General features: G+C 40.0%; 4 protein-coding genes across 5 annotated transcripts in view; 1 reads left to right on the top strand and 3 right to left on the bottom strand.

Moving 5' to 3' along the window:
- LOC134317200 (keratin, type II cytoskeletal 8-like) overlaps positions 1-1,349 on the top strand; it is a 4,916-nt gene extending 3,567 nt beyond the window's left edge. The window contains exons 8-9 of one of the 2 annotated variants that reach the window (XM_062997951.1): positions 60-142; positions 234-1,349. In XM_062997951.1, the coding sequence (XP_062854021.1) occupies positions 60-142; positions 234-412 (262 nt within the window). In that variant the 3' untranslated portion in view covers positions 413-1,349. The remainder of the gene's footprint in view (positions 1-59; positions 143-233) is intronic. The other variant, XM_062997952.1, reaches the window with a different exon arrangement.
- Positions 1,350-12,122: 10,773 nt separating this feature from the next.
- si:dkey-195m11.11 (uncharacterized) lies at positions 12,123-14,926 on the bottom strand. Its single transcript, XM_062997035.1, has 4 exons — positions 14,753-14,926; positions 13,753-13,880; positions 13,480-13,651; positions 12,123-12,368 (listed from the first exon to the last, which is right to left on the bottom strand). The coding sequence occupies exons 1-4, from the start codon at positions 14,802-14,804 to the stop codon at positions 12,259-12,261; spliced, it is 462 nt and encodes a 153-aa protein (XP_062853105.1). The 5' UTR covers positions 14,805-14,926; the 3' UTR covers positions 12,123-12,258.
- On the bottom strand, positions 14,891-16,457 carry LOC134317331 (uncharacterized). Its single transcript, XM_062998145.1, has 5 exons — positions 16,428-16,457; positions 15,984-16,245; positions 15,586-15,900; positions 14,987-15,064; positions 14,891-14,916 (listed from the first exon to the last, which is right to left on the bottom strand). The coding sequence occupies exons 1-5, from the start codon at positions 16,455-16,457 to the stop codon at positions 14,891-14,893; spliced, it is 711 nt and encodes a 236-aa protein (XP_062854215.1).
- A 14,352-nt stretch (positions 16,458-30,809) lies between these two features.
- Positions 30,810-45,760, bottom strand: b4galnt1b (beta-1,4-N-acetyl-galactosaminyl transferase 1b). The gene is made up of 10 exons (XM_062997036.1): positions 45,546-45,760; positions 43,557-43,733; positions 42,243-42,349; positions 39,269-39,306; positions 38,977-39,157; positions 38,172-38,270; positions 37,848-38,035; positions 35,915-36,055; positions 32,479-32,716; positions 30,810-31,407 (listed from the first exon to the last, which is right to left on the bottom strand). The coding sequence occupies exons 1-10, from the start codon at positions 45,758-45,760 to the stop codon at positions 31,193-31,195; spliced, it is 1,599 nt and encodes a 532-aa protein (XP_062853106.1). The 3' UTR covers positions 30,810-31,192.
- Between the last annotated feature and the right edge of the window lie 15,188 nt (positions 45,761-60,948).

Below are 60,948 nucleotides of genomic sequence, written 5' to 3' on the forward strand. Positions count from 1 at the left end.
CTTGTGATATACAGAGTTCAGTCAGTTTACAAAAATACTAAAACTATTTTTTGCTCCAGAATTTCTTCTGGTGGAGCCCAAGCCACGATCCATGTGCAGCAGAGCACTAGCTCTAGCGGTGGTGGTGGTGGTGGTGGTGGTGGTAAGTCATTCTACACTTTTCTTTAAATATATACATTCTTTTACTTTTGTTTAAAATAAGGACATTACAAATCTCTGTGTCACTTTTTTAGGATTTGGCTACGGAGGCGGATCATCAGGTGGATTCGGAATGGGTGGTGGCTCTGGATATGGAATGGGCGGTGGCTCTGGATTCGGTGGTGGCTCTGGATTCGGTGGTGGCTCTGGATTCAGTGGTGGATCAAGCATGTCCAGATCCTCCAGGTCAACCGTCAGCTCCAAACGCTTTTAAGCAAAAGCAGCCCAACTCCATCTTCTGCCTACCTGCACCTACGCCGACACCTATTCATCTCAGATCATCAATGGTGCTAAACTACTAACCTGCAGCCCCCTTTTAGAATTAGCCAACCATGACAGGCTTAGTGTTTTTAAATACTGGCATGTTTGTTTTTGTTCCACTGGATAATGTTTCAGGGTTTTTTATAACTTTCTAGCCATCATTCTCCTGACCACTGCCTTTTATATGCAGGTTATGTCAATGCCCTCTTAATTGTTCTTAAATGTAAACAAGAAAATAAAACCTTAAATTTGAAAGGACTGTAAAATGCTTCATCCCAACCTTTTTTGGTTTGTTTTGCTTTCTGCACTGACATGTTAGGGTACAGAAAAACTAGTTAAACACTGAAGTCCACCATAAGAACATGACAGCAAGGGCCATTGCAACACTAGATAAGGGATTTCTTTAAATACAGGTCCAAAACAGCCCATCTGGGTAAAATTTTTGAGCTAACAGAGATCTGCTTCCATTAAAAATTGCTCCACTTGTGTCATTAAAAAAGTGTCTGACCTAAGTGTCTGACTTACTGAACTAAAGTCTGTTACATTCAATGTCATCATGGACCAGTGATTACACTATAAGCAGATCTGCTCTGGTAAAAAGCACATAACTAATGGGCTACTGAGAAACACCCTGTCTAGACCATGCAGTATAACTTGCTGATTTGGCAGCTGTGTGCCACCTATAACACTCTAGCTCTAGATGACCACTCCCCCTTAAAGCTTAAATTGCCTTCAGAGCAAAAACAAGGGTCTTTGTCTCTTTCAGGCTGTGCCAGACCTGATTTTCTTTCTAATACAAAAATGCAAGCAAATGATAGGACCAGATTTATTGTCAATTGACTTTGTACCATCTTAAAACCTCAATGATCTCAATAAATCTGATATCTTTATTTCTTGTGTATTGTTTTATTGCTGATACTCAAGCATGACATGTTACTTTGTACTCATACCACATATCTTATATGCATATCCACATATCCTATACATATCACATCCAGGGTTGGGTAGATAACTTTACTTAAACAATATTTAAGCACTAAATACATTATCATAAATGCAGAGATGGCAGACAGTGAGTCAAACGTGTTATGACAAATTCACCTCCTGGTCAGTTAGCCTAATCTTACACTAAAGCAATAAGACTGTGGCCTCAAATAATGGATTCATTTTAAATTAATAGCTTTAAGTAGACTTTCAAGCATGACTACTTAAAATTTTGTGGCTACTGATGTGCATAAATCAACTAAACTTAAATAAACTTAAAAGTTATATTTAATAAACAGATGCTCAATTCATAATGGGTTTAAATATGCATGTATTTAAATGAACAAGTTTTAGAAGTACATAGTTTTTGTCCATTTAGAAATACAAGCTTTACATAGAAATGCACGAGTTTGCTTAAGACCACACCTTATCAACAGGTGAAGATTGTAACTCAGCAGCATTGGAGCATACAGTGTATCACAAAAGTGAGTACACCCCTCACATTTCTGCAAATATTTCATTATATCTTTTCATGGGACAACACTATAGACATGAAACTTGGATATAACTTAGAGTAGTCAGTGTACAGCTTGTATAGCAGTGTAGATTTACTGTCTTCTGAAAATAACTCAACACACAGCCATTAATGTCTAAATAGCTGGCAACATAAGTGAGTACACCCCACAGTGAACATGTCCAAATTGTGCCCAAATGTGTCGTTGTCCCTCCCTGGTGTCATGTGTCAAGGTCCCAGGTGTAAATGGGGAGCAGGGCTGTTAAATTTGGTGTTTTGGGTACAATTCTCTCATACTGGCCACTGGATATTCAACATGGCACCTCATGGCAAAGAACTCTCTGAGGATTTGAGAAATAGAATTGTTGCTCTCCACAAAGATGGCCTGGGCTATAAGAAGATTGCTAACACCCTGAAACTGAGCTACAGCATGGTGGCCAAGGTCATACAGCGGTTTTCCAGGACAGGTTCCACTCGGAACAGGCTTCGCCAGGGTCGACCAAAGAAGTTGAGTCCACGTGTTCGGCGTCATATCCAGAGGTTGGCTTTAAAAAATAGACACATGAGTGCTGCCAGCATTGCTGCAGAGGTTGAAGACGTGGGAGGTCAGCCTGTCAGTGCTCAGACCATACACCGCACACTGCATCGACTCGGTCTGCATGGTCGTCATCCCAGAAGGAAGCTGACGCACAAGAAAGCCAGCAAACAGTTTGCTGAAAACAATCAGTCCAAGAACATGGATTACTGGAATGCCCTGTGGTCTGACGAGACCAAGATAAACTTGTTTGGCTCAGATGGTGTCCAGCATGTGTGGCGGCGCCCTGGTGAGAAGTACCAAGACAACTGTATCTTGCCTACAGTCAAGCATGGTGGTGGTAGCATCATGGTCTTGGGCTGCATGAGTGTTGCTGGCACTGGGGAGCTGCGGTTCATTGAGGGAAACATGAATTCCAACATGTACTGTGACATTCTGAAACAGAGCATGATCCCCTCCCTTAGAAAACTGGGCCTCATGGCAGTTTTCCAACAGCATAACGACCCCAAACACAACCTCCAAGATGACAACTGCCTTGCTGAGGAAGCTGAAGGTAAAGGTGATGGACTAAACCCAATTGAGCACCTGTGGCGCATCCTCAAGTGGAAGGTGGAGGAGTTCAAGGTGTCTAACATCCACCAGCTCCGTGATGTCATCATGGAGGAGTGGAAGAGGATTCCAGTAGCAACCTGTGCAGCTCTGGTGAATTCCATGCCCAGGAGGGTTAAGGCAGTGCTGGATAATAATGGTGGTCACACAAAATATTGACACTTTGGGCACAATTTGGACATGTTCACTGTGGGGTGTACTCACTTATGTTGCAGCTATTTAGACATTAATGGCTGTGTGTTGAGTTATTTTCAGAAGACAGTAAATCTACACTGCTATACAAGCTGTACACTGACTACTCTAAGTTATATCCAAGTTTTATTTCTATAGTGTTGTCCCATGAAAAGATATAATGAAATATTTGCAGAAATGTGAGGGGTGTACTCACTTTTGTGATACACTGTAACTAAAGATATAAGTCACTGTATATATAATATAAAATTTTAAATTAATGCTGAAGTTTTTTTACCTGATGAGTTGTCAAGGTTAAATAAAAATAAAAGAAGAAACGAAGGTTAAAATGTTATCTTAAAACAACCAAACTGAATGCAAACAGCTGCTTGCTACACAAACATAACAGACCTGCAGCACAGCACACCATCTTACATGAGGTGCTGCACCCATTGTAACTGAATTGCACCCATTTAAGAGCTTGGAACCATTTTGTAAAAACTAAAAACTAATAAAAATAGATAATTCAGTTACTAACGGTAAGCTACATCTGCTTTATTCTGATAGATGTGTGTAACAGATTATGTACTTTAAACAAGCTGCTTGATTTTAATTCAGACTTAATAATCAACTGAGCATTCATTTGTGACTCACCAAGCATGGATGTAAGGATGGTGGAGAAATAAAACATTATTTGTTAGATGGACCAAAGTAATGAAAAGTGGGCCGCTCAGGTGGCGCAGCGGTAAATACACACGCTGGAACACCCGAGCTGGGATCTCGAATACATCGTATCAAGTCTCAGCTCTGCCTGCCGGCTGGGCTGAGCAGCCACATGAACAACGATTGGCCTGTTGTTCAGATAACTAATGCAATTACGATTTCTGTTGGCTGATTGATGGCGCCTGCACAGAGATGGGAAAGGAGTGCTGTCAGGGTGTGTCTCACCGTACACAGTGCTGATCTGCATTGCACCTGTCAAAGTGTAGGTGACAAAATGCATACAGCTGCTGCCCACGTGTCGGAGGGGGCGTGGGTTAGCTTTGTTCTCACCAATCAGAGCGGGGATCAGCATTGGTGGAGAGGAAGCATGACCCAATCAGGCAATTGGATGCACTAAAAAGCAGAAAAAGGGGAAAATGCATAAAGAAAATATATATTTTTTAAAAGTACTAAAAAGTGTGTTGAAAAGTATGCTGTGGTCAGATTAGTCCACGGCTCCGCTTGTTTTTGGAAAAAACGGATATGAAGTTAATTGTATTTGTACTGTTATCAGTAAAAGATGCAAAAGCTAACATCTGTCATGGTATGGGGGTGCATCAGTACCCATGGCATGGGTGACTTGCATATGTGTAAAGGTACTATTGAGGTGAAAGCATATATTGGGATTTTAGAGAGACACATGATACATTTTTCCCAGGAAGGTCAAGCTTACCTCAGTAAGACAATGCCAGACGTTACAATAGCATGGCCTTATAGACACAGAATGCGTGCGCTTGACTGGCCTGTCTGCAGTCAGGGGGACAGTTGTGGCCTAGCAGTTAAGGTACTGGACTGGTAATCCAAAGGTTGCTGGTTCAAGCCCCACCACTGCCAGGTTGCCACTGTTGGGCCCTTGAGCAAGGCCCTTAACCCTCAATTGCTTACACAATGCACTGTCACTGTACTGTAAGTCGCTTTGGATAAAAGCGTCTGCTAAATGCTGAAAATGTAAATGTAAATGCAGTCCAGTTCTGTCTCATATTAAAAATGTGTGGTGCAGCATGAAGAGAAGAATCAGATAACGTTGTCCACAGACTGTTGAGTAGCTGAAGCCTCGTATCAAGCAAGAATGGAGAAAAAATTCCACTTGCAAAACTGCAACAATTAGCATGGTCAGTTCCCAAACCATTGAAAAGTCTCATTAATAAGCAAGGTGATTGAACACAGTGCTAAATACACCTCTGCCCCAACTTTTTTGAGTGTTGAAGACTTTAAATTTTAAATTTTAAAGTTTATATTTACAAAATACATTAAAGCTGATCAGTGAAATATTGGAAATCTTTTCTTTGGAACTTTTCTGGAAATGGGGTTTGTACACTCTACTAAAATTGCAATTGCAAACCGCATGACTCGATTTAATGGGCGTGGTATTCATAGCCTTCACAGTGCCCACACAATCGATCACCATCTTGGGGTCCTACATTAAATGGTTTAAAACACAAACAAAGGTAACCTAACAAATAAAAGCAACAACTTTATATTTAACTGATGAAACTATAATTGAGAAAGTATTAAAACTGTTATGTGGAGGACAAGACACAAGTAAGGAGGGGCAAAAACAGGCTGTGTTGCAACACGTCAAGATTTACAGAGCTGTCAAGATGGGTGTGTGCCAAGTTTATACCGGAAAGTCTTGTTGAAAACTAAAGTGTGACATAAAAACACTACTAAGTTTACATGAGTTTGTAATAGAGATCTTGTATTAAAAAACAGTGTGTAACACATAAAAATGCCCTCTGAGATGCTAATAGTCATTGGGTAGCCTATAGACATTTATTGTGGGAATTGATTTTTGTCGAATAAAAAATTAGTTTACTAGCAGTCTCGGTATGAATATGAAAATCATCAATATAGCGTTAAGTGTACACGTTTCCTAAAATCATAGGTGTGGCAGAGGCAACAATAGTTCTTTATGGTGGCCAATAGGTGCAACATATCAAAAAAGAACCAACTTAGCTCAGATTTCACGTGCAGATCAGGTCACAGGTCTAAAAACTGCTTCATACAGTATGTGGGCTGGTGGTCACTATTAGTCAGAGGAGGGTTGCATTTTTGTCTGTCTTACCTACTTCTTCAAGAATTTCCAGCCTTTTTTTACTGCTTCCATACTGTGCCAGCTAGAAACTGGAACATTTGAGAACCCGGCCAATATTGATGGCCTGCAACATCAGGCAACACTACAGGCTGGTTAAAGATTATACAACCATGCAAATTTGATTCAAGTGAAATGCCTGCTAAATATTTTGCTTCAAAAAAATAAGTCATCCGGCCGCTCAGGTGGCACAGCGGTAAAAACACACATTGGAACCAGAGCTGGGAATCTCGAATACATTGTATCGAATCTCAGCTCTGCCTGCCGGCTGGGCTGGGCAACCACATTGGCCTGTTGTTCAGATAGGGGTGGGATTAAGCCGGATAGCGACTCTCTCATAACTAATGCAATTACGACCTCTGCTGGCTGATTGATGCCGTCTGCACAGAAATGAGAAAAGAGTGCTCTCAGGGTGTGTGTCTCCGTACACAGTGCTGAGCTGCACTGCACTTGTCAAAGTGTAGGTGATAAGATGCATACGGCTGCTGCCCACATGTCGGAGGGGGCGTGGGCTAGCTTTGTTCTCCTCAATCAGAGCAGGGATTGGCATTGGTGGAGAGGAAGCATCGCGCAATCGGGCAATTGGACGCGTTAAAAAGGGATAAAAAGGGGAGAAAATGCATAAACAAAATATTTAAAAAATAATAAAAATAAAGCATTCCCCAGAGGTGATGCGCATCATCCTCGCCCATGCGGTGTGAGAAATGCATAAGGGCTACCTAGTCATGGATGGAGTGGGTTAAAAAAATAGTCCCTTGAATCTGGCTTTCAACCCTTAACATCAGCAAACTCAAGGCAAGTGAGAAGGCTCACCGGAAACACAGCGGACTCAGATGATTTGGCTGAACCGGCTTCACTCCAGTTCGTGAATCTAAGTAATAAGTTACATATTCCAATAAACAAGCGGTTAAACTCACTGGTGTTCGCTATGTGGCTGATTTTATGCACATGCTATTATTATTAGTAGTAGTAGTAGTAGTGGTATAGATTAGTAATGCAGCATATTTTCTTGTAAGCAAAACAACAACAAAATATAGTAATATTATTATTAAAATGCAAATGCTTACAGGCTACTTTAGTACTGTACCGCTTAAGGAGTATCATAGCCCTACCCCAATGGTAATTTATTGACTGTTTGTTTTGGTGCCACTGTGGCTGCCTGACTGGGTCAAGTTACCATGGCAATTTGTTGTTGACCATCCCCCTTGAACCCTTGATCCATTAATATACCCATCTGATTGGTAGGTGAGTCCACCCCCCTCTCCCCCCTCAAGTGTGAGGTGCCAAGAGAATTAAGAGAGAAGGATTTATTTACAGAAGATGAGTGCACGGAAGACAAGTGATATTTTGATGCATTTTCATGCAGTAAATCAATCACAATCAAGATGTCAGTACAAGTGACTCAAGTGAACCGGATCAGTTTACTGAGTGAATCAGATATGGACTGAATTTACCACCACTAAACCAAACTGTTTACAAGATGCGCCATCTAGCGATCTTTATGTGTCAACAGCTTTCTTGTATAGAGACTTGGTTGTCTTTTGACCATAAAGGCGTGGTCATTTCCCCCTTGCTGATGTGGGGTATAGTGCCCAAGACGAAGTTTGCAAAAAGTGTAGGAATTTCTGAGTCATCACATAAAGCTGTACTGGGCGTCTCATTACCAAGAAATAAGAACCCTTACCATGTTGGACAAAGCAACTCAGCTTAGAACTTGGGGCTGTGATTTTACCTTCTTTATCACTGTTTTTATGAGATAAATGAGATAAAACCTCCTTGTTTGGAAGCTTTATTTGTAACACAGTATACCAAATACCAAACTGCCAGACAGGACATGATTTTACTGATACACTGCTGTTGTGCAGTAATGGTTTGATTAGGTAGTAATAATAATTATGTTTTCTTACATTCCTGGTAGTTTCAGTAGTGTGTGTGTGTGTGTGTGTGTGTTGATTCAATATGAATTATGTTGCTTTACACTTTAACAATCAGTTGGCAAATTCCTTACCCCACTGCCCCTCTGTAACGTGTCTTCCTGTGAGTCTGACACACAAGTAATTAATTCTGTGCCTTAGTGTTATTAGACAAAGCAGTTCTGGGGACTAAAGCAAGTGTGTCATTCTGCCCCCTGGTGACCACTTTAATTTAACTCAATTTCTGCCACTGCAATAAACAAAATCATACCCTGGTTTTATTAAAAAAGGCAACGCTTTGCATGGACCTCGAAGTAAATTCAACTTTTTTCAGGAGCTTTGGGTACACTGAACAAAAATCATAGTGAAAGGATTTTCACAGTTCTTCTTATAGTGGCTTAGTGGGTAGCACTGTCGCCTCACAGCAACAAGGTCCTGGGTTTGATTTCCAGGTAGAGCAGTCTGGGTTCTTTCTTTGTGGAGTTTGATAAAGTACAGTTGTAATAAAATACTCAAATAACTTCACTCCATTTACATTTATTCTCTGGACAAACACATGTCAGCCTTGGTAAGAAGCCTTGGTGTTGTCCTGGACAACCAGCTGACCTTCTCTCCTCATGTAGCCCAATATGACAAGATCGTGCCTACAACATCAGGAAGATTCGGCCATTTCACCCCATGGAAGCCACTCAGATTCTTGTGCAGTCACTGGTAATCTCACGATTGGACTACTGCAATTTCCTCCTGGCCGGTGCTCCTATGTCAGCTATTAAACCCTTGTAGCTCATTCAAAATGCAGCTGCTCGCCTGGTTTTTAACCAACCTAAACACTGCCACATCACCCCACTGCTGCGTTCTCTTCACTGGCTTCCTGTAGCTGCACGCATTCAATTTAAAACACTGATGCTTGCCTACAAATCCAAAAATTTGACCAGCCCCAAGCTACCTTCGTGGTCTAATCAAACCACGCTCTGTATCACGCAACCTCCGAGCCACTAGTCTCGCCCGACTTGATCCTTCACCCAGGACCCAGTACTTGCACCCAAATGGTGGAACGAACTTCCTCTGTCTGTCCGAACATCTCAGTCTTCTGTCTTTAAAAAACATATAAAAACTCACCTATTTACTAAGCACTTAAGCTGACTTGTACTTACTTACTAACGCTCTTATTCATTTCTTGCAAAAATAAAAAAAACACCTTAGGTACTAACAGGGTTTCAGCAGATTTGTGTCTTGGACTGTTGTCTACTTAAACTAGGGTATTTGTTTTTTGTTTTATTAGGATTTTAACGTCATGTTTTTACACTTTGGTTACATTCATGACAGGAACGGTAGTTACTCATTACACAAGGTTTATCAGTTCACAAGTTTATATCAAGCACAGTCTTGGACAATTTAGTATCTTCAATTCACCTCACTTGCATGTCTTTGGACTGTGGGAGGAAACCGAAGCACCCGGAGTAAACCCATGCAGACACGGGGAGAACATGCAAACTCCACACAGAATGGACCCGGACCGCCCCACCTGGGGTTCGAACCCAGGACCTTCTTGCTGTGAGGCGACAGTGCTACCCACTTAGCCACCGTGCCGCCCGCTAAATAGATAGATAAGAGCGTCTGCTAAATGCCGAAAATGTAAATGTCAAATGTAACTAACAGATAGGGCAGAGAACAATACAAATTTACAGCTAAGTGCTGCTGGTCTACATTAAACTAGCTAATCATAATCATCAAAATGTGACATTGTGAAAATGAAATTCTAGTAATCTATTTACTTATTTCTAAATGTAATGGGGTAAAGTGTGGTTATATGATGTAAAACAATAATAATTGCAATTAATTTTAGGATGTTAGTATAGCTTGTAAAATGCAGAATATTAAATTCATATCTAAATACATTGTCTTTATTTTCACACTCTCCTGCATGATAAAACTTTTAATTAGCATATTTTGGGTCTTTAAAGTCAAAGCAACCAATGTCCTAGAAAGAAACCTATGTGAACAGAGGAATAACATACCAAACTCCACACAAACAGGAACTTGGGGAATGGATCAAAACCACACCCCAGGACCCTGGATCTGTGCATTACCTGCACCGCAAAAGTAAAATAAAAATAGAAATAAAAGGTAATATAATGGTAATGTACAAGCTTGGGGGAAGTGAGATACATACAATGGTGATAAACTGAATCAGCCTATTCTATCAACATTTGAGGTCTACCAGCCTTGTCACTGCACCACGATAAACTTTTTATGGGTCATTCCTACAATTCGGTGCCTTTGTGTCCCCAGTACTGATCATTGTATTTATTAAGTAAATTTTAAATAATACAATTTCTAAACATCTCACTGATACAATTAACACTTTCAAATACTAAACACAATGTTTTCTACCCCCCCCCCCCCCCCAAATTACTGTATAGATTTTACACTGTTTTTATCTCTTAGATACCAGAGGTTTTCCCATGTCCCCAGTGCTGTACATTCTGATTTAGTGATGGATATATGAGGTTTAATCATGAAAATACCATGAAATTCTTTATGAGTTTTATTCTATTGCTGATTATGAGGGTTTTTCACACGTCCCTCAAGTTGCTTCCACGCTGTTATTTCTTACTACTGTCTCTTAAAATAAAGAGCTGTTTTGCATACTGACATCATTTCCTGGAGCTCATGTGATCTTTTTTGGATGGAAAGCAACTGTGGAAGTTGAGTGGCTAACTCCTCATTTTAATGTTGTTTTTGCCACATTTTATTCTAAAAGTCTTATATGGTCAGGGTGGACGTCACAGTGTATATGAGGTGCATGTGTAATTTATACAGCTTTATCATTCAGTTTGGTTATAATAATAACAGAAATATTAATATTATGTGTGTATCCTTTAAAGAATAGTCTTAAGTGCAGCTGAAAGACAGAAACACAACAGTTATGCATTTGTCCATAACAGGGTGGACATCCTGGGTCAGAGACTGCATAACAAAGGCACCCAATCCCAGGAATGACCCTTATTCATGACAGAATCACCCATTCTATTTTTTAAGCACATCGACTTAACAGCATTTAGTTTATGTGATGAGACTTATGATGTTTAAGGAAATACAACAGAAGAAAAAGAAGCTGCCACAATTGATAATCACAACAACTTTCATTAAAAATAAAAATTTAAAGTTAATGTAGAATAATGTTATACATCATGTATTTATGAAATTAATTTAAATAAAAGCAAATAATACAACTGACACATTATATCATAAACACATATAGAATAAGCATGTGTTGTTCACATTATGTTGTGTTGGATATGTAGGAGTGATTTTTGGCTCTTCCTGTGGAGGTGTTGGGAGTGTTTGAAAACCTTGTGAGCTGCCTTGTTGTCTTACTGCCTACATAGGCAGTTGCCTAAGTAGAGAGAACTGTAATAAGCCAACGATGTACAGTATATAGCAGGTTTATTTGAACGCACTACTTAGACAGCGATTCCATCAGTTTTCGCTTACTAAGCTAACACAGCATCATGCCATAGCATCATGCCATTCAAACCAATGGGATGAGGTGGCACATTGTGCTAGCATGTCAACTAACGTCTCCCTCCGTGTACTGAAAACGGTTAAATTCGCTGACAAGCACGAATTTGCAAATAAATACACTTGTGCAAGTTTATACAAATTGAAAATCAATAATAATTTATTTACGTTTGAAAATAACTGTTATTTTTATAAACAATTATTTTTCTGTGAGAAAAGTTGAATGCCGGGATTGCCTTCACCGCTAAGGCAGCATCGAATACTCACTCGTTCTTGAGTCAAAATAGCGTTGAAATTTTAAGATATGATTAAGGGCACTAAGGACTTATTAAGGTATTATTAATACTAAGGGCAAGCCATAGCCTAGTGGTTAAGGTACTGGACTAGTAACCAGAAGGTCGCCAGGTTGCTGCTGCTAGGCCCTTGAGCAAGGCCCTTAACCCTCAATTGCTCAGACTGTAACTGTAATGTAAGTCACTTTGGATAAAGGCGTCTGCTAAATGCCGAAAATTTAAATGTATTAAGGCATATAGGATTTCGAACAGCCTACTTCTCGGGAGCACACGTAGGATGACGTAAAATGCTGTCTATGTAGAGAGCACACTAGGTTTTCGAACACACCCATTGTAGTATTGCTATATTGTGCTGCTTCAGGATCTTGTGTATTTATTGGACAAACTGCAGTGATTACTGGCTAATCTTTGTCACTAGTGCGACACACACAAACAAATATGAGGATTGCTACTCCTGCTACTGTGGTGATGACAGCAGCAATCACTGGTCCAGCTGGTGGTGGATTAAAGACTGTAAAAGAAAATGAAATAAAGATTTTATTCTGAATAATGTTTAGTATTGATGTTTAAAATACAGTGCTTTTATAGATATAAAGCCTTATTTTTAAGAGGTACAGGTGAAGTCAAAAGTTTATATACACTTGTAAGGGCCCTTCCTTCTAGAATTGTTATTAATTTAATCATCGCAGAGCATTCAGGTGTCGAAAATGTACAAACACCATGTAAAATAATTAGATGTATTACATTAAACGATCCCATCTGCAATTAATTAATGCTGATAAGGTGTTAACTATGGGTGTTAACATTTACACCTCACACACAGAGACAGGAAAAGTGCACATATTGGTATATGTGTGGTCTTCTGCCACAAAAGTGTGTGTGTGTGTGTGTGTGGTGGGGGTTTGCCCAGAAAGGTGAGAAAGGTGTGACTTTTGTTTCCTTGCACAAAGTCTTGTTTTCCTACTGTGTGTGATCAGTAATTTGCTTTAATTTGTTTTTTTCACACGTAGTGACAATTTAAGGTTACAAGTCCACTTTTTGCAAGTACAGTGGTACCTAGTAACTCAACGTCCCCTAAACTCAAAATCTTTGAAATTCAACGCCCTTCATCGAGAAATTTGTACCCTTAAACTCAAAGTTTCCCCTAAACTCAACGTGTTCAGTCTGTTTTTTTAAAAATGTGTTTATTTAATTTCAAATTAGCAATGAACAGTCGCTTTGTTCAGCGCTCGACTTGAGTGGTGCAGTAATACGTGCGCATATGAGACAAATCTGCATTTGTGTGGAATAACCATCAGATTCACTCTGAAAGCATCCACATGTATCTGTGTTTATCTGGATTTTCCTCACTGTTTCACTTTTAAACTTGTGCTACAGCTCGGGGTTCTGAGAAATTGTAAGAATCAGCTTTTTATTTAAGTGTTTTTATATTATATTTGTTATTTTCAGTGTGCAAGTGTTAAAAACAACCCTATTATTTTACATATGCCTAAAATATATGCAAGTCCTTGGGACCATGGGATGCATTTTTAAAGTTGGAACTGACTGTATGTAAAACAGCAGCCACAACAATGAACACTGAAGTAATTAGATATTATATAAATTGTGAAAATGTAACATACTGTAGATGCCTAATGAGTTGCTTTCCATCCTTCTGCTGGCCGTTCTTGGACGGATGTAGCAAGTATACTCTCCTTGAGGCACTGGGGCACTCAGGTAATTAGTCACACTCTCACCAGATCTGATAGATGAGCTATATATGTCCTGTCCATTGTGAGTGAATGTGACATACATCTGGAAAAAAGAAACAAATACAGAATTTATTATCTTCTGTGAATGGACTAGGGGTTTTCACATTGTTAGTAAAAATGGGTGCCAATCTGTGATATTCTTACCCAGTCACTAGTTGTCATTGATGGGAACTCAAAGCTGCAGATTATGGTCACAGATTCTTCAGTCCTGACGTATGCATAAGAGGCAACATCACGTTCTGACACAGAAAGTTTTGGGGGAGAAACGGCAGCTGCAAGACAGAGGAAGCATTGGGAAAATAATAATCATTTTAAATATTTTTTTTTCGAGCTGATTACTGGACATACTGACCTAAATCTGTTCAGTTATGTATTCTATTACATATTTTGTTTATGCATTGTCTCCCCTTTTTCTTCCTTTAACGCGTCCAATTGCCTGATTGCATCATGCTTTCTCTCCACCAATGCCGATCCCTGCTCTGATTGAGGAAGCTAACCCACACCCCCTCCGACACGTGGGCAGCAGCCGTATGCATTGATGAGTGCAATCCGTGGATCAGCACGGTGTACGGAGAGACACACCCGGACAGCACTCTTTTCCCGTTGCAGGCGCCACCAATCAGCCAGCAGAGGTCGTAATTGCATTAGTTATGAGAGAGTCCTTATCCGGCCAGCAGGCAGAGCTGAGATTCAGTACGATGTATTCAAATTCCCAGCTCCGGTGTTCAGCTGTGTTTTACCGCTGCACCATCTGAGCGGCTCCTTGTGTTATTCTTAAAAGAGGCACATTGTGTTAAAAAAAACTTAACTGGACCACCTTAATTATGAAATTATATTAAAAAGTCAATTTAATCAACTGTTGACTTGGTAAACCCTGATTTGTACCTCATAAAAGCCTAACTTTTCTTGAACCAACCCTTAGTACTCAAGGAAAACAAGCATCATGGTCTGTATTGGCAATAATGTGCTGTCATGAAAAGCCACATAAAGATTCACCTTTTATTTGAACTCATTGTTCACTGTACAGATTGAGCATTTAGACCAGCACTGTGTACACAACACAATTCAAAACATAAAACACTAACCAGCTGAGCAGTTTTTATTACTAAAGTTTCTGTTTTAGGTATATGTGTAAATGTCTTACCTGTGCAGGTGACACATAGTGTTTCTTTTGCACAGGACCCCTGATTCACCATAGGACATTCTGCTAACTTATTCTCATTCCCGGTACAATTTGGTGTACCAACAGCATTTGAGCTGCTATCTGAAGTTCTTTCCCAGTCTATTGCTTGTCCACAGCCCAGGTCTCTGCACACCACATTAGCCACGGTGCTATCATTATCTCTGGAGGCAGGAAAGCAAATGGGTCTCCAGTCGCCACTGACCCTGACAAATAGATTTCCGAAACAGCTGCCTGAACTCTGAGTTTTAGATTGTAGACTAATAGGAAGCTCCTCTGGAATAATAACAACAGACAAACAAATCATATTACAATCAAAATCACAAGTCTAGTAAATTTGATAGAGATTCACTAAATGACCCGATTTTTGTAAAGTTGTGTTAAGGCAAGCACTTGTATATTTATATTATAATAATTTGCGATTGACACTTAAAGAAGCGCTTCAGTATTTTTCTGTCACAAGTTCCATTTGTTCATAGTGTTCATTCTATTTGAGTCATTTGAATGTGACAGCTTTGACTGTCAGATAACTAAAACATTTAAAGCTTGGGCACACTAAAGCTGCTGCATAATGACAGCTAACACTGTTAATGATGACATATTGCTGATGTTAATTAATTGATAATGCCAAAAGATAATGCTGCTAGTAATAGTACATGGAACAGATGTTTGATTGCACAAAGATGAACAAAACTGTCAGAGAAATTTGTATGTACCCATTTTACAATATGATTGCACTGTACACAACTTTAACAAATAAAAGGAATTGAGCTTTGCTGTTTGTCTAAATTGTATACCTATGGTGGCTGCAACTGACTTGGATTGAGTTCGCATGGTCTTGTTCTTGAAAAACATTTCCATTTCACATATATATTCAAGTACATTTTCAGAACTCATCCGAGTGATAGAGGCACCCCATTCTCCTGCACTGAGAGTTCGAGATCCAATGTATTTGAAAGACTGGTTTCCAGGCTTCATCGATAGGCTGCGGTCAAATAGGCTGAGTGTGACATTTTTAAAATCACCCTGAGGTACCTCACATGTTGCAAAGTACTTCATCCCCACAGGAAACACAGCTGGCTGAAGAGTCATGATGGGATTTGGGAGAGAAGCTGCAAGGACAAGAAAATTTAAAAGCATTATTTCATCAAGATCTTTTCCTGGTACAAATTGACATGTTCATTAAGTCACTCACATACAACCAAGTTGACTGTGTTGCTTAATCCAGAGGTGACCGTTCTAGACTTGTACCAGCACACATAAGGTCCTTCTCTTTCAGGACTTGCGATGAGTTTAAAGATGAGATAATCTGGGTTCCAAAGAGTATTAAAGACCAGCAAATGTGTTGACGTTGGAAATGGATTATCAGCTCGAGATAAGTAAACTGATACAGGAAACGGAGCGTTTTTTGGGATGGTACAGTGTAGTTCTACGATGGAAAACAGCTCGATGTTACTCTGGTTCACAGAAGATGAAAATTCAAGAATTGGGAGTGGGGAAGACACTGGAGGAGAGACAGAAAAGTGACATTCCTTTGTTAATAAAGATCACAGGCATGAAGACAAGAGTTTTTACTTAACTTTTTACTCATTTTAAATGCTTTTTTGCTCAGCAACCCTTTTTATCCTACAATATTTACATTCCGGTTAATAGTGAGCTTGTGTGGCATAATGGTATGGGCCTGTCACACCAAGCCTCTGTGTGCTCTGGTGCTTTGATGTGCCACACCCCTCTCTCCATGAGCACACTAGGGCTCCTGCCACTCCCCAGCACATGATTGGTTCATTTTAACTAATTGGCTCCAGCTGCCCTGTATTTAAGAGGTGCACTGGAGCACACACACTGGGAACTGTTTTGTAACCGTTTTGTTATAATGTTGCTATGTTGAACTGCTCTGGTGTGGACTTTTGGTCAGGACTCGGTTATGCTCTGTAAGCTCTGTAAGCTCTGTAAGCTCTGTAAGCTCTGTAAGCTCTGTTAGCTCTGTAAGCCTGTGTATAGCTCCTGTTACTAGCTATGTTACTCGCTCCTTTGTTTAGCTCCTGTTACTAGCTATGTTACTAGCCTTTGTGTTTAGCTTGTGTTATCAATAAAACCTTTGTTTAATTTTACATCTCTGCGTGTGTGTCCGCCCCCCATTGTCTTGCCTTAGCCCCGATCGTGACATAACAGTTCCCCTCATAGGACACAGCGAGATGTTTTTTGTTATTGGCTTCCCCGAATTTGACTCCATGAGGTTCCCTCAGACCTTCCCGCTCAGTAGGCCGGCTCCCTATGATGGAAGTGATCCTTGGGTCGAAGGTTTCCTTCTGCAAAGCCAGCTCTACCTGCAGAACCTTCTGGACCCCCAGCCAGCTGAAACAGACAAGGTGCTGTTCATGATGTCTCGGCTGAGGGGTGCTGCTCGTAGTTGGGCTAGGCAGTTGTGGTCTGACAGGGGAGCTGAGCTGAACTCGGTTGAAGTCTTGGAGGGCCTCATGAGAGCCAAATTTACTGGAGGGAACCCCTATGAGTTTTGTTTAGGGAAGTTTGCTAAACCTCCCGTACCCATTGGAGACGCTTCACGCAGCAAAGCGCCCACTGCAGCGTATACCCGGCATCTAGTGCCCACTGGGGAGGTTGTATTTCCCCCGGTGCCCACTGCTGATGTGGTCCGGGTGCCAGTGCCCGCTCAAAGTGCTCGTGACCGTCCCACATCCTTGTTAGGAGCCAGTCAGGATCGTTTGTTTAATAATGCTTCTTGTAATGACCCCAAGGGCCCTTCTGTTTGTTCGTCGGCTCCAGTTCCAGGTACTCAGTTTCGGGTGAGTCCTCTGCCGGTTCTGTCCGTTTCCTTGAATCATAGTCAGTCTAAGTTTTTGTCTAGGAAAGTTTATGACTGTATCCTGCCAGTTCGGTCATGTTCGCCAGTGTCGAGTTCAGTCCAGTCCATGTCATGTTCACTAGTTCAGACTCGTCCAGCCACTGCGTCTAGTCCAGCTAATGCTGTTAGTCCGTCGATCTTGCCTGTTTCTAGTCCGTCTGTCCTGATCCGTTCTGTTGCATTGTCGGATTCCATTAGTTCAAGTTTGTCTGATCCAGTCAGTCAGTCTGTCATGTCTAGTCCATCTGTCCAAGTCTGTCCTATGTCTAAGTCAGGTTCAGTAAGTCCTATTTTGTCTAGTCATGCTTGTTTAGTCAGCCAGCCTGACATGTCTAGTCCGTCTGTCCAAGTCTGTCCTGTCTCTAAGTCAGGTTCCATGAGTTCTAGTTTGTCTAGTCCGGTTCAGTGTTCATCTGTCTCTGTCGGCCGTGGGTGTCAGTCAGCAGGTCAGTGTGTCAGAGATGGTCTGTCTGTACTTTCGGGCCCTCCTACCGCCCAGACAGAGTCGAACAGTTTCAAGTCCTCTCCAGTTCTGTTTCCTGTCAAAGTTCCAGGCGTTATGTTCCAGTCTTCAGGTTCCAAGCAACTGATTCAAGATGAATCTTCAGGTTCCAAGCAACTGATTCAAGACGAATCTTCAGGACCCAAGCAGCTGATTCAAGATGAATCTTCAGGTTCCAAGCAACTGATTCAAGACGAATCTTCAGGTTCCAAGCAACTGATTCAAGACGAATCTTCAGGTCCCAAGCAGCTGATTCAAGATGAATCTTCAGGTTTCAAGCAACTGATTCAAGATGAATCTTCAGGTTCCAAGCAACTGATTCAAGACGAATCTTCAGGTTCCAAGCAACTGATTCAAGATGAATTCTCAGGCCCCAAGCAACTGATTCAAGATGAATCTTCAGGTTCCAAGCAACTGATTCAAGACGAATCTTCAGGTCCCAAGCAGCTGATTCAAGATGAATCTCCAGGTTCCAAGCAGCTGATTCCGGACGCCTCTTCAGGGTCCTCGCAGCTGGTTAATGATGTTTCTCCAGTGTCTTCGCAGCTGACTTTGGACGCCTCTCCAGGGTCCTCGCAACTGGTTAATGATGTTTCCCCAGTGTTTTCGCAGCTGACTTCGGACGCCTCTCCAGGGTCCTCGCAGCTGGTTAATGTTTCTCAAGGATTTTTGCAGTTGACTTCGGACGCCTCTCCAGGGTCCTCGCAGCTGAGTGATGTTTCTCCAGTGTTTTCGCAGCTGACTTCGGACGTCTCTCCAGGGTCCTCGCAGCTGAATCAAGGAGATTCTCAAGGATTTGTGCAGCTGATTAATGACTTTTCGCAAGTGACTTCGGACACCTCTCCAGGGTCCTCACAGCTGTTTCAAGGAGTTTCTCAAGGATTTTCGCAGCTGACTTCAGACGCCTCTCCAGGGTCCTTGCAGCTGACTCAAGGAGTTTCTCAAGGGTTTTTGCAGCTGATTAATGATGTTTCTCCAGTGTTTTTGCAGCTTATTTCAGATGCCTCTTCTCAAGGGTCCTCGCAGCTGACTCCGGACGCCTCTTCTCAAGGGTCCTCGCAGCTGACTCCGGACGCCACTTCTCAAGGGTCCTCGCAGCTGACTCCGGACGCCTCTTCTCAAGGGTCCTCGCAGCTGACTCCGGACGCCTCTTCTCAAGGGTCCTCGCAGCTGACTCCGAACGCCTCTTCTCAAGGGTCCTCGCAGCTGACTCCGGACGCCTCTTCTCAAGGGTCTATGCAGCTGACACCCGAAGCCTCTTTGCCAGGCTCCACGCAGCTGACACCCGAAGCCTCTTTGCCAGGCTCCACGCAGCTGACACCCGAAGCCTCTTTGCCAGGCTCCACGCAGCTGACACCCGAAGCCTCTTTGCCAGGCTCCACGCAGCTGACACCCGAAGCCTCTTTGCCAGGCTCCACGCAGCTGACTCCCGAAGCCTCTTTGCCAGGCTCCACGCAGCTGACTCCCGAAGCCTCTTTGCCAGGCTCCACGCAGCTGACTCCCGAAGCCTCTTTGCCAGGCTCCACGCAGCTGACTCCCGAAGCCTCTTTGCCAGGCTCCACGCAGCTGACTCCCGAAGCCTCTTTGCCAGGCTCCACGCAGCTGACACCCGAAGCCTCTTTGCCAGGCTCTACGCAGCTGACTCCCGAAGCCTCTTCGCCAGGCTCCACGCAGCTGACTCCCGAAGCCTCTTCGCCAGGCTCCACGCAGCTGACTCTCGAAGCCTCTTCGCCAGGCTCCACGCAGCTATCTCCTGAAGCCTCTTCGCCAGGCTCCACGCAGCTGGTTTTGGTTCCAGAGTTGGCGCCCCCCGATGGCGCTTCTGTTTCCATGTTAGCGCTCCCTGACGGCGCTTCTGTTCCTCAGTTGGCGCCCCCCGATGGCGCTCCTGTTTCCATGTTGGCGCTCCCTGACGGCGCTTCTGTTCCTGAGTTGGCGCCCCTCGATGGCGCTTCTGTTTCCATGTTAGCGCTCCCTGACGGCGCTTCTGTTCCTGAGTTGGTGCCCCCCGATGGCGCTTCTGTTTCCGAGTTGGCACCCCCCGATGGCGCTCCTGTTCCTGAGTTGGCGCCCCCCGATGGCGCTCATGTTAAGTCAGCACTCCCAGAGCGTGCTTCAGAACTCTTGTTGGCTGGTTTTCCGTCGGCAGCCGGCGTTACAGCACTTATGTCATGCCTGCCTCAAGATGAACTTAATGACTTTAAATTTGCCCCGCAGGGCCCAGGACCTCCTTGTGGTTTGTGTTTTTTAGGCACTCCAGGAGGAGTGCCTTTAGGGGGGGGTTATGTCACACCAAGCCTCTGTGTGCTCTGGTGCTTTGATGTGCCACACCCCTCTCTCCATGAGCACACTAGGTCTCCTGCCACGCCCCAGCTCATGATTGGTTCATTTTAACTAATTGGCTCCAGCTGCCCTGTATTTAAGAGGTGCACTGGAGCACACACTGGGAACTGTTTTGTAACTGTTTTGTTATAATGTTGCTATGTTGAACTGCTCTGGTGTGGACTTTTGGTCAGGACTCGGTTATGCTCTGTAAGCTCTGTAAGCTCTGTTAGCTCTGTAAGCTCTGTTAGCTCTGTAAGCCTGTGTATAGCTCCTGTTACTAGCTATGTTACTCGCTCCTTTGTTTAGCTCCTGTTACTAGCTATGTTACTAGCCTTTGTGTTTAGCTTGTGTTATCAATAAAACCTTTGTTTAATTTTACATCTCTGCGTGTGTGTCCGCCCCCCATTGTCTTGCCTTAGCCCCGATCGTGACAGGGCCACACTGCTAACAACAGCAGTGCCTGAGTTCCAGAGGTTTGAATCCCGGGCTGGGCTCACAATTACAGAAGGCGTATGGCGTTGCATAAACCTAACCATTGTGGGACACAAAGCTGTGCACAGTTAGTGTTAATTTGTAAAGCACTTGAAAAAAATTTGGTATATGAATAAACTTGCCTTGCCAAGTGCTGGTCAGAACTCTGAAATCTCCACTCAAGAACATTGACTTCCTATAATTTAGCAGTGTGCTTTGGGTAAGTGTACTATGTAAAATATGTGCTACAAAACAGTGTGTTACGACAAACGTCCCTCACAGGAAACAAATTTTAATCTTCATTCTTGCACTCTTCATTTTTGCACCATTCATCTTCCTATCAGTCCTAACAAGACTGCCAGTCTCGGCTACTAAAAGCTTTAAAATTAAACCACAACCACCAATTTAAACCTTTTTTACGAGGGGGGTGTTACCTGGCTGATATCCCTTGTTGGATTTACACAACATATACTGCTTAGATTAGACACTTTAGAAGTCAAAACGTTCATTTGAGACCTCATATTTAAAAACAAAGATAATAGAGATAGACTTACAGCCTATCTTTACTTGTGAGCTCCCAAATTAAGGTCTAGTTTGTAGTCTTGATGTTCTAATAGAGCGATCTGTTTAAGCAGTCATGTTTAAGCAATTTCTAAATTAGCATCCTGTTTCTTTAAAATTATATTTACATTTTCAGCAGATGCTTTTACCCAAAGCGACTTACAGTACTGTGACAGTATACAGTCTAAGCAATTAAGGGGTTAAGAGGCTTGTTCAAGGGCCCAACCTTGGCAACCTGACAGTGGTAAGGCTTGAACCAGCAACCTTTCAATTACTAGTTAATTACTAGTCCAGTACCTTAACTACTAGGCTACAATTAGTGACTGACAAGTTATCTGGAGTCCCATAAAAGAAAATATTCAACACAGATTTTATGTATAAATGTCATGTTTAAGCAGTAGGTCACAGTAAACACCGTTAAATGGTTAGAAAGTGTTCAGAAAGGTGAATCAATAATAAATATATGCATTCAGCAAGTGGCTGACAATAATGGTTAATACTAACAGAAATCAGGACTAGAGTAAACCAATGAAGCATAAGACTAAATACAAATTTAATACAGTAAAATATAAAAGGATTAATTACTGACATACATTATTGGTAAACGCTGATTTTACAGTGTAAAACTCACCCTGAGACTGTGAAAGATGAACACTGAAAACAGCTATGCAGAACACTAAAAAGTGAACAAAATGATTTCTTGTTACAGAGACATTCAGAATAATTGCACACATGCATAGCTGCAATCAGTCTAACACTACATAAATACTGTAATAATACCTAACAGTATTTTGGCAATATAGCAATTTGACTTAAACAACATTAAACTAAATTAAAACTACAAAACTACATGTTACCTTATTTAAAAAAAAGCTTAACATAAATAAATTGTGTTCTATGAACAATAGTTTGTAAAACAGAACACTTACCGGCTACATTGTAAGAAGGCATTTTGTTTTGTGAAGTGGTTGAAACTGTTACTACTGCTACAATGAGCAGGGATTGCTAAAGAACTGGAACTTCCCTCTGGTGAAAGAGTCTATTTACTAATGCAGAAAATTCACCAGTTCCGACTTAGAAACCTAGTTTACTCAACCATAAAATGTACATTATTTACAGTAAAGTTAAATGCCAGTGATTTTAATAAAAAAAACAAATTACCTTGGTTCTTTTTAAACTGTACTCAGTATTTTTACTTTTACAAAGTTATTTGTGGTCAGTTATTTTGATCTGTTTAACACTGTAGTTTTTTTTAATAGTTAACTTTTGGCACAGGTTTATGGCTGATGTGTGTTCTACAGGTATCTATCGAGAACACCTGATCTTTACCTTTTGAGCATTTATTTTCACCATATACATACAAAGTAAACAAAAATGCAAATATGAGTAGAATGTTGTTTACACTGTAGATAACAACTGCATACAACAGTTTCTTTGTGGTCAGAGACGGGGTCAGCAAGCCGCAGGACTCCACAATAAATCCTCTTAAAAAATACTACTAATAATACTAAAAAATAATACTAAACTCTCTCTCTCTCTCTCTCTCTCTCTCTCTCTCTCTCTCTCTCTTTCTCTCTCTCTCTCTCTGTCTGTATATATACAGGTGCTGGTCATAAAATTAGAATATCATGAAAAAGTTGATTTATTTCAGTAATTCCATTCAAAAAGTGAAACTTGTATATTATATTCATTCATTACACACAGACTGATATATTTCAAATGTTTATTTATTTTAATGTTGATGATTATAACTGACAACTAATGAAAACCCCAAATTCAGTATCTCAGAAAATTTGAATATTGTGACAAGGTACAATATTCAAGACACCTGGTGCCACACTCTAATCAGCTAATTAACTCAAAACACCTGCAAAGGCCTTTAAATGGTTTCTCAGTCTAGTTCTGTAGGCTACACAATCATGGGGAAGACTGCTGACTTGACAGTTGTCCAAAAGACGACCATTGACACCTTGCACAAGGAGGGCAAGACACAAAAGGTAATTGCTAAAGAGGCTGGCTGTTCACAGAGCTCTGTGTCCAAACAAATTAATAGAGAGGCGAAGGGAAGGAAAAGATGTGGTAGAAAAAAGTGTACAAGCAATAGGGATAACCGCACCCTGGAACGGATTGTGAAACAAAACCCATTCAAAAATGTCAGGGAGATTCACAAAGAGTGGACTGCAGCTGGAGTCAGTGCTTCAAGAACCACCACGCACAGACGTATGCAAGACATGGGTTTCAGCTGTCGCATTCCTTGTCAAGCCACTCTTGAACAAGAGACAGCGTCAGAAGCGTCTCGCCTGGGCTAAAGACAAAAAGGACTGCTGAGTGGTCCAAAGTTATGTTCTCTGATGAAAGTAAATTTTGCATTACCTTTGGAAATCAAGGTCCCACAGTCTGGAGGAAGAGAGGAGAGGCACAGAATCCACATTGCTTGAAGTCCAGTGTAAATTTTCCACAGTCAGTGATGGTTTGGAGTGCCATGTCATCTGCTGGTGTTGGTCCACTGTGTTTTCTGAGGTCCAAGGTCAACGCAGCCGTCTACCAGGAAGTTTTAGAGCACTTCATGCTTCCTGCTGCTGACCAACTTTATGGAGATGCAGATTTCATTTTCCAACAGGACTTGGCGCCTGCACACAGTGCCAAAGCTACCAGTACCTGGTTTAAGAACCATGGTATCCCTGTTCTTAATTGGCCAGCAAACTCGCCTGACCTTAACCCCATAGAAAATCTATGGGGTATTGTGAAGAGGAAGATGCGATACGCCAGACCCAACAATTCAGAAGAGCTGAACGCCACTATCAGAGCAACCTGGGCTCTCATAACACCTGAGCAGTGCCACAGACTGATGGACTCCATGCCACGCCGCATTGCTGCAGTAATCCAGGCAAAAGGAGCCCCAACTAAGTATTGAGTGCTGTACATGCTCATACCTTTCATGCTCATACTTTTCAGTTGGCCAACATTTCTAAAAATCCTTTTTTTGTATTGGTCTTAAGTAATATTCTAATTTTCTGAGATACTGAATTTGGGGTTTTCATTAGTTGTCAGTTATAATCATCAACATTAAAAGAAATCAACATTTGAAATATATCAGTCTGTGTGTAATGAATGAATATAATATACTTTTTGAATGGAATTACTGAAATAAATCAACTTTTTCATGATATTCTAATTTTATGACCAGCACCAGTATATATATATATATATACAGTCTCTATCTCTATATATACAATCAATCAAACTTAGGACACCCCATGAGAACCTTTGTCTTTTTAAACATATTTAAACACATGGACATTTGAGCTTCATTTGAACTGTACCGAGAGATGGAGCTTATATCATCAAACAAATAAAACTGAAAAAAAAAAATACTTTTAAAAACAAGTTGTAAAATGTAATGAACAAATATTGAAATTGATTGTGAGGAAAAAGTTAGGACACTCTATGCCCTAATAGCTTTTATTTTCCCCCATGGATGAAATAACCTCAATTAGACGTTTCCTATAACCATCTACCAGTCTCTGACATCAACTGGGAGAAAGTTTTTTTCACTCCTCCATGCAGAATTTCTTCAGCTGTGTGAGGTTTGAGGGGTTTCTTGCATGCACAGCCCGTTTCAAATTACTCCACAGCATCTCAATAGGATTAAGATCTAAGATCAAATGTCCCTCCCTACCTGGGTAAACAACAGCTCTGGTGTGTATTTTACCGCTACGCCACCTGAGTGGCATAAAGGTAATTTTTTACTGCAAATGTATTTCATAATGTACTAACCAAATATGTATGTCTAATAAAGTGCTTGGTGAATGTATATTATACTTACTATTAGATTTAATATTTAATCAACACATATTTACTTTTTCATGAACAGTAATTGAAACTAATGGGGCACAGTGGGAAAATGTGTTGAAAATGCTACATTTGTGAGGTGAACAGGAAACTTAGTAATAAAGTTTGTGTAATCTGTTACTTTCCAACATTGGCTCAAATGCAACATGTTTACTTCCCTATATACTTTGTTTCATAACTCAGAGGTCACCTCCTCAGCTTACTTCTGATCTTAGTCCGGTAGTGTGATTTTACACAGTGATTTACTGAGGGTATTTACATTCACAGGAACAACCTAGCAGTTATGTGATTTGAGTTGTAACCTGATTATAAAGTGGTTGATAAACATCTATCTCTGATCTCCTTAATCTGATCAATTTATCAATTGATTACTTTATCTTTACTAACCACTAACGTCTTGGTCAGGGTTGTGGTGGGACTGCCACCACCCAGAAACAATAGGTTCAAAGAGTGAATACACCCTGAAAAGGGTGTCAGTACATCATAGGGCATTATACACTCACCCACTGACTTAATTATCTACACAAAGAAGAAACATATTGTAGCAAGTCCACTTTTTGCACATTTTCGGATGTGAGAGGAAATCAATATGCAAAACTTTTCACAAGCAGACGAACAGGAGAGGATAAAACTTAGATTGCCAAAAAATAGTTGACTTACTTTAGAAAGGCATAGTGGCACCGTGGACCTAGGGATTTATTACTATCCTCCAGTCAGTATGAGATGTTTTTCTCCAGTCAGTATGAGATGTTTTTCTCCAGTCAGTATGAGATGTTTATCTCCAGTCAGTATGAGATGTTTATCTCCAGTCAGTATGAGATGTTTATCTCCAGTCAGAGTGAGATGTTTATCTCCAGTCATTACAAGATGTTTGGCACATGCTTTTTGTGTCTTAGGGCAGCAGTCCCCAACCTTTTTTGCACCACAGACCGGTTTCATATAATATATAATTTCACGGACCGGCGGGGGTGGGAGGATTTAAAATAGAATAACTATAGAATGGAAAATCAGTGAGAATCCTGAGCTTTTGTCGCTGCAATGAGACACTGTTCACACTGTGATTGAAGACAAAACACCTGAAGAGTTTTGGAAATTTAATTGCTCTTGTAGTGATCTCTAATTATTTATTGTTTCTGTGCCCGGTAATAAATGACCCACGGACTGGTACCGGCCCCCGACCCGGTGGTTGGGGACCACTGTCTTAGGATACACTGGTTTGCAAAGGGGAACCATCAGGCAATCTAGGCACATCTATTTTAATGCATAATGAATTAGAAACCATAAAAACCTGGTTCATAATAAAGAGACACACAGGCAGTTAAATTCTTTTACTTAAAACTTTATCTCATTCCATTCCATACAGTTCCAGATGCTCTCGCACATTAACTTAAAAGGGACAAGCGCCTCTGATAAAACTGGTGTGTCAGTATTACACAATTCTTTTTTTTACAGGTGGGAATACAAAACAGCAAAACTATCTGGGAATAATTTTTAGTGTTAGAAGCAGACACATTGAGCAAGCTGTAAGTGGGGAGACACCGATAGTGCAGCTCTGAAAGGTGTAGTGAGCTCATGGGATAGGTGTTACACAGGTAAAGGGCTACACTAAAGCATTCAAACTTAAACTTGACGACCAGAGGTTAAATTCTTAATAGTTTTAAGACTCTAAAAGCAATTTTAATTTAATTTTAGTGAAAAAAAACGAGAGAGAGAGAGAGAGAGAGAGAGAGAGAGAGAGAGAGAGAGAGAGAGAGAGAGAGAGAACAAAACAAGTTTACCCAAACAATTTAATCTTCAGGTTTGAATTAGGGCCTGACCAACACAGGAATTGTTTCACCATTTCTAATACTGGTTTTAATGAGCTAACTCAACACCAGATGATATAACTTAATGTTGTCATATGATTATCAAATTCTTAAACTCAATTAAACAGCAAAAACAGATAAACTTATAAAAACAAACCATGCACAATATAATAACAGCTTTCAAACAAGTCATTATCAAGAACTAAAAATAATAAGTATAATCTGGGCATATGTCAGATCTTTACTGGTATTTTTCCAGCTGCATTCATAGTTATTTACCAGGTTTCACCCATTTACATGTTTGCAGTAAAAGACCCATTACATACAGTACAATATAATGTGTATCAAATCCCACATACAGTGCATTTGGTGAAATTCAGGTTTTAATTACTAAAAAAAATTTTATTCGATGTTGCAATATTGGAGTGATTTGGAAATGGAGGACTTGCAATTATTTAACACAGAATTGTATCTTTTAAAACAAGGCCACATGCTTCAGTTAACAATTATTTCTACGAGAATACTAGTAATTTGCAGACATTTGGTCTGTTTAACTTCTTATTTTACTTTTTGTCTTTCACTGTGCTGTTTTACATTTTTCACCTTAACAGGTGAATCTTACTTGGTAAAGTATGGACTTACACTTTCAGACTGCCAATAATTTCCTGCGTAGGCTTGCACCCTACTAGGGTGAAACTAAACACAGTTTACCATTTCAAGAGTTAATCTATCCTTCCTGAAGATGGGGGTTAAAAAAACAACAACAGTGTAAACTACCACTATAAAATATTTAACCAATAGCTACATATTCTCTAACACATACAATGTGGTATAGGATACAGTCAGTGTACAAAAAGTGTATAAAAATACACAAGTGTAGAAAGACACTTCCAATAGAACTAAATCAAATGGTAAGTGTGTGTTTTCTGAAATCTTGCTTTGTTCACTAATGGTGAAACATTGCTTGTGTTATGTATACTCTGACAACATTAACAAGTTTTTAGCATACTCCTTCTAAATGTATTCCATAGTCCACTTTAGCAAAGACTTTTCCCAAACTTAATCTCAGAGATTAAAACAGAATGTTTGAAGGGGTTCAAGAGTCCCTACAGGTAAATTGTGTTTATACAATAAAATCACCTTCTGTGAGATATTAGCGCCATCTAGTGTCTCAGTGTTTGTTTGATTGCGCCATACAGTATCCATTAAGTTTACGCTATGTGATTTCTAGCAATAAGACTAACTATGATACTTTATAATCCGATTTAATTGGTTATTAATATACTGGTTAAAAAAAAAAAATGTATGAACTTAATAAGACATCTTTTAGATGTCTTCAGACCTGTTTATCATTAGCAAGTAACTACTCATGCCAGTATATCAAAATTGAAGTAAACACGAAGACAATGTATGTGGAAACAACAGAACAGAACATGTTAAGCATCTCTATCTATTTTACCCTTATTAAAAACCTTTTAAAGCAGGTTACACTTTGTTTTCCCAAGTTTTGTCACTTTGGTACATTAGAGAACATTAATAAAGCCAATAAAACACAGAAGAGGTTTAAAATAAACAGTTTGGTATAGCTAAAATGCTAAGTGAACCATGATGACAGAGCATTTACTGCCAAAATAATCCCATTTCAGGCTGACCACATCCACTTTACATAAGAGTGCAGCAGGGACGTTAGTTTCTTATATGAACTACATCATTTCATAATAAATAACAAAGAAAACTAAAATACTTTAGTCCACAGTTTAAAATAAAGTTTACATATAAACAAATGTCAGTACAGTTGTAGATGTTAGTACATCTGTATATCCAGCATAAAAAAATAACCAAGATAAGTTTACGTCCCACCCAACTGTCATGCTTTCGTTCTTGAATACTTTACAAAAATACCTGAAATTTAATTTAATGTCAATTAAGGAACAAGCTGGGCATAAAACCACAGTAATACAGAATGTACCAGAATCTAGCTGCTGTAGGACCTGGACTACATGCTTTAGGGCTTTAGAAAAAAAAACTGCAGTCCTATACAAGACAAACAAATTATTAATTCAATTTATCCTCTAAGCTGCCCAAGGCATATAGGTCCCGGTTTAGTCTGGTTCCTCTCAATGTTCTTCCTTGCTGCTGTTGCTGCCTGCTGTTCGGCTTGCTCAATAGGGGATTTTTTGGTCCTGGATTCTGTAAAGTTGCTTTGAGATGATATCTATTGCAAAAAGTACTATACAAATTTATTTGACTTGACAAACAAAAATATATTTGCTAAAGCCAGTGAGCGGGTGTTAGACATGAAACTAAAAACAACAAATCTTTTGGATTTATGGATCAATCATCTAAATAAATACAAAAAACGAAAAGTATTGGGTCATTTTGATCTCAGATATAAACCATTGTAATATAAGGAATATAAATGGTATATTACTGGGCATCTAATTCACAGGAAAACATACAGGCCGATTTTAGAGTGCCACAGTCTTATGCTATCAGCTCTGTGAATTTAAAGTTACATTTGGGACTTCAGGCTGGATGGAAAAAAAAACCTGAATGAATAAATACAACAAATTTAATGAATTCCAAACAAGCACTAAAGGTTTTGAGCAACATACAGAAAGCAAACCTAGCAAGACTTTACTTTTACTTTTCACTTCATCTGGTCATGGTTGTGATGGGTCTGGTACCACAAGAAAACAATGGGCACAAGGTAGAAATACAAAGCACCAATGCATCAAGGATTACATTCTAACACATTTAGTAACAAATCCACACCTAGGGGACATTAAGGGGTTTCAAATGTAAAAAGAAACCAGAGTACACTGCCTGTGGGCAGTGCCAGTGTGGCATGTAGTACCACACTATCAAGAATCATAATTTTTTATGATGGATGGATGGTAGAATTAAAACAGATGGTGCTGCTAAAGCTGATTTAATTCATTTTATTTTACTTGAGTTAATGTATGAATCATGTGTAAACAATTTTATGAACTCTAGTCCATTGATATATAAAATCTTTTTTTTTTAGCAACAACAATCCAAAAGTATTTTATCATAACTAGATTGGCGTCATTTTAAGGGGTACACAATTGGACAATTTTTGTAGATTGTAGTAAAAGTTGCATAAATTATGATCTGACTGTTTGGACTGGGGCTGCACTGGCGTACGTCAGACGAGTATAGCATTTGAATACCACAAGTTGTTCCAAGTTATTTTCATTTTACTGTTGTCCTAAAAAGACAAATAGGTGTTACATAAAAAAAGATAAGATTTAAGCCATTTTGTGTAAACACAACCTTACAGATCTGTCCATTTAAGGATTTTTTTCTTGTAGGCTTTAAGCTTTAATCTCTTCAGTGTCTATTTGTATTAGTGCAAATGTACAGAGAGAGGACACACAAACACACACATACACACAGCAATTAAACAGGTCGGAGTTGAGGTGGACATTTGTAAATGTAATGATCCTAAGGGTGTGACTTTTCTTCGGAGTAGTCTCTATCTGTGCTTAACAAAAGAAAATCTCCATCCATGATCCACTATCCAAACATCCTACTATATTACACTTCTGTGCTACAAATTTTTTATGAGCAAAATTCACATGTAAAAATTTAAATAGCAAAATCTGAAACAATGCCTGATGAGAAATCCTGACAGAGCCACTTGGAGGAATGATTTATATCTTGATAATTCTCATAAAAAATAAGATTCAGCAAAACAGGTCACATACAAGACAATCTTAAACAATGAGCTTTGATCTCTTATTTGTCCGTCATTATTGATGATGTTTAATGCCCCTTCATTAAACATAGTTTTTTAATGAATGTTTAATGCCCATTAAACACGGGCTATTTCTCAACATTCCCACACTCAAACGTGGGAGGAAACAACATACCAGTTTATAGACTCACACTCATGCACAACTTAGAATTCCTTCAAATAATCTTCTCAGCAAAACATGACAGGAGCTGTCTCTTAAGAGGGGAAGACGAAAAAATGGGAGAGGGTGTGAGGAAAGAGAGTGTTAGTTGCGTGTGAAACACTGAAACCGGTTTTTGAAGTACAGTAGGCCATTTTTGGTTCGTGTGGCGTCTGAGGATGCCGAAGGGTAACGAAACTTGGCATAAGCTTTGTCACTTTCCGACTGACCCCATGGAAACTTGATCTTAGTGGCATGGTTTACGATGACATCATCACACGAGCCAACATGGAGCAAACCCAGTCCATCTATGAAAAACTCTGTAAACACAAGAGAAAAATAATTAAATTATTAAATAACATAGATAGACAGATAGATAGATACTTTATTTATCCCGACGGAAATTATTGAATTAAATTAAATATTAAATTACATTAAATTTAAATGTAACTATTAAGCCCCTATGTACACTGATCAGCCATAACATTAAAACCACCTCCTTGTTTCTACACTAACTGTCCATTTTTTTAGCTCCACTTACCATATAGAAGCTCTTGAAATTCTACAATTACTGACTGTAGTCCATCTATTTCTCTACATACTTTTTTAGCCTGCTTTCACCCTGTTCTTCAATGGTCAGGACCCCCACAGGACCACTACAGAGCAGGTATTATTTAGGTGGTGGATCATTCTCAGTACTGCAGTGACACTGACATGGTGGTGGTGTGTTAGTGTGTGTTGTGCTGGTATGAGTGGATCAGACACAGCAGCGCTGCTGGAGTTTTTAAATACCGTGTCCACTCACTGTCTACTCTATTAGACACTCCTACCTAGTTGGTCCACCTTGTAGATGTAAAGTCAGAGACGATCGCTCATCTATTGCTGCTGTTTGAGTTGGTCATCTTCTAGACCTTAATCAGTGGTCACATGACGCTGCCCACGGGGCGCTGTTGGCTGGATATTTTTGGTTGGTGAACTATTCTCAGTCCAACAGTGACAGTGAGGTGTTTAAAAACTCCAGCAGCGCTGCTGTGTCTGATCCACTCATACCAGCACAACACACACTAACACACCACCACCATGTCAGTGTCACTGCAGTGCTGAGAATGATCCACCACCCAAACAATACCTACTCTGTAGTGGTCCTGTGGGGGTCCTGACCATTGAAGAACAACATGAAAGGAGGCTAACAAAGCATGCAGAGAAACACATGGACTACAGTCAGTAATTGTAGAACTACAAAGTGCTCCTATATGGTAAATGGAGCTGATAAAATAGACAGTGAGGGTAGAAACAAGGAGGTGGTTTTAATGTTATGACTGATCATATTTGTATAAATGTGTTGCCGCTTGTAGACGTGTGTAGACGTTTGTTTCCCACCCCAGACTTACCCAGGTGGGCAACGCGGGCCAGCCGTGGGTCAAACCCAACCTGCCGCACCTTGTCTGTCCGTGCAAGAAAGAAGTTTATTACTCCGTCTGTGACCACACAATTAGGGAAGCCCTGAATGCCGTGATGGAACCCGCGTCTCATGTGAAGACAGTCCCCGTCCTCCTCTCCTGCCTCGATAGAGATGGTCTGTCTGTAGGTGGATGTGTAGCCTGTAGCCTCGCGCACAGCACCCCCAACCTGCACCCACAAGCACACATTGGACAAACCCAAACAGACTACAAAAACATAAAATAGAAGGAAATAACATCGTATATTGTTTCACTTTATGCTTATCTTTTACCTGCTTAATCTACACCAATCAGGCATAACATTATGACCACCTCCTTGTTTCTACACTTGCTGTCCATTTTATCAGTTCCACTTACTCCACTTACTATATAGGAGCACTTTGAAGTTTTACAATTACTGTATGTAATGACTGTAATCCATCTGTTTCTCTACATGCTTTGTTAGCCCCCTTTCATGTTGTTCTTCAATGGTCAGGACTCTCCCAGGACCACCACAGAGCAGGTATTATTTGGGTGGTGGATCATTCTCAGCACTGCAGTGACACTGACATGGTGGTTGTGTGTTAGTGTGTGTTGTGCTGGTATGAGTGGATAAGGCACAGCAATGCTCATGGAGTTTTTAAACACCTCACTGTCCCTGCTGGACTGAGAATAGTCCACCAACCAAAAATATCCAGCCAACAGCGCCTCGTGGGCAGCATCCTGTGACTACTGATGAAGGTCTAGAAGATCAGACCAACTTAAACATCAGCAATAGATGAGCGATCGTCTCTGACTTTCCATCTACAGGTGGACCAACTAAGTAGGAGTGTCTAATAGAGTGGACAGTGAGTGGACATGGTATTTACTCATACCAGCACAACACACACTAACACACCACCACCATGTCAGTGTCACTGCAGTGCAGAGAATCATCCACCCCCTAAATAATACCTGCTCTGTGGTAGTCCTGACCATTAAAGAACAGGGTGAAAGCAGGCAAAAAAATTATGTAGAGAAACAGATGGACTACAGTCAGTAATTGTAGAACTACAAAGTGCTTTTATATGGTAAGTGGAGCTGATAAAATTAACAGTGATTATAGAAACCAGGAGGTGGTTTTAATGTTATGGCTGATCGGTGTATATTTCAGTATTGTTTGAAATAGGGCCATTTGATTAATTATGCCAGTTTTATACTGGCAATGTGCGACATAAAACTGCCAACTGTGCATATTTTAAAATAGAGCTAGTGTTCTAGTCAAAGATGTGAGAGAAACAGAAGAACGCTGTGTTAAAATATACTTCAATATAGTGAGGTAGCAATCAATCGCAGTACAATATACATTCAATTTAGAGTAGCAAATCCACCTATTCTTCAGAACAAACATAAAAGCTTGTCTCACATTTGCCAAAAACACCCTGAAAAGAGGTTTGGGATAATGTACTGTGGACTGATTTATCACATATAGACCTTTTTTGGAAGACATGGTCCTGTTACATCTGAAGTACAGTTCAGTATTCAACTAGAAAAACATCAAACCCAAGCATGGTGAAAATGGTTTGATGGTGTGAGGATGCTTTGTGGCTTAACATAACAAATGGAACCATGTACTCTGTTCTGGGGCGGCACAGTAGGTAGCAATGTCGGCTCACTGCAAGAAGGTTTGGCCTTTTACATAGTTTTGCTTTCATCTTGATGGCAAAAGCTAACTGGTTGTAAGCCTTTACTGGTTCTCAAACATACAGTGCCTAGCAAAAGTATTCGGCCCCCTTGAACTTTTCAACCTTTTGCCACATTTCAGGCTTCAAACATAAAGATATGAAATTGTAATTTTTTGTGAAGAATCAACAACAAGTGCGACACAATCGTGAAGTGGAACGAAATTTATTGGATATTTTCAACTTTTTTTAGAAATAAAAAACTGAAAAGTGTGGCGTGCAATATTATTCGGCCCCTTTACTTTCAGTGCAGCAAACTCACTCCAGAAGTTCAGTGAGGATCTCTGAATGATCCAATGTTGACCTAAATGACTGATGGTGATAAATAGAATCCACCTGTGTGTAATCAAGTCTCCGTATAAATGCACCTGCTCTGTGACAGTCTCAGAGTTCTGTTTAAAGTGCAGAGAGCATCATGAAGACCAAGGAACACACCAGGCAGGTCCGAGATACTGTTGTGGAGAAGTTTAAAGCCGGATTTGGATACAAAAATATTTCCCAAGCTTTAAACATCTCAAGGAGCACTGTGCAAGCGATCATATTGAAATGGAAGGAGTATCAGACCACTGCAAATCTACCAAGACCCGGCCGTCCCTCTAAACTTTCAGCTCAAACAAGGAGAAGACTGATCAGAGATGCAGCCAAGAGGCCCATGATCACTCTGAATGAACTGCAGAGATCTACAGCTGAGGTGGGAGAATCTGTCCATAGGACAACAATCAGTCGTACACTGCACAAATCTGGCCTTTATGGAAGAGTGGAAAGAAGAAAGCCATTTCTCAAAGATATCCATAAAAAGTCTCGTTTAAAGTTTGCCTCAAGCCACCTGGGAGACACACCAAACATGTGGAAGAAGGTGCTCTGGTCAGATGAAACCAAAATCGAACTTTTTGGCCACAATGCAAAACGTTATGTTTGGCGTAAAAGCAACACAGCTCATCACCCTGAACACACCATCCCCACTGTCAAACATGGTGGTGGCAGCATCATGGTTTGGGCCTGCTTTTCTTCAGCAGGGACAGGGAAGATGGTTAAAATTGATGGGAAGATGGATGGAGCCAAATACAGGACCATTCTGGAAGAAAACCTGTTGGAGTCTGCAAAAGACCTGAGACTGGGACGGAGATTTATCTTCCAACAAGACAATGATCCAAAACATAAAGCAAAATCTACAATGGAATGGTTCACAAATAAACGTATCCAGGTGTTAGAATGGCCAAGTCAAAGTCCAGACCTGAATCCCATCGAGAATCTGTGGAAAGAGCTGAAAACTGCTGTTCACAAACGCTCTCCATCCAACCTCACTGAGCTCGAGCTGTTTTGCAAGGAAGAATGGGCAAAACTCTCTCGATGTGCAAAACTGATAGAGACATACCCCAAGCGACTTGCAGCTGTAATCGCAGCAAAAGGTGGCGCTACAAAGTATTAACGCAAGGGGGCCGAATAATATTGCACGCCCCACTTTTCAGTTTTTTATTTCTAAAAAAAGTTTAAAATATCCAATAAATTTCGTTCCACTTCACGATTGTGTCCCACTTGTTGTTGATTCTTCACAAAAAATTACAATTTCATATCGTTATGTTTGAAGCCTGAAATGTGGCAAAAGGTTGAAAAGTTCAAGGGGGCCGAATACTTTTGCTAGGCACTGTACATCTTAAGCATCTTACCAAATCAAGAGTGGTTTTCTCCAGGACGTCCACTAGTTTCTCCAGGTTGGTGTTGGCAGTAAAGATAAAGTCATCATCCACCCACAGCACATACTTTGTGGTCACTTGTGACACGGCCAGATTACGGCCTGCAAACCAACCCTGACACACACAAATACACAATCAAGAACACAATCAACTACAAAGACACAATCACACACCATAAAACAACTACACCGACAAACAGATGCAGAAATCCATAGTGGCTAAGCCTTACATTCAAGGTCCAAATTAATTTTGTCTGAAGATTGCACATTCTTTATAAGTGTATAAATTACTGAATGCAGTTTTTTTAATGCATTTTCCCCCCATTTTCCTCCCGATTTAGTGCACTCAATTTTGTCTTCCGCTGCTGAGAGATACCAGATTGCATCCAAGGAGAGCACGTCGCTGTACTCCCCTCTTCTGACACGTGTACAGCCCTCCTCTTCTCGCCCCTGCATTCTGCACAGGCATCTCTTCCGCCAGTCAGAAGCTGCGTCCAAAATCGCATACTTCCATACTCAAAAGTACGCGAAAGCAGTACGCAGAGCGGTTAGTATGTCCGAATACATAGTATACATAAAAAGGTACACGAGAAATACCCAAATGACCTACTTCCTGGGCAGCCATGTTTGAGTATGCAAACGATGCACACTTTCAGTCCGCTAATGTATCCCATAATTCATCTCGAGCTGCGTAGGCGTTAGAAGCAGAAGAAGAAACAAGAAAGATGGCGAAAAACGGAGAGTCCTCTGTTTACAAGTGTAAGTAAGATAAACAAAATAAAAATTTTATTATTGCGTACAACCAATAATTGATTAGCGCAAAAAGACGTTAAATATCCAAAATTTTGCCGAGTGGGGCTTGTAATGAGCACGTGGTCTGTAACTATGGTGATATTACGTCATCACATCCTCACGTCATCACTTGACGTTGGTAAGATGGCGGACGTAGTACGTAGGGGTGTTGCGTGCATACTGCACACTTCTGTACTGAAAGCGCGTACTTCTTTACCGGCCGAGCGGTGCGTACTGTCTCGAATCTAGTACGTACTCTGTAAGTATGCTATTTCGGACGCAGCCAAGGTCTTCACACAGTGTATGAAGTACCCACCCACCCACACATAGTCCGGCCCCACCCTGCAGATACGGTGGCCAATTAGTATCTGCTGCAGGCATTGCCATTTATGCCCACCAGATGGTGCCCAGCCGTCCGGTGGCAACACCAAGTTTCGAACCGAGGAGTTCAGAAACTCGGTGCTGGTGTGCTAGCGGAATATCCTGCTGCGCCACCTGGGCACCCCCTGAATGCAGTTTTAATCCTTATGATACGTTGAATTAATTAATTCTGTGTGACATGACACTATTTAATTAAGGATGATAACACTGGAGGGATTCGTTTTTGGAAAGAAAAAAATATAATATAAGAAATTTTTACAGTACCAGGCCCACTACATGGTAAAAAAAACACTCTATACAGATGGTCTTCAAATTTTCTACCATAGTGGTGCGGTGGGATTTTACGCTAGCGCACCAGCGCTGGGATTCTGAACTCTCTGAGTTTAAATCTCAGCCCTCCTACTGGTCGGCTGGGCGCCCCTAGCAGACAAAATTGGACACTAATCTCCAATGGCCTACACAGAGCCCAGATCTCAACGCTTTTTGTCCAAAATCAGTGCATGACCTCACACATGCACCCTTGACTAAACAGGCACAAATTCCCATAGACATACTTCAAAATCTTGTGAAAATTATTTCTGGAATAGTGGAGGCTGTTATAGCCACAAAGGGGAGACAAATCTATAGTGGTGGTCATGGTTTTGAACCAGTGTGTCCAACAATGAACAAAAACAAGTTTCACCAGCATTTCATGACTTTGTTTAATAAAAGATCAGTTAAAGATGAATGCTTACCTTTCCGAATGGCATGATGTAATGCTCTATGTAAGGGCCCGACACCTTTTTCGGATTTTCGGTGTCGTCAGCTATGACGATGGTAACTGTTGGGTAGTACCGTCTTATGCTGTCTATCAGGTCCTGGAGCTTGTTGTAGCGCAGGAACGTTTTGGTGGCTATAGTAACCAGAGCACTGATGTTGTATTCTAAGGGTAAAACAAAACCAGTTGCTGTCAGAGGAAGAAATATGTGTGGTATAATTAAATAGTGGTGGGGTTCAGTACAATGTTGCTTTGTAATGTGAAACATTTTCTTGTGCTGTGTGCTGCTGTAAAGATAAACCTTTGTCTGCATCTGATCCAGTGTTGTAGAGTTTAGGTGTCACTCCATGATGGATTTTAATGGTGAAGAAAGCCTGATGTCCTTCTGTCTCTAACTGCACTAAAACACAAGCACACAACATTTATATTTAATCAAAGCACTATATTAGTCAACTGTTCATAGTATATTTATAGTAATACTTAATTATACGTATAATAATATTAAAGAAATCAGGCTTGAATAATTGCATATTATTTCTTCAAAGAATGCTGGAGGGAGCTGCTCAGGTGGTGCAGAGGTAAAACACGCTAGCACACAGGAGCTGGGATTTTGAATACATCATATCGAATCTTAGCTTTGCCATCCGGCGGGGCTGGGCGGCTGCATGAACAACGATTGGCCGTTGTTCATAGGGTAAGACAGGCCGGATAGGGACTCCTCATAACTGAGCGAATTACAACCTCTGCTGGCTGACTGATGGCATCTGCACAGAGTCTAGGAATAATGTGGACGGGGTGTGGCTCTCCATGTACAAAGCTGATCGGCATATGAACTCGCCTAGTGCAGGTGAAAAGATGCAGTCGGGTACTGCACATGTGTTGGAAGGGACGTGTGACAGTCTCGTTCTCCTCAATCGGGACGGGGGTCAGCTCCAGCGGAGAGGAAGCATAACGCAATTGGGTATGAATTGGACACAATGCATTCCATTTGTTATATGAATACAAGTGTACCTGTGTTAATGCTGCTGGAATGTGTGACAATCATTATAACAACATACAATTACAATCAGTGTTGTTGCTGTATGTGTAAACGTTTGTGTTTGTACCTGTGTCTGCAGTGCTGGGGTGGAACAGTGTGTTAGTATAAGTGATGAACTGTAGTTGTCGGTTCAGGTTGGGTAACAGGTAGCTGCTTAGGGTCATGTGCATCTCACCCTCACCTTTAACTCTGACCCCATCAACCTCAGCTGCAACATTAAATGTGCCCAGAGATGCAGAGAAATTCAACTAAATGAAAACAAATAAAAAGATAAGATGAACATAAATATTGTATAGTGATGTTTACATAATTTAACTGCACTACTTCTTTATTTAACATCCAAATATAAATTCACTTACAGTGTAAACGTCTCTGGGAACATGTTTTAAGGCCAAGCCTGTAACACAGCACACTCATTTACTGTTGGTGATCAGTTAGTAAAACCCAATTAAACCCCACATGCTTAGTATTATGCATACAACGGAAGTACATCATGTGCTTTTTATTACACACACAGAGAAACCACTGAGAGCATCCTGAACAATATCTTGTTTGGGATTTGCAACGTCTTGAATCCAACAGCGAGTCTCTCACCCCTCCATCATGAGACTACTATGTTTTTGCCATAAGCTTGGTATTTAAAGACGTTATATTAGGGTGATCATATTTCGATTTTCAAAATGGGGTCACCTAAGCAGAGAGAGATGGGCAGCACAAGGACAGTAGCCACTGCGGGTGGAAGGTTGGGTCTGAAGGGGTTTAAGTAACTGGTGGCAATGTGCATATACTGTAAATGGCAAGTCTAAAAAGTTGCAACAGGCTATTAATCTCTGTGACTGTTATGTCTTAAGTTTAATTCATAAACAGTATTTTAACATACCAAAGAAAATGCCTTCATAGCCTATGTGGCCAAATAAATGATTTCTATTAATAAAATAGAATAATAATAAATTATTATTTCTATTTAATTATTTCCATTAATTTCTAATCAGCCTTTTAATTATCATTATTATTATTAAAAGTGGTGTTAAGTTAAATTCAGTGCACATGTTGACTTTCCAGACAGCATGGTGCTTCGGTGGGTAGCACTGTCACCTCACAGCAAGAAGGTCCTGGGTTCGATCGCCAGGCGGGGCGGTTCGGGTCCTTTCTGTGTGGAGTTTGCATATTCTCCCCGTGTCTGCATGGGTTTCCTCCGGGAGCTCCGGTTTTCACCCACAGTCCAAAAACATGCAGTCAGGCTAACTAGAGACAATGAATTGCCCTATAGGTGAATGGGTGTATGTATGTGCGTGTATGTGTGTCTGCCCTGCGATGGACTGGCGCCCCGTCCAGGGTGTTACTGTGTGCCTTGCACCCACTGAAAAGCTGGGATAGGCTCCAGCACCCCCCTCCCCCCCCCCAATTGGATAAGTGGTTAAGAAAGTGAGTGAGTGAGTGTTGACTTTCCTCTTGCTTTTTCTATAATCCAGTGTGATATCTTTTGTTCCTCTGCTTAGTTTTGCTTGCACATTTGGCAGTTCTCCTTTAATGTAAGGCTCTTGTCTCCATTGAGTAATTTTCTGCGTAATTTTACTGGTATGTGTTATAATGGAGATTGTACTTTGCAAAACTATTGTCACTTAACACAGTCTGCCTCTGCATCAAGAAATGCAACCTGTAACTATTATGCAAAGAGAAAGCCATGAATCAATTTAATCAATCAGTGCAGGAAGGCTGCTACATTATCTGGGCCTGAGCTCATTTCAGATGGACTAAATAACTGAAAATGTGCACTGGTAGCTTGTTTTAGGTGAAAACAGACATTAAGTTTCCCATGCCAAAGACAAAAAGGACCATCCAGACAAAGGCCAACATCTGTCATGTGGGATGCATCAGTGCCCACGGCATGGGTGATCTGCATATGATTGAAGTGGAGAATTGACAACGATGATCACAGACTGTTGAGCAGCTGAAGTTTTATATCAAGCTTCAGTTACTAAATAATTAAAAAGTGTAATTAATAGTAGGAATGTCCCGATCACGTTTTTTTGTTCCCAATCCTTAATTTTGATCCCGATCCGATACTGAGTCTCAAACCGATACTTTAATGCACACTTCAAGTACATTACAGTTATTCAAATTAATCCAATGTATATGTTTAACAACTGAATAGCTCTGCAGTGCTGTAGGAAAAAAAATTGCCTGCATCCAAGCTATTGCTTAATGTTCTTTTATTTTTACAAAATAAAAGTAAACAAACTTAGTGCAGCATTGTAGTAGTAAAACTAGAACACTCAAAATGAAGTGAAGGTTCTTTTTGAGGAAAATCAGCATCTCTGCCGTGTTAGCGGACAGCCGGCTCCTCTTCTCATCATATAATAATAAACTCGCTGTATTCGACTGAGTGTTTATTTTTTAGGTGCCGTATTAAATTAGTAAAACTAGAACACTTAAAATGAAGTGAAGGTTCTTTTTGAGGAAAATCAGCATCTCTGCCGTGTTTGATGGACGTTTCTATGCGAAGTGAGTGTGTTTTGACCCTTTGGGGCTTCCATAGTGCATGGAATAGCATGCTTGGCTAACGCGATGACTCTAGCTGTCCGCTATTCGTTACCGTAACAGAAGAAATTAATAAAGTGTTATGCTCCCAACAATTGTGAATATACCATGTATTTATTTCTTTATTAAGCAAGTGCATCCCTACGTTGTTTTGTAAACCGGTAAACGAAGCTCTGCTACTACCGCCTCGTGAAACGCTCACATTGCAGACATTACACTTCACTGTTAGACTTGTTTCAGTTTCCAATTTAAAGTATTTCCACACAGCAAACATGCTGACGTAAAACAAAGGATCAGGATTAGGATCGGCCTTAGTAAAGCCGATACCGATCAGTTAAAAGATGCCTTGATCGGCCCCGATTCCGATCTTTGAGATCGGATCGGGACATCCCTAATTAATAGGTAATACAGTGGTAATTATGGCACTGTTGAGATTTTTGAGAATGTTGCCATCATCAAATTCTAAATTTGTTCCTATTTACAAAATACAATTAGGTTTGTGCATGTCAGTTAAATATTAATTAAGAATAATGGGTATTAATAAATTCTAGATTATTATTTTAATTGCATTTTATGTTGCAAATATATATTATAAAGCAGCTTGTCCAACACTAATAAAGACAACAATACAAATCCTGACAAGTTTTTCACACAACTGTCATAAATCCTGATTTAAAGTTCCACTCTTATAACTGTTATAAGTGAATATCATACAGTTAAATTTTAGGAAAAGACAATAATGATAGACAACAATGTACTGGGTGAAATAAAATACATGTTGCAAAGAGTCACCTGGTATAAGGATGGTCTTGAGTGGTCGTACCTCCACACCCTGTGTTGGGTATTGCAGTGGGCTGTTTGCTTCAGCTACAATCAGCAAATCAGCAGGGGTTTGTGATCTATATACAATCAACACACACACACACACACACATTTAGAAAACACAGGAAATCACACAATTTCGGACAAGGTTTAGCAAGACTTACATTTAAATGTTTCCTTAGTTGAGGCATAGTGTTTCTATAAAAACTTTTAGGGGAGCTGCTTATATGTTATGTTAATGAGTTCAGAATTAGTGGAATTTCTATTTCACAATGCTAACAAGTGTATTTCATATAAGGGTGATTTTTGTGTTGAGCACAAATGACACCCACGTTTCAAAAATTGAAGACAAGTTACACTTACAGCACTGTACCTACAGTATTCTTGGTACATACACCGATCAGCCATAACATTAAAACCACCTCCTTGTTTCTACACTCACTGTCAGCTCCACTTACCATATAGAAGCACTTTGTAGTTCTACAAGTACTGACTGTAGTCCATCACTTTCTCTGCATGCTTTGTTAGCCCCCTTTCATGTTGTTCTTCAATGGTCAGGACTCTCCCAGGACCACGACAGAGCAGGTATTATTTGGGTGGTGGATCATTCTCAGCACTGCAGTGACAATGACATGGTGGTGGTGTGTTAGTGTGTGTTGTGCTGGTATGAGTGGATAAGACACAGCAGCACTGAAGGAGTTTTTAAACACCTCATTGTCCCTGCTGGACTGAGAATAGTCCACTAACCAAAAATATATCCAGCCAACAGCGCCCCGTGGGCAGCGTCCTGTGACCCCTGATGGAGATCTAGAAAATGACCAACTCAAACAGCAGCAATAGATGTGCGATCGTCTCTGACTTTCCATCTACAAGGTGGACCAACTATGTAGGAGTGTCTAATAGAGTGTACAGCGAGTGGACACAGCATTTAAAAACTCCAGCAGCGCTGCTGTGTCTGATCCACTCATACCAGCACAACACACACTAACACACCACCACCATGTCATTGTCACTGCAGTGCTGAGAATGATCCACCACCTAAATAATACCTGCTCTGTGGTGGTCCTGTGGGGGTCCTGACCATTGAAGAACAGGGTGAAAGCAGGCTAAAAAAAGTATGTAGAGAAACAGATGGACTACAGTCAGTAATTGTAGAACTACAAAGTGCTTCTATATGGTAAGTGGAGCTGATAAAATGAACAGTGAGTGTAAAAACAAGGAGGTGGTCATAATCGGAGTATATAGTTACTGCAATGTTCATACACAGGGGGAACCAATACACACCTAATCTGGAAGCCCTGGTACTCTTTGGCACGACGTCTCTTCACCTCATCGAGCTGGGAGGGCTGAAAGGCTGTGTGCAGCGAGTGGGCAGAAACTTGTGGAAACAGCAGCTTGCCGAAAGGTAAATTCACACTACGTCTTTCACCCTCACACACACACCCATTACGTGCCAGAAGCCTGTAAGAGAAGACGGTTGATACTATATAGTACCTTTAGTTACAAAGCAAAATTTGTTAACAGTTTTAAATTACTTGAATTTCGGCATTTATGATTATTTACATGTGGTCTAATCATCCTAGACTTAATAGACAAACACATTTTGTCTAAACTAGAACACACACAATTTTACTTTGGTCATTTGGTCATTTACATTTACAGTTTAGCTTGGAAAAAGTATGTGAGCATCTGAACAAATTGGTGATACAGTTTATGATATTAGATTGGGCGTGTCGGTTAAACAGGTTCTCAACAAATGTATGTTCATGTTAATATGCAACAACTAGAATAAATTTCAGAGCTCATAAAGAGAATTTTACAGAAGCAGTAAGCCTAAAAAATCTCTAAAACCATTTGTACCTGTAAGACTTAGATCTTCATCATCTGACAGTGAAATTGTCCACAAATAGTTCCTTGCGTTGGTGGTGTAGCGGTTAGCATAGCTGCCTTCCAAGCAGATAACCCAGGTTCGATTCCCAGCCAACACATACACTTTCCTTAATTCCCTTTGGGATTACTAAAGTATCTATCTATCTAAATAGAGGTTATTTAATACTGTTGCTACTCCTCCTAGGAGTAGGCATTTAGCAAGAGCACAATATGCAATGCTAAAAGATGTGTATAGGAACACAGTGGTTACAAGAAAAGCCTAACAGAAATCTCGGAAACTTGAAAACCTAAGCAAAACAATATTAATAGAAGATCAGAAAAAACAAGCGTCTCAAACTTGTGAGTTAGAACTTCAGCTCTGCTACTGCCAGGCCAAGCACCTATACAGAAAATTACTGGCTCCTCCGAGGATGGAAATGCCGGAGGGAATTCCCTATAACTGATGCAGTTACAACCTCTGCTGGCTGTTTGATGGTGCCTGCACAGAGATGAAAGATAATGGAGATTGTTGTGTGACTCTCTGTGCACAATACGGGTCTCCATATGAACCTGCCTCATGCAAATGAAAGAACCAGTTGACTAATTAAGGCATTTGTGGCCTAGCGGTTAAGGTACTGGATTTGTAATCCAAAGATTGCTGGTTCAAGCCCCAGCACTGTCAGGTTGCCACTGTTGGGCCCTTGAGCAAGGCCCTTAACCGTCAATTGCTTAGACAATATACTGTCACTGTACTGTAAGTCGCTTCAGATAAAAGCGTCTGCTAAATGCTGAAAATGTAAATGTAAATGACTACTGCACACATGTCGGAGGGGGGCGTGTGTTAGTCACGGCTCTCCTCGGTCAGGAGTGGAGGTCAGCAGCAGTAGAGGAAGGGAAATATGATGGGAGAAGAAAAATGCATAAAACAGAATGAAAATGAAGCACTCAGAGCTGCTTTGTCCCGAAAACTTACTTACTTAGCCAAAGACTATCAAACAATACAGACATTTTTATTTTGGCATACTGTAGGGTAAATAATGCACAATCAGGACATTAGCATTAGAATTTGGGATATTTGCCAACAGCATCGTCTGTTTTCTGCTCTGTATGCAGACTCACTGTACGTGTTAATTATTATACACAGCTATGAGAGACAGAGAGAGAAAGAGAGAGAGAGAGAGAGAGAGAGAGAGAGAGAGAGAGAGAGAGAGAGCTCTAAAGAGTTCTAAAGCTTACTTTCAGGGAAACACCTGAATCTGTGAGTAAACCCAATGTTAGCAAATGATCAAACCTGTACTGTAACTTATTCTTAGCAACTAATCATGTGGTTTATACCTTATAATGACCTGCTGTAGTCTTTATTTGTTTAAATCAATAACCTGCCTCTTGTATGTAGATACTGACCCAGATACGCTCTCCCTCACATGGTAGGGAATAGCATCCGTGCTGGGGTCAGACTCTGGGAGTCTCTCCTCCAGCAGCCTCTCAAATTCAGACCCCGGTCTCTGTCGTACATCCACAATGGGGTAAGCCCGAGTGGGCCAGGAACGCAGCAAGGCCAGGAACAGCACCACTGATGCTACCAGAGCTAACAGCACCGTCTTTAGCAAAGAATGCATCCTACAGACTGACACACACAAACACATAAAACATTACATATGTTTGAAATAGTATATGAAATATTATATATTATAATATGATTGCCAATAAATGCTGTATAGTGATCAGTGTTGGGGTGCATCTGGAATGTATTATGAAAACACTGGACACAAGGAGACAAGACACCCTGATGGATGGATGGATGGACGGACAGACAGACAGACAGACAGGCAGACAGACAGACAGATAGACAGATACTTTATTAATCCCGAAGGAAATTAAGGCCTTAAGGGTTGCCAAAAAATCATGGGGCATCACATGCATTTATTCACTCACTCACACCAAGGGGCAGTTTAAAAATAAGTTTTAGGAGGCTTATTAGGAGTAACCGGATGTAGGAAACAAGCCCAAGCACCCCAAGGCACTGTGGTGCCAACCATACCAGTTGCGCTGCAAGACTGGATATATCAATAATTAATGGCTTGTAAAAGCCTGCTGAATCATGTGTTATAAATAAACTTTACATATAGTCCTGACAGGCTTATGGTCCATCATTATCTCCACCAAGCAATGACGCAAAAGATAACAGAGCTCGGTTTTCTGCATAATTTAATAATCAATATGTCATTAAGTTCCCTACAGAAGCTTTGGAGTTTATTAGCTAGCTTTCTAGTTTGTGTTTGCTCTCCACATTTCACCTGCTTTTTCTATTCTTATTCTTTTTAATCACACAGTTTCACATTTAGATTTTCCCCACTTAAATGATTTACAAACAAAATAAAGTCTTATTGAAATCCATAACTCCTGCCAGTACAGTAGACCCTTGAGTTACGAACGGTTTACCATACAAACATTTTGGGTTACAAACGATCTTTTTAAACTTAATGTATGAACAGATTTCGGATTACGAACCAAAATTCGCGAAACACGTGATGTCACGAATAAGTTGACTCCAACCGTCTCTCTCTCTCTCTATATATATATACAGTGAGCGAACATTTGGACAGTGGACGGTGTTATTTCGGTGTTTTCTTTATATTTTGTAAAATTCTACAGGTATATTAAAAATGTCCCCAAAGAATGTGCGGAGAAAGCTTAGTGGTCAGAAAATGAACAAATCTATTACATTTGTTGTTGTATAATTACTTCTGCCAGTAGCTGTCACTGTGAATCAGACAGAGGGGGCAGTGAGTGAGAGAGAAGGAAGTCGCTGAGTAAAGTATTCTTTCTTTCGTGTAATTACACCCACAAAATACAACACTACTGAAATAGAGAAGGAAATAATAGAGAAATATGAGAGTTGTTGTTTCTGGTAGATACATTTTATAAAAAAAGAAGGACATTTATTATGGTGTATGGTACTGTACTGTACTGTGTATTGTTGTTTATTATTGTTTATTACAGTATTATCTATTCTATAATTTAAGATTAAGGGAAAATATACTTGTATTTATAACAAAAAAGACCATTTAAGACATTAGAAAGTTTAGGTAAGGGGGTGGTTTGGGAGGTCTGGCACGGATTAATTTTATTTATATGATTTCTTATGGGAAAAATAGGTTTAACTAACAAACATTTTGACTTAAGAACAGCCCTTTGGAACCAAGTAATTGTAAGTCAAGGGTCCACTGTACTAATATTAAAACGGAGCGAACTTCCATACTGGTTGTGGCTAAATGTTTAGACAGGAAATACATTTGTTTAAAGTGAGGACTGGAAAACATTATGCAGGTCTATATCCACTCTATTTTTAAATAATACAGTCCTTTACAACTGGTGGCATGGCCTGCCAAAACTGAAGAAAATGTTTGGCATTTCTCATGTACAATATGTTTACAGTGACAACATGAGCATCATTAGACCTATTTAGTGTTGCTAAGCCACACAAAATCACAGCAGTAAAAAGTCAATAAGAAAGCCATAAAGCTTTCAGTTTTCCACATTTAAATGTTGGGCTGATGGTAGTTAGTTTTAATTTATGTGTTGAATGCAGGGCTGTGCGGTATGACAGTTTACCGTCTTTGATTCCTCATACAGTATGGATTTTTTATATACCGCCATACCATCACATAGTTTATTTTAATGGCTGTGGGCTTCAAAAGGCAGAGAATCATATAATATTGTTCGTGGCTAAAAGCACTATGGAGCGTCGTGCAAATTAAGTAGTTAGCCAGTTAGTGTTAGCAGTGTTAACAGATGAGAGAGGTTTCCTCAATATGGTAAAAAACAAAAAAACAAAAACAGATGGAATATGAAAAGAGGAAGCCCAAATATGCACACTGGATTCGTACGGGGCAAAAATACTTTGGGTGTGTTCGAAAACCTAGTGAGCTCTCTTCATAGACAGCATTTTACATCATCCTATGCGCGCTCCCAAGAAGTAGGCTGTTCGAAATCCTAGATGCCAGAATATACGGTGATATACCGTGAAACCGCCAGGATCTTAAAAATTACCGTGATACAAATTTTTGGTCATACCGCACAGCCCTAGTGAGTACCCATCAACAGTGGTCCAAAGAGGGACAGGACATGAACCCTCAGCAGAGGACATTTAGGCTACTGATACAAACTGATGAGCTACTGTGGCTCAGACTACGGATAATGCTAAGGATGATGCTCAGAGGACACACAAGGCAAATGAAAGTTCAAACTGGTATAAAATAATCTTTAATATTAATAATACCTAACATACACTATTAAACTATTAAACTATTTTATTACTTGCGATATAAACAAAACCATACCTGGTTAATAACTGGTTTTTACAAACTCAATTCCTTTTTTCATTATTTGTAATTAAATGCATCAGATCAATGTTTTTTTTCATGTTTTAAATATCAAACATCTGAAGATGTTCTAAAAATTATTAAGATAAATAAGTTTTAATTTAGTTTAATGCTTTAATTTAAGTATTAAGCATTAACCTATTTCATTAACAGTTTAATAGTTTAAGTATTTTAGTATGGTTTTATTATTGTGAAATCTTTACTCTAAGGATATACATGAAAATCAACTCACTCTATCCTCTTAGCATGAGGGGTGCAAGATGCCATTGCTTCTCCAAAAAATCCACTGCACTGATTGGTAAAATCCAGACATGGCAAACAGGAGGAAACAGGACTAGTGAAGCATTCTCCCCACCTGTTAAAAAAATATAAACATTAGAGTATTGTACATCCCTTTGAGATCTATAAACCCCAAAAAATGCAATAAAAACATGAATCAGAGCTTTCAGTTGGTGTGTTTTTCTCTTTATTGCTTTAAATAGGGGTGTCAAACTCATTTTCACCAAGGGCCACATCTGCATTATGGTGGCCCTCAAAGGGCCGATTGTAACGTATCCTGCTGTGATTGCAGTCTGCCTTTTAAGTCTTGGACAATTTGTGGGTTTTCTTCGAGGCTAAATTCTGTGTTTGGTGTCAAAATACCAATTATAAAACGGATAGTTCCGGTCCTAAAATCTGATTGGCTGAGCCGCGTTCGAAGCCGTTGTAAAATCCCCGATAAACTCACACCTAGGACCACCTCACATCATTCCATATTAATACGCCACTGAATAGAAAAAATTAATGTTATTTTCGCCCTCATGTTGCCTAGCAACACTGTTAATCGAACTATTTTGCGTCGCGGAAGAATGCTTTATTGTAAGTTTATACACAATAAATACATTTATGAATTAAACATTGTTGTATTTATTATATTTTATGTTGACCGCCGTTTTATAAAAGCAATAAGCCACTCGAGACCGTGCATTACTGTTAAGATTTTAGCACGGGGAAAGAAGTTTTAGGCACTCCGCTTTGCGTCGTGCCAAAAACGTCATCCACGTGCTAAAATCACAGTAATGCACGGCCTCTCGTGGCTTATTGCTTTAATGTATACTGTATATTTATAATGTATATCTACATTTATATTGTACTCCTTTACCACAGACACGGCCTCATAACACAAGGGGCGTACCGTTTTTTCTTTTTGAAACTCAAACTTGTATTTACTTTCCCATCTTTCATTAAATTCTCTTCCTTCTGCTTCAATTTTCTCTTCTTGTACATTTTGGGATTATTTGTAAATATTTCTCAACATCACTTGTTGTAAAACCACCTCAGTTAAACGCTGATGTGGAAACACTGCAAGCATGCATTGTGGGAGATGCAGTTTATGTACGATTTTAGAGTATTTTAAGACAATCATATGTCTTTTAAGCTCTTGCGGACCACATAAAATGACGTGGAGGCCGAATTTGGCCCCGAGCCTTGAGTTTAACACACATGCTTTAAAATTATGGCAGAAAAGGGGCGAGAGGAAGATGTCACGTCCTGCAACATTACGAGTCACATGAACTTAAACTTCTTTTCTGCAGATCAGTTTTACACTCCTGCCATGTTGAGCTTTGTAAATTTCCACTATGACGCAAATGCACAGAATGTAAACTTTTTAGAAATGTAATTGGTTACCAGTGTTAACATGGATATTATTCTTCTATTTAATGGATTATTTATAGGATTAACCACCTCATTCAATCAGATAGAAATTTCTTTCAGCATGGCCTTAACTGGACTAGTCTATTCTGATCCAGCTGTATACATAGACAGATTCTAGTCTGATTAAGCTTATAGTCAGATTATTAATGGATTATCCTGAAGTAGTATATTAGAAATACTGCAGAAATAAGAAGCAGTATGAAATGCATTTACCAGTAAGTAAGACGTTTTTACGTTGTGACCCACAAGCTTTTCATAAATAAACCATTAGACATTTAGTCACAGTGTGTGTGTGTGTGTGTGTGTGTGTGTGTGTGTGTGTGTGTGTGTACAATATCTTCAGTCGTCTCTGACATTTCTGCTGATTGGTACATGCCGCCAGTCTTTTTTCTGTCATTCCAGATTTACACTGTCAGCTAAAGTTGGGTCTATAGGGGTTTCCCCCAATTAAAGCGGAGAGTATACTTGAGTAAAATGTCAGACTAAAAATATAAAAAAAATAAACCTTACATTAACATAGGGCTAGGCGGTATACCACCATACCGTAGCATAGATAATACAACAGCTGTAGGCTTCAGTAGGCAGCAAATCATATAATATTCCTCTATAGGAGTGGTGTCCAAACTTTTTTCTAGGAGGGCCAGATTTGATAATGTGAAAGTGCCCTAGGGCCAACAGTCCCTGATGACATTATTTTAAACAATAAAACATGCATATAATACGCTGTTATTTAATCATTTTATTTTCACACAGCGAACAACAATCAAATGTTGTAAACTAATACACCGCTGTTTGAGTAGTGCAGTGGGCAGAGTGCATCTCGCATATTTTTCCACCCTAGGTTCGAATCTGGCTTAGGGCGAAACTAAAGTAAAACGTTCATATTGAACAATCCTTGACACTGAGCTTAAGTTATCTGGCTAACTCTTGCTTTCAAAATATTTTAATCTAATATTGTGCATCAAAACACAGATACGATTATTTCATAGATCTATTGAGAAAACCTTTTAATACTGTGCTGTGCAGAAACAAGACTAGGAAAAACTGTTCTAAATTACCATTTAAACACCTATAAATACCTGAAACAGTCAAGGTTCCAGACAATATCCTTACTCTGTAAATCAAGTTATTGACTGTAGCTATAAATAAGTTCAATTGTGTTAATTAATACAGTCCATGTAAACGCTTAGTCCATATAAATATCAGATACAAATGTGTTTTTAAAACACTACAAACATCACAAATATAAATCATGTTTACAACCATGTGATTGAATAACCTGAATAAACTGTAGAGATGAAACGCAGCAAACGAGTTCCGCTTCTTTCTCAAACAGTAGCGGAGGGGAAGGAGGAGGAGATATGCGGTTTTGATGAACAGGTCTATCAGCCAATGAAAATACTTGTTAAAGAGATTGCGTGCTTTTCATTGGTTATTTTGATATTCGCTGTTATGGACAGAGAGATTTATACCCACAATCAACACATGTAAAAAAGTGAAAACCGCTAAAAGTGTTTTTAATCAAACAGCGACAGAGAGAGAGAGAGTTGCGACACTCCTTGATCTTGCCGCCACGTGGTTCATGTGCCCCTTCAATAGTTCCAAACAGAGCCCGCGCTGTCATGTTCTCATATGGGACAGGCAGCAGTGAATAAAATATTAAACGGTAAATAATAAATAAATAAATTGGGGTATCCACCACCAGCTCAGACTGAAGAAGTCATTCGGATTGAGTGACGAAACGTATCTCTACAACAAACTTGTGTCCAGATGAACTGATTCAACTTTGTGGAACAGTACATTATATTAGCATACATTACATAATGCGATATCATTAAGTAGTAGAGACAATATACAGTACAGAGATGAAAGAGTTTTTTTGTTTTTTTGCATGAACTAATCTCCCTTCACTTTCCTGAGGATTCATAATAATAATTTTGGCTAAACACTAAGCCATGTGGCTGGATTAATAAGGTTTGCCTGCACTGAATGAACAGATTCATAAACACATTACCGTACCAAAAACATTATAGTGCAGGTACATGAAAAAGCATTCATTCATCTCTTATTTCATGAATATGCACAAGTTCATTTTGTCTAATGTACAGTAAGTGGTGGACAAGGTACACAAACCATGTAGTTGAGTTAAAGTAGAGATATCCAAGGTAAAATATTACTCCAGTAAAAGTAGTAGTAAAAGTAAAAATACTCTTTACCTCCACCTGAGTAAAAGTACTAAAGTATTTACCTTCAAATGTACTTAAGTATGAAAGTAAAAGTAGCATGATTTATTATGGCTCTAATGTTTTATTATCATTTCTGTAACAAGACTCTTGATTAATCAACTCATTTTAGGTGAAAAGACTCTAGTGTCATTAATTAATCTGACACTAATGTTTATTAAAATTATCATAAGAACAAAACACTGATTGGTGTGATCGCTTCACGCTTCTTTTATTTTGACAATGTTACGTTTTTATTCAAACATAAACCAAAAGGAACCACAGATTGTTCATAATGTAGTGGAGAAAAAAATTTAAATACAGATACACACAAAAAAAAACTACTTCAGTATAGTTAACTAGTTACATTTACTTAGTTACTGTCCACCACTGCTAATGTATGCCTTAATGCAGGAGCAATATATTAATTATTTTAGTAATTAAGGTACAAGTGTCATCAGTTATTCATGAGATTCATACAGGTCATCAGGATAACCATCACAAATATTACCTCATGTCATGTTTGTGGTGCTTAAACTGAAAAATGAAATATTCCTCATTTAATAATGTTCTGTTGCAGATTAAATAACTGAAGATTTGTCATGAAATCACTGAAAATGCTTGCTAAGTAGTGGAAATGAATGTGGCTCTATGGGTTGAAAGTGAATGTTTGGAACTATTCACCTGCCCCACAACCCGGAAGCTGCGCAGAAAAATGTCCCGGCCCCGTTACAACGGTTCCGTATGGGAGTGTCGCCACTCTGTTTTCTCTACCGCGGGCCGTAGGCCGGACTTTGGACATGCCTGCTCTATAGACAGTTGAGAAAGAAACTTTTAGAGCAATAATTAAAACATATTGCACCTGTTTCACACTGATACCATCATATATTCTGTCATTTTGTGGGGCCAAGCAAAGCTTATAGTACTCAAAACCATCATTATATACATGCTGAAATTAATACTTTTTATATTCTATGTACTTATGACAGTAGAATAAGCCACATACGTATAAAAAGTCCCAGTAATACAAAAATAAAAAAATTTTAAATACCATGATACAAATTTTTGGTCGTACTGCCCAGCCCAACATTAACATATTAAATGATTGTTTTATTAAAAGCATGTGTGTTCTAGTCATTGAATTTTGTACATTTAGTACTTTGTGCAAACACAAATTGCTAACATAACAGTGCTGATTCTTCTCCTTTAATACTTGGTGCGGCTGATGAGTACAACACAAGGAATAAGAGAATACTTCTCAATAATCTCTTAGATCCTCCAGGCTTCCAGGTTCTATTTTAGACTATCTTTTTTACCCTAACCCACTGGTCTTAACAGAAGACTTAGATGTCCTATGGCATGTAATGAATGTCATACTGTTTCATCTGTGGGCCCTACCTCTGGCATACTTTGTAATCCAGAATGCTACCATCTGCATCTAAGCTTTACAGAGATTTGATTCCTCTCTAATCTTTCTTTGTATTAAATATGTGGGTAAAATTCACTTGCATCTTTGTCTAGGCTCATTTATTTCAGCTCAAATTGTAAACTTTCACCCTGTTCTTCAATGGTCAGCAGGACCCCCAAAGAGCAGGTATTATTTGGGTGGTGGATCATTCTCAGCACTGTAGTGACACTGACATGGTGGTGGTGTGTTAGTGTGTGTTGTGCTGGTATGAGTGGATCAGACACAGCAGCGCTGCTGGAGTTTTAAAATATCGCATCCACTCACTGACCACTCTATTGGAAACTCCTACCTAGTTGGTTCACCTTGTAGATGTAAAGTCAGAGACGATCGCTCATCTATTGCTGCTGTTTGAGTTGGTCATCTTCTAGACCTCATAATTGGTCACAGGATGCTGCCCACAGGGCGCTGTTGGCTAGATATTTTTGGTTGGTGGACTATTCTCAGTCCAGCAGTGACAGTGAGGTGTTTAAAAACTCCACCTGTGCTGCTGTGTCTTATTCACTCATACCAGCACAACAGTAGTGGTCCTTACCATTGAAGAACAGCAGAAAGATGGTTAACAAAGCATGCAGAGAAACAGATGGACTACAGTCAGTAATTGTAGAACTACAAAGTGCTTCTATATGGTAAGTGAAGCTAAAAAATTGGACAATGTGTGTAGAAACAAGGAGGTGGTCATAATGTTATGGCTGATCGGTGTGTCTATATTTATACATTTATATCAGTCAACATTACCAAGGGTGCTAATAATAGTGGAGCTCATGCATAATCACATGCATAATTAAAAGGTTAAACCCTCCATCATACTAAACACAGAGGAGAGGAGAGCTGTTGTGTTCCAAATACTATCTCACACAGTAAATAAAGGGAGGCTACTATTTCAATCATTTTCAGATTTTGTGGGCAGAATGAGACACAGTCCTCCAGCTTTCCAACTATTCGGAGCTCTTTCTGATGCGTGTGCAGCCTGACACAGCAAGTTTTGTAGGCTACATTTAATTTTTTGTGGCGTTTATTTACTCGAACCTTCACAGTGCAGTCCTGATCATGCACAGCATAAACATCTCAAATTTATTTAATTTGCACAAATACTTTTTATCATATATACTGTAGTATTTTGTATTATGTATTGATTAGATATTAGTTTAGGAAATGTATTATACACTGATCAGCCATAACATTAAAACCACCTCTACACTCACTGTCCATTTTATCAGCTCCACTTACCATACAGAAGCACTTTGTAGTTCTACAATTACTGACTGTAGTCCATCTGTTTCTCTGCATGCTTTGTTAGCCCCCTTTCATGCTGTTCTTCAATGGTCAGGACACCCACAGAGCAGGTATTATTTAGGTGGTGGATCATTCTCAGCACTGCAGTGACACTGACATGGTGGTGGTGTTAGTGTGTGTTGTGCTGGTATGAGTGGATCAGACACAGCAGCGCTGCTGGAGTTTTTAAACACCTCATTGTCCCTGCTGGACTGAGAATAGTTCACCAACCAAAAATATCCAGCCAACAGTGCCCTGTGGGCAGCATCCTGTGACCACTGATGAAGGTCTAGAAGATGACCAACTCAAAGAGCAGCAATAGATGAGCGATCGTCTCTGACTTTACATCTACAAGGTGGACCAACTAGGTAGGTGTGTCTAATAGAGTGGACAGTGAATGGACATGGTATTTAAAAACTCCAGCAGTACTGCTGTGTCTGATCCACTCATACCAGCACAACACACACTAACACACCACCACCATGTTATTGTCACTGCTGTGCTGAGAATGATCCACCACCTAAATAATACCTGCTCTGTGGTGGTCCTGATCATTGAGGAACAGGGTGAAAGCAGGCTAAAAAGGTATGTAGAGAAACAGATGGACTGCAGTCAGTAATTGTAGAACTACAAAGTGCTTCTATATGGTAAGTGGAGCTGATAAAATAGACAGTGAGTGTAGAGGTGGTTTTAATCTTATGGCTGATCAGTGTATAAACAGCAGATTGGCCAGTAAGGGCATTCACGCCTAAAATAATACAAAGGATGCCACATTCCAGACAGTGGGTTGGAGCCACAATCCAGACCTGGTTAAACTGTTTACAGAGGCTCAGACTGTGACTATGCTCAGACAGCACAATGATCCAAAATATGTCACACCTCAGTGTAATATTGACTGTAATGTAATTGTACCAGGAACATTCTACACAAATCGGATATAACATTGCTTTATGGAAGCTTCATCACAGCAAACCATCAAAATGCAGGTGGGTTACGAGATTACTAATAACACTAAGGCCGTGCAGTGAGGGTTTGATTATTCAGCACCTGTAACAGCAGCTGGAAAAAGTTCATAGTTTCGTTGGTAACATTTCTGCCAAACAGTTCCTGCTTGTTTGGTCTATATACTTTAGCCCGCTGTGTTTGTGCAAGTGTATTTTGAAAAGCCACAAATAAACTGTTAATTTTAAATGCAAAAACTACAACCCCAAATCAGAAAAAGTTGGGACAGTATGAAAAATGCAATTAAAATAAAATTAGTGTTCCTTACATTTACTTTGACGTTTATTGAGTTGCAGACAGTTTGAACCTGAGATATTTCATGTTTTATCTGCTCATCTCCATTTCATTTCTTAATATACCTCCAATCCTGCATTTCAGGCCTGCAACACATTCCAAAAAAAGTTGGGACGAGGGCAATTTAGGGCCAGTAATAAGGTGAAAAAACTAAATAATGATGCGATTTTAAACAGGTGTTGACAACAGGTGATTGTAATCATGGTTTGGTACAAAAGCAGCATCCAGGAAAGGCTGAGTCTTTGATAAGCAAAGATGATCAGAGGATCTCCAGTTTGTAACAAATGCATGAGAAAATTATTAAAATGTTTAAAAACAATGAACCCCAAAGAAAGGTTGGAAGGGATTTGCATATTTCTCACTCTACAGTGCATAATATCATTAAACCATTCAAGGAATCAGGAGGAATTTTAGTGTGTAAAGGCCAAGGGCGCAAGCTTAAGCTGAACACCTGTGATCGTCGATCCCTCGGACGGCACTGCATCAAGAACCACCACTCAACAATAGCTGATATAACCACATGGGTGAGGGATTACTTTGGCAAACCTTTGTCAAGCACTACAATACAGAGTTACATGCACAAATACCACTTAAAACTTTACTGTACAGAAAAGAAGCCTTATGTTAACAATGTCCAAAAGCAGCATCGTCTTCTCTAGCCTCTGAGGCATCTAGGATGGACCATCACACAGTTGAAGCATGTATTGTGGTCAGTACATATGCTGCCTTCAAGGCGTCGTCTTTTCCAGGGACGTCCATGCATTTTTTAACAAGACAATGCAAAACCACATGCTGCACACATTACAAAGACATGGCTGCGGAAGAAGAGGGTACGGGTACTGGACTGGCCTGCCTGCAGTCCTGACCTGTCCCCAATACAGAATGTGTGGAGAATTTTGATACGAAAAATGTGACGACGACCCCATACTGTTGCACATCTTAGGACGTGTTTGCAGGAAGAATGGGACAAAATAAAAGCTGAAACACTAAATCACTTGGTATCCTCGGTGCCAAAACGTCTTTTAACTGTGGTGAAAAGGAATAGCAACATTACAAAGTGGTAAATGCTTTACCGTCCCAACTTTTTTTGGAATGTGTTGCAGGTCTGAAATGCAGGAATGGATGTTTATTAATAAATGAAATTAAGTTCCCGCTCAGGTGGCGCAGCAGTAAAGTATGCTAGCTCACCAGAGTTGGGGTTTCGAATACATCGTATCGAATCTCAGCTCTGCCTTTCCGACTGGGCTGGGCGGCTGCATGAACAACGATTGGCTGTTGTTCAGGGTTAGAGGGTAAGAAAGTCGGATCGTAGGTCCTCATAACTGGCGCGACTGCGGCTCCTTCTGGCTGACTGATGGCGCCTGCACAGGGCTGAGGAATAATGCTGATGGGGGTGTGGCCCTCCGTACACAGTGCCCGTCAAGTGTATTAACTCGACTCGTGCAGGTGAAAAATGCAGTCTGTACTGACTGTACGTACCGGAGGGGGCACATGTCAGTTGAGAGGCGTCCTCCGTCAGTGGTGAAGGGTCGAATCAGTATTAAGAGAAATTACCCCCCCTTTTCTTACATTTTGTATATTGAGTGAGCCCTCCTGTTTGATCCCCCATCCTGTATCACCCCCACTCCCTGTCTCCTACACACCTAATCGTGTCTCCTCACATCTTTTGTTATCCTGTATCCTGACCCCCTCCATTGTGATTACCCACAATTAAACCAACACCCTTTTATTACACTACCCCAACCTTTGGACACCTTTGTAGTCCCCCTCTGCATTGTCATTTCCGTCCCCTTAACCTCCTCCTCTTTTTCCTAATCCTCCCCTCATTTCTAGTGTATATAAAGTCCTCCCAGAATATGCCTTGCTGGATTTTCTGTCGGTCTTCCAAGCTGTGCCCATATGTCTGTATGTGTCAATAAACTACTCCTGAAGACCCGGAAGTCTCCTGGCTCCTGAATATGCCGAATTTCTCACAGTTGGTGCCGTGACCCAGATGACAAACTGAAACCTACCCGGTGAGTAAACGCCATTTTGAACCTAAGAGAAATTTTGGCTGAATAAGATAAAACGGAGTCAGTAAAGGTTATCCTCTTTGCAAAAGAGAAAATTGTAATGCATTATTATTGATTGTAGCAGGTATTTTCTCTGAAAGAAAGGAAGATTGATTGTTACTGCATCTGAACGTAATCTGTATTTGCTGTTGGTTACTGTTAGTGTAATCTGTTTTACAGCTGTTTAAGAATTCTGTTGGTTACTGGTGCTTGTAACTATTACCTTCCTTAAAAAGAGTGAAATCTTTGTTACTGCTGTAGTGCCTTTGTTCTGCTGCAATCCCAGTCAGTAGGGAAAGTTTTGTTTTGTTTGTTTGTTTGTTTTTCTGCTTCCTCACCATGTTCAGTAAAGGTCAAATTGCACGGGATATTGGTAAAGACTTCTGGAAGCCTCTTAACTATAAATCCAGCACCTTAGTTAAGGGAGGGACTGAAATGCCTGAGTGGACTGATTTAGATTTAAATAAAAGTTAATTAATGACGTAGTAAAGAACCACATTAATGAACAAAAGAGACGTCAGTACTTTTCATCCAAGGGTTTCACTGTTAATAAAATATGGACTCCTGCTGAGTGTAAAACAGCTTTAGGCTTCGGCCTTAAGCATGACTCAGTGAAGGAATGTCTATTTGTTTATAAGTAATATTAGGAATACAAGTTGAAATCAATGGATGAAAGGTTAAAAGAAGCTGAGGCAAAGGTTGTAGAACTAACCAGTGAATGTAAAAAGCATGAAACAGCTGCTATAAATGCACAGAGAACATGTGTGAAGGCATTCACTAATAGATCTCGAGCAGCAACATGCAAATTGCACATCTAAGCCGAAACGTCAGTGCCATCCCCCACCTGTAGCCCCCCTGCCAGGTCAGCCATGCTACACAGAGGATGAAAAGCCTTGTGCATCAAATAGGCTATATCCAGATTTAGCTGTGATTTCCTTGAATAATGAAACTGACCACTCTGATGGATCGGAATTCTTTTCATCTGATGAGGATTCTGACCATACTAGTGATCAAGTATCTTTTTCAAGGCACATTCAAATGCGACCTGTGACTATTGTATCATCAGAGGTACATAATAGGGAAGGTGAAATCAAGGAAAGTGATTCATTGATTCATGAGTTGATTCGTTTTTATGTGAAGCGTAAGTTTCTCTTCTCAGTTATCTCTCCGTGTTTACTGTTATTAATTAAATGTCGTGGTTTTAAATAAACACCAGCTACTACAGAACATTTTGTGTGACTCTCTTACATTAAAAAGCTTAATTAAAAAGCTTAATTAAACCGCTATTACCACAGATCTGTAACCGAGTCAGACTCGTTCCGTCTAAGGAGCTAAAAGTTTTCTAAAAGTTCAGCAGATGATCCTGAACTAACGAATTTGGTAATGAATAAACTTTTGCCTCGGATTGGCTCTGTAACGTCTTCTGTTATCTCATCTACATCACAAGTAAGAACCGCTTACGATTTACCAAAGTGAACCAGGAGTTTATATAACGTGCTGATAGAATCGACTCAGATGTGACCGGGTTGAATTATCTTTTTAAAGTAAATATTACAATCATCAAAATTACATCGTAAGAGCTTTCACGATGGTTTCTGTATGATGGTTGATGAATGGTGATGTGATGGTTGGTGCTTCGTAGCTCAAAGTCTGGATCAATCCACTGAGCTGTTAACTTAACATGGTCTTTACATATCACACGATCGGATCGGCTACTTTTAGGAAATATCGCCGATCGCCGATAGCATATTTTGATTAAAAATCGGCTGATACCGATTCGTGGCCGATCGATCGTCCCATCTCTATCAGAAACAGTTTGCATATCCTTAGAATTACCTTTAACAGACAAACACGTCACAGCTGAGGGAAAGGGTAATGTTGGTATTCCCTTAACTTTATCTTCACCCATATCTTTTAATCTAGGGCCTAAAACCATTTCATGGCAATTTTGGGTAGGAAAAGTTGAAAATATTTTTGGCATGGATTTTCTGAGGGAGCTGAACTGCTCTTTGTTCATTTCTGCTGATTCTTGTGTTTGGAACCTTGGTGTTGATAATGTTCTTTTGAGTAGTGAGAATAAGGAAACACATGACACAGATATGAAGGCATTTCCTGATCTTTTGGCTAGCAAAGAACACAAGGCCTTGCGTGACAAAGCACAGTTATGTTGTGCTGGTGTTCAGTATTTGTGACAATGGGTTACCCAGGGTTCTAGATGAATTATCCCTGCTAGAAGCTCTGCAATTAATGCAATGTCACTGCCAACTACAGTGCACGAATGTTCGAGCTTTATTAGGTCTATGCAATTACTGGAGACCCTGGATAAATTGTTATGCTGCAATTTCACAACCACTATACGATCTGCTTAAAAGTAACCCTGGACAACACGTCATGAACGCTAGAACAAATAGTAGTAGT

This window comes from Trichomycterus rosablanca, chromosome 6 (assembly GCF_030014385.1).
Source record: "Trichomycterus rosablanca isolate fTriRos1 chromosome 6, fTriRos1.hap1, whole genome shotgun sequence".
Taxonomy (NCBI): Eukaryota; Metazoa; Chordata; class Actinopteri; order Siluriformes; family Trichomycteridae; genus Trichomycterus; species Trichomycterus rosablanca.

What these genes read in the sequence shown, in the direction of transcription:
- si:dkey-195m11.11 (XM_062997035.1), bottom strand. Translation starts at nt 14,804, where the DNA reads ATGGTGAATCAGGGGTCCTGTGCAAAAGAAACACTATGTGTCACCTGC. An exon ending in ACTATGTGTCACCTGCACAG is followed by an intron (nt 13,881 to 14,752) that starts GTAAGACATTTA and finishes TCTGTCTTGCAG; the next exon opens with CTGCCGTTTCTCCCCCAAAA. An exon ending in CAACTCATTAGGCATCTACA is followed by an intron (nt 12,369 to 13,479) that starts GTATGTTACATT and finishes TTTCTTTTACAG; the next exon opens with TCTTTAATCCACCACCAGCT.
- LOC134317331 (XM_062998145.1), bottom strand. Translation starts at nt 16,457, where the DNA reads ATGCCACACAAGCTCACTATTAACCGGAAT. An exon ending in AGCTCACTATTAACCGGAAT is followed by an intron (nt 16,246 to 16,427) that starts GTAAATATTGTA and finishes TCTGTGAACCAG; the next exon opens with AGTAACATCGAGCTGTTTTC. An exon ending in CACAGTCAACTTGGTTGTAT is followed by an intron (nt 15,901 to 15,983) that starts GTGAGTGACTTA and finishes TTGTCCTTGCAG; the next exon opens with CTTCTCTCCCAAATCCCATC.
- b4galnt1b (XM_062997036.1), bottom strand. Translation starts at nt 45,760, where the DNA reads ATGCATTCTTTGCTAAAGACGGTGCTGTTAGCTCTGGTAGCATCAGTG. An exon ending in TTCCCAGAGACGTTTACACT is followed by an intron (nt 39,158 to 39,268) that starts GTAAGTGAATTT and finishes GTTTTCATTTAG; the next exon opens with TTGAATTTCTCTGCATCTCT. An exon ending in TGGATCAGATGCAGACAAAG is followed by an intron (nt 38,036 to 38,171) that starts GTTTATCTTTAC and finishes TTTTACCCTTAG; the next exon opens with AATACAACATCAGTGCTCTG.